Source organism: Petromyzon marinus, chromosome 36 (genome assembly GCF_048934315.1).
Source record: "Petromyzon marinus isolate PM22_M1 ecotype Great Lakes invasive population chromosome 36, UKy_Petmar_22M1.pri1.0, whole genome shotgun sequence".
Taxonomy (NCBI): domain Eukaryota; kingdom Metazoa; phylum Chordata; class Hyperoartia; order Petromyzontiformes; family Petromyzontidae; genus Petromyzon; species Petromyzon marinus.
In genome coordinates this window covers 9,557,046-9,617,993 of record NC_133702.1, presented here as the reverse complement: position 1 = coordinate 9,617,993, position 60,948 = coordinate 9,557,046, and the positions used below count along the sequence as shown (strand labels likewise).

Here is a 60,948-nt window from a genome sequence, read left to right as displayed (position 1 = left end):
TGATTCCACGTGTGATGCGAGTGATGATAGAGGAAGTGGTGAGTTAGGTCGGTGGTGGATGCGTTGGTGGGTGCGATGGTGGTCTTGGGGATGGTGCGTGGTGGGGATGGTCGGTGTGGTGGTGGAGGTTGTGGGGATGGTGGATCGTGGATGTGGTGGGTGTAGTGGTGTTGATGGTGGGGATGGTGGGTGGTGGATGTGGGGGTAGTTGTAGGGATGGCCGGTGTGGTGGGGGTGGCGGGGACGGTGGGTGTGGTGGTGGTGATGGCAGCGGGGATGGTCGGTGTGGTCGTGGGGGTGGTGGGTGGGGTTGGTGGGTGTGGTAGTGGTGGTGGGTGGGTGGACATGCTGGCGGGAGGCAGAGCCATCAATTCCGTCCCGTACGCACCGCCGCTGTGCAAGACAGAGAGACCCGCGCGGCGAAGTCAGTGATGCGTGAGCCACGTCACGGCCACACTCAGTCACCGCGCGTCGCGTAGCCTTCGCTGCACACGGGCGGCGCCTCGCCTCCACCAGCCGGGCCACCACCTCCGCCACGGGACGATGAGATCGCTGCCGGGCGCTGGGGCCATCGTGGCCAGCGACCCAGCGCGCCGGGAGGTCGCGCTGGGACGGACTCAGTGGCTGGCGGGGGCTCTGGCGCTGCGCTTTGGCTTGGACCGAGGCGTGGAGAACGAGGTGGCCGTGCTCTCCACGGGACTGGACCAGTACCTGCAGGAGACCTTCCACCACCTGGACTACCGCGGCCGGGGCACGGTGGAGGCGCAGGACTTCAGGGCACTATGCGAGCTGATCGGGGTCGGTGGGGCGCGCGGGATGAAGGGCGAGAAGCAGCAGCAACAGCAGCAGCAGAAGCAGCACGAGGTGCATGATGGAGATGCCGAGGGGAAGGAGCGGGGGGAGCAGGATGGAGATGCCAAGGAGAAGACGAAAGAGGAGGAGGAGGAGGCGCGAGGGGTCTTGGAGGAGCTGCCCGATGAAGTGTCCTTCGAGGAGTTCCACGCGCGCCTCTGCGGCTTCTTTAGCGAGAAGGGGGGCACGGTGCGGGATTGGGGGTGCTTCACTCTTGCGCCCGCAGGAGAGGAGCGCGTGCACGTGGAGGCGCGCGTAACCAGAACCGGGCCGCTGCGACGCAGGATGACCACCACCACCACCGCCGGCATCACCAGCAGCAGCACCCCCACCTTGAGCATAAGCACCAGCGGGAGTAGCAGCAGCAGCAGCAACAGGCGCATCAACGGTAGCAGCAGCAGCAGCAAGGTTGTGTCCTTCGACCTCGAAGGCAGCGAGAGACTCGCAAAAGCGCGCACGTTCCCTGCTCCGCAGCGCGCCGCGCGCTCCTCCTTCGCCCCCTCCTCGTCCTCCTCCTCCTCCGCGTTCTCCTCGCCGGCCCATTGCGACGGAGGCCGCTGCTGCGAGCTCGTGGTGTCGCTGGAGCAGTTGGAGGACGAGACGGAGGCGCTGCGCGACGAGAACGAGGCGCTCCGGGAGATCGCCGAGGGGATGCGCTGCGCCCTCCAGCGCTCGGACGCGCGCTGCCTGGCGCTGCACGTGGCGCTGGCGCGGAGCCACGGCGCGCACGACGGCTGCTTCCTAGCGCGGGGGCACCCCGAGGGCGAGACCCTGGGTGAGACTCCGACACCGAGAGGCGCGCCGTCCGCAGGGAGCATAACGAGCGCGGGGGCAGGGGGCACCTCCCCCACTCACTACTCCACTGATAATGTAGTCACTACGTCACTGATAGTGTAGTCACTACACCACTGATAATGTCGTCACTACACCACTGATAATGTAGTTACTACGTCACTGATAATGTCGTTACTGCAATGCTGATAATGTAGTCACTACACCACTGATAATGTAGTCACTACACCACTGATAATGTAGTCACTACGTCACTGATAGTGTAGTCACTACACCACTGATAATGTAGTTACTACACCACTGATAATGTAGTTACTACGTCACTGATAATGTCGTTACTGCAATGCTGATAATGTAGTCACTACACCACTGATAATGTAGTCACTACACCACTGATAATGTAGTCACTACGTCACTGATAGTGTAGTCACTACACCACTGATAATGTAGTTACTACACCACTGATAATGTAGTTACTACAACACTGATAATGTAGTCATTACACCACTGATAATGTAGTCACTACACCACTGATAATGTAGTCACTACGTCACTGATAGTGTAGTCACTACACCACTGATAATGTAGTTACTACACCACTGATAATGTAGTTACTACTCCACTGATAATGTAGTTACTACACCACTGATAATGTAGTCACTACACCACTGATAATGTAGTTACTACAACACTGATAATGTAGTCACTACGTCACTGATAGTGTAGTCACTACACCACTGATAATGTAGTTACTACACCACTGATAATGTAGTTACTACTCCACTGATAATGTAGTCACTACGCCACTGATAATGTAGTTACTACACCACTGCTAATGTAGTTACTACGCCACTGATAATGTAGTCACTACACCACTGATAATGTAGTTACTACACCACTGATAATGTAGTCACTACGCCACTGATAATGTAGTTACTACACCACGGCTAATGTAGTTACTACGCCACTGATAATGTAGTCACTACACCACTGATAATGTAGTTACTACGCCACTGATAATGTAGTTACTACGCTACTGATAATATAGTTACTACGTCACTGATAATGTAGTCACTACACCACTGATAATGTAGTTACTACTCCATTGATAATGTAGTTACTACACCACTGATAATATAGTTACTGCGTCACTGATAATGTAGTCACTACACCACTGATAATGTAGTTACTACACCACTGATAATGTAGTTACTACGTCACTGATAATGCAGTTACTACACCATTGATAATGTAGTTACTACACCACTGATAATGTAATCACTACGCCACTGATAATGTAGTCACTACACCACTGATAATGTAGTTACTACTCCATTGATAATGTAGTTACTACGTCACTGACAATGTAGTTACTACGCTACTGATAATGTAGTTACTACTCCACTGATAATGTAGTCACTACGCCACTGATAATGTAGTCACTACACCACTGATCATGTAGTCACTACGCCACTGATAATGTAGTTACTACACCACTGATAATGTAGTTACTACGCCACTGATAATGTAGTTACTACGCCACTGATAATGTAGTTACTACGCCACTGATAATGTAGTTACTACACCACTGATAATGTAGTTACTATGCCACTGATAATGTAGTCACTACACCACTGATAATGTAGTTACTACGCCAATGATAATATAGTTGCTACACCACTGATAATGTAGTCACTACGCCACTGATATCACTGATAATGTAGTTACGACGTCACTGATATCACTGATAATGTAGTTACTACGTCACTGATAATGAAGTTACTACGTCACTGATAATGTAGTTACTACACCACTGATAATGTAGTCACTACGCTACTGATAATGTAGTTACTACGCCACTGATAATGTAGTTACTACGTCACTGATAATGTGGTTACTACGTCACTGATAATATAGTTACTACACCACTGATAATGTAGTCGCTACTCTATTGATAATGTAGTCACTGATATCACTGATAATGTAGTTACTACGTCACTGATATCACTGATAATGTAGTTACTACGTCACTTATAGTTTAGTTACTACGTCACTGATAATGTCGTTTCTGCGTCACTAGTAATGTAGTTACTACGTCACTGTCTCTCTGTGGTCAGTCTTCTCCGTCATCATCATCGTCACCGTCATCATCGCCATTTCCATGGTCAGGGGTCGGCAACATCACGCTTTTAGAACCGCCTTTTGTGTTTATTTTGTTGTACATCCCCCGCACCCCCGATTAGCACGTTTGGCTACGTACGGTGCGAAGGAAGTTCTACGTACGTACATATAACCTGGGACTCCGGAACCGCGTGCGGCTCTTAAAGGAAAGCTTTGTGACGTCACTTATCAAGGCCCACCGTCTCGTATGCGCCACGTGCATTGCGGCTCTTGAAATATAGATTTCTTTTTTTATTTCACCGAATTCGATACACAAAAAAATAATCGCCCTTCTTGTTCTGTTGGCTGCCGATCGCTGGTCATGGTGGTTGTAACTGGTATTGGACACAATCGTCGCGGTCACTCTGATCGTTGTATAAGAAGTGCAGTGCCACCGTCATAACCTCGAGATCACTGCTCCGCCATCGGTATCGTCAACACTGCCGTTTGCGGGCATTCAAACCTCACTCGCGGTGCCGTTGATTCAATTCGGCGTGAGGCTGCCTGCGTTGTTTGGCGATCACAGCACTCGCACATTCACTTCAGTCTCTCGCTCGCCGGAGTCGTTTCCTTATCGCTCTGCTATCGCTACTACCATGGTCACTGTTTTTCGTGTTTTTCACTCGCGGACTCACTCTTGTCACTCGCTATCAGGCGGGTCATTCGCCACCCTATCAGCGGCCACATTGACGCACGCGCGGTATGCACATACAATCTATCGCATCGCCTATTATCGTCACTGCCATCGTCATCATCACCATCATCGTCGTCGTCGTTGTTGTGGTCCTCGTCACGCGGTCGTCATCACTGCCCATGGGCATCCTGGTCACCGACTTCACCGTCGAGCGTCAAGCAGAGTTGACGTGGTCACCACAATCGTCATCGTTATCATCATCGTCACTGCCACTGTTACCATCGTCAGCAGCGGCAGCAGCAGCGGTGTCACCATCGAAATCCTAAGAAGATAATTTAATCGTCGCTGTCGGAATATTCACAACGACATCACGAGCTCCATCATCATACTCGAGCGCACTCATTCAAGCCACGAATGGGCTCATCCAACTCACGACTCCTGCCCCCCCCCCTCCCCAACATCCCCAATCCCATCAACATCCACCACCGACCCTGTCGCGTGAGCTGTGTAAGTGGGGGTGGGTGGGTGGGGGCTGCACCACACAATGTTCAACAAACTCTTAACAAATGATGCGCGCTGAACGGAATGAATAATGAACGACGCGGTTTGTTATTGTCAATCGAGCATTCTGCTCGCGCTCCCACCCCAAATGTATTTTGAATACAGGCTGCAACGCTGTCCCATGCATTGTACTGGCGGTGTCCGGTTTACGACGGCACACATTTACGACGCTTATATAATTCCACCGTGGATAGATTTAAAGACGCAGAAGCTTGATTTACTACGTATCTTCCGACACGGCTTCGAACACATTTGAACAGAGTCAGCCAAGGTTTCCGATGAGACTTGGCGCAGAGCTTTGATTATTCTCAAGCGGTTTTTGTTTTGTTTTGCGTGTGGATGTTTTACCTCTTAAACCCCTGTTAAAAATATGGCTCATAAACGGAAGAAGTAAAAACGCTTCGGCAAGCGATAGGGTCCGATTCACGACGGGGTTTCCAGGAACGCATTGTGTCATAAAAGCGGGGGCCGCATGCGCTCGACTCAATATCGTAGCAGCATTATTTACTTGCCTATTAGAATTCGAAGAGGTGAGGCTGGCGGGGGGTGGGGTGGGCTGAGACTTCATTAGGACGTCCTCGGCCCTCCTTCATCAACCCCACCTCTACCCGGGCACTCCGAGGCTGGCCATGAATGAATGATTAATTAATTAATTAACTTGCACTTGTATTGCACTTGATCTATCACGCAACGAAACGGCTCAGAGCGCAGGGCCCCCCCCCCTGTTGGCAGCTGGCCCTGTGTGGCACAAAGTGACTCAGCACCCGCTTTAGCGATGGGCATTATGACTACCGGTGAATGATCCGCGTTCGTCGATAATCGTTCGCATTTTGTACACTTTGAACCTGAGATTGACGCGAAATCGGGAGGGCCCAGAGAACACACTCTCGCAGAGCACGGGGGGAACATTCAAACTCCACGCAGAAATGCGCCCCAGTCGTAAATCAGAGCGAGTGGACTCTTGCTTCGAGGCGCAAGCGTTGTCACTGCGCCACCCTTCGGGAGGAAACGGCCTTGCGACGTTAGGGGCGTACTCTTTGGTTCTTTCGGTAAAGCCACGCAGGTAGAACAAAAAAAAACAATAGATCACGACGTTGCGATCGCAACACAAGCAACCGTCATCAGGTGTGAAACAAACACGTCAGCAGGAGACCATCATCAGGCGTGAAGCAAACACGTCAGCAGGTCTCCTGCTGACGTGTTTGTTTCACACCTGATGATGGTCGCTTGTGTTGCGATCGGAACGTCGTGATTTATTCTTTTTTTCCTACTTCTACCTACGTGACTTTACCGAAAGAACCAAGGAGTATGGATTTCTTGCAGTCACGAAAGCTTCGAATCAATGTCAGGGGCAGTGCCATGAACGAACTGCTTAGCGCGCGCGACGAAACTGATGACTCTGGGGATTGTTTTCTGGAGGAAACCAACGCGTTTGAAGGGACGGCGCTCTACACTTTGCACAGATACCTTCAAGCAGTCGAAGCACTGCCGCCGCCTCTTGGCAAAATCCTTGACCAGGCGACGTTGACGATGAAGGTGCTGTTCGATGCCGCCGCCGTTGTTGTTATTGACGGGGATTCTTTCTCACGCATCTCTCCCTCCCGCTCCCGCGCGACTGTCAGCAGCCGGCAACGGGACGAGCGAGGAGGCTCCGATGGGCGCCACGGCGGGGTGGCCCGAGAGGAGAATGGTCCTGAGGGAGCTGGAGCTCTTGCGGGGCTCCAGGGACCGGCAGGTGGCCGAGGCAGCGAGATTCTGCCGGGCGCTGGAGTCGGAGCTGCGCGCCGCTCGCATTGCGATGAGCCACGTGCAGGAGAGGCACTGCGCTCAGCTGGCCAGGTCTGGGCTCTCGAAACCCACGGACTTCTCTGTCACACTCACTCACCTCTCTCTCTCAAACACACCAACAACAATCGCCGACATTCACCACGAAGTGACGGTGACGTCACCACGGTACCCGTGCCAGGCCAGGTGAACTTTGGGGACAAACCCACAACGCGTGCAACTGACCCTTTGCCAATCCACTGCTGGATGAGTGTCTCCCCACACCGTACGGGTCGTGGTGGTGGTTATTTGACCGCGTTGGTCGGTGTGTGCTTTGCCGAAGGTGACGGAGCGAAAAAACTTTTGGAGCACGGTACAGTACAACAACCGATTTTGCTGCACTGGATCAGAATCATAATGTGTATTTCGACTGCAGGAGGAATCCGATGAGCTGTGAAGCGCTTTTTCAAAGATGTCCAGTTGGGTCAGAAAGTTACAAGAACAATCAATATAAATAACGATATGTGTGCAAAATGTAGAAAATGCAAAGCACACCAGTCAACCACTTATCAGTGGCTATCTTATTACAGAGCAATTCAGACTTTATTGGTCCCTCCGTGCCCTTATACATCTCAAAGTGCATCCCATCACAAGCGAGAAACACAAACAAATAGACACATTTCTTTTGCCCGTATTTAAACGGGTGTATGCCGCATGGACCTGGAAACTCAATTTCCCTGTACAATATTACGGGTAAACCGTAGTATGGGTTGACAGATATGGGTAAAGGGAATCACGTAAAAAAATAACTATTTAAGGACAAATTACTTAAGTACATACTTTCCTGCCGATTTGTCAACGTTAAATGCAAGCCAGGGCCAGGCGGATAAACAACAACAAAAACAGTCCCAGACCACACCAACACAACACAGTCCCCCCATAAAACTGCACATTAAGATCAATTTAAGACATTAGAATGTGCGGCAATGCCCTCTGCTGACAACGTAACAACGTCCTATCACGCCTGCTGTGCACGGTGGTCGCCCACGCAATGCCTTCTTTTATTTGAAGTATTTTTTTCAAATTACGTTATTGGCCTTGGAGGTCGTAACCCTCAATTTGCGCAACTCTGTGTGGGTCTCTGCCACGTGAATATTGCTTCTGCTGCTGCTGAAAATGCACTTTACACTCGCATGGCCTGTACGTTGCCCTGAACACAGGGAGACACGTGCAAATGGCAGAGCCCTTTTGTCAATCCACTGCTGTACTGAACGAGGGCCTCCCACCCTGTCACGTGGGCCGTGCGGGATTATTGACCATACTTCACCACTCATGTCAGTGCAGGTTAGTGAAGGCAAAGAGCTAAAGATAGGAAAAGCCTCGCTGAGTCTCAAGACTCCTTTTTCAGGAGGATCTTGCATTGGGGATGTTGGGACAGTTCCATTCATGAGTGGCTTGGTGTGGCATGAAACGGGTGAAACTGGTAAGCACGATTGGCTGCGTACTGTGCGAAAGAAGTTCAACATAGATGGAGGGAACCAACACGTGTGAAGGGATGATGCTCGACCCTCCGGACAGATACATTTAATCCGTTGCTCTACTGTCATCACTTGCCCACCTTGATGGTGTTGGTGATTATGCTTTTGATGCTGCCAATGATGCAGTTGGCCCTGACCTGTTGTTTAAACACGTGACTCCCTCACACTAAAATCATATTTTGCCAGGTCAGTGAGTTGGGTGCGTGCGAGGATGATGGCTACGAGAATGCTTTTGACAATAAAATGTCCATGTGCATTTATATGGCACCCCCAGTGCCAACTGTACCTGTGTGTGGTACAAGGAGGCATCAAGTACTACGTGTAATTACAACTTATATGTATTATTTGGCAAATGTGAACAATGATTCTGGCACACAATGGCCTAATCCTGTGATGGCCTACTCGTTAACGTCCACTGCCAAGCAGAAAGCACGTACATAATATATGGCCAACACTCCCGCGGTAATAACCAGTGCGGCCTTATGGATCCCAAAACCACGAATCTCTAAAAACCAGCGACAGACGCTGGGCCACGTCACCGGCCCCACTGCCCTGGCATTTAAACCGCACGACGACCCCCGCCCCCCCCCCCAACGCTAAAATCGTCCGCAGGGTCCGCGAATTCCGCGGCGATGACGGTGACGTTCGCCGTTTGTCCGCCGGTGCGGATGCGCAGGCTGCAGCAGGAGGCGGCTGTGGCCCACGGCCGCTGGGCGCGCGAGCGGGCCGAGACGCTGCGGCGGGCCGAGGAGGCGCGCCGCCACTTACTAGCGGCGCTGGCGCTGCCCGGGGGCGAGCGGAGGGCACCCGTGGGCTCCGCGGGCTCCGCGGGCAGCAGCGAGTGGAGGAGCGGCGGCGGGCAGCGGCGACGGGAGGGGGTCCTCGGTGCCAGGTGCTCGGTCGCTCACGATACGCACGCAAAGGTCCCTCATATTGGTGCGCGCACTGCTAGGCCAAGTACTGTTAGCGAACACTCTATGCATATATATAACCAGGGAACGATCATTGTTGTGGTTCGACTTCCGTGGGAATTGCTATTTATTTACACCGGCAAACCCGAGTTTGAATCTGGGCCACTGCTAACACCAGTGATGAGTTATATCGGAACGAGTTCTAAACTATTGAAACTAAACTATAAACTATTTTTTAAATTTTACCAGGTAAAGCCCGCTGAGCTATATACAGCAGCTCATTTTCATAAGCGACCTGGCCACAAAGATAGCTCAACGAAGTTTTCTTATCGCGTTGACATTTATAGCAACCAGATACTCTAAACGCGTGTTTCTAAATGCGGAGGGTAAATCCGGAGGACCTGGAGAAAAATCCATGCTACCACGGTGAAAACATGAAAAGTCCAAATATACAGGCGTCAAGGGTCGGGACCGTATCCACGACCTCCTTCTGCATACCAGGCGAGGTAGTTAACATCTCGTCCACCACGGCACCCCCAGTTCACCAACCTACACTGACCAGCATGGTGAAGTATGGGGAAAACACTTGGTGGATCCAAGAGGAGGGCGATGAAGGCGATTGCCTCCCCCACCCCCCTCACCCTCGAGACCACGAAACCTGGTATTTGTTTGAATATTTACCAGAAAAAACATAGTTGGAATGGGTATGTTTTAATGTGATGTCTCCCCCCCCCCCCCACCATTTTGCAAGTTTCTCGATCCGTCCCTGGTCAAACAATCCCCATGACCAACACAGGGTGCCACGGTGACTAGAAGATGTTAACTACCTCGCCTCGTACGCAGGAGGTCCTGTGTTCGATCCCGAATCTGACGCCTGTATGTTTGAAGTTTCCATGTTCTCCCCGTGGTTTGCGTGGATTGTTCTCCGGGGGTTTTCCTCCGCAATTAGGAACGTGCGTTTCGAGTATTTGGCTGCTGTGCATTTCCACACGGTAAGCCAATTTGTTGAAGCTGTCATTTGTGGCCAGGTCACTTCTGAAAAAGAGCTACATAGCTCAGTGGGCCCTTACTTGGTAAAATAAAAATTGTAAAAAAAGAATTAGCTTGGTAAGGCCTTCACCCAAAGGGCTCTAAATTGGTGCTATTATTGTTATTAATGTTATTATTATACGCACGTACGTGTGATACATGGAACTCTCTAATCCCTCTTTGCTATTCACCCTCCTTGAGCCAGCGCTCGTTGTGGCACGCCGGCCACGCCGCGTAACGCCGCACGCGCGGCTGTAGTTGTTTAGACACCACGTGCCAATCATTTGCAAGGGCTCCACCTGCCCCGGCCAAACCCTTGGCACCCGTGGGGTGTTGCTTCTTAGAGACTCCCAGATGGGCGCACTCACGGGAACAATGGGGACATTAAAACGTGGGCAATGGTGGGCCAAGTGAAGGCCCTATATCCCATCTGGCCTCTTTTGCTTTTTATGCTTTCCGGTCTTAGACTCTTCATTCGCTTCATTCTCTCGCCCCCCCCCCCCCGCCGCCTCCACCTCCCCTACCAGAAGCTCACGTGTGTGTGCCGAGTTTCCCCTTCTGTCCATTGTTTGCCTTTTACGCCTGATTTGAAACGAGCACAGATGCTGGCCGTGAGGGCATGCATAGACGAATTGCTTCGCTGACTACAATCGACTCGTACGGTCTAGGCGCGTGCGAGATGCAATGGTTTACACTTTTTATTTTATTTCGGATGGTGACATTGGATAACGGATGATAAACGTTGCTTCTCTGTGATCATGTACCCGCAAAAATCCATCTACGAGTTGCCTCCCGCCCAAGGTTATGCCGAATCCCGCTTGGGTGCGATTACTGTCACTAGAGCGACGCAGGTGGGGGCCTTGCCTTGACCACGTTTAGAAGTGAACTGAATCACAGGACCGTTAGCCAGCCAAGTAGTGCCAAGCAAGAGCGAGAGAAAACGATGTGCTGCAGGGTTACATGAAAAAAATATAATTCGGATACTTTTTACAAATGTGTATCCCTTTATTTTTTGTTTGCTCTGCAGATGGAATAGTTGAGGGATTTTTCGATTTAAAGCTTTCGTGACTGCAGGGATCCATATCCTTGGTTCCTTCGGATTACCCAGGACAGCTTCCCTCCACAAGAGGAGTACAATCCTGGGAAAACCAGGACAGGTGGCAACCCTAGCTCGACCCCGTCGTGGTCATTGTTATTTATTTGACAACACAGCCCCGCCAGTTTGGCCTCTGAGGCCTCCGCTAAGAGGTGGGGGGGGGGGGGGGAGCGATAGTGTAGTGGTTAGCGCGCCACGCTACGAACCTGGCGACCCGGGTTCGAGTTCTGCTCAGAGGCCAACACCATTGACGATAATTTGAACCGGCCCTGGGCCTCCCCTAGATCGACTCAGCCTCAAATTAGTTACCTGGTGCGGTGTGTAAACATCGCCACTGGGGAAACAAAGGCGGCCGGGCCTGGTGTTGGCCACCCACCCCCTCGTGTGCCGTGCTGGCCTTCATAGGTGCTCGCTACCAGCACTTGCCCTAATAATCTTTGTCTGGCAGCCAGGGCAAGTGCAATGATCTTTTCAGAAGCAGCAGCAGCAGCTGTCCTCTGTGGCCTTACAGAGACAACACCATCGGACTCTGATGGGTCCTTTGCGCTCACAAAGAACACAATGAGGAGCCAGTGTTCTATTGTTTATTAATGACGGGTTCGTCACACTGGGGCATTGGTTCACGTGGTTGGTTGTGTCTGTACGGCTCTCCGATGTGTATTTGCCGAGTCGCGCCGCCTGCCGTTCGGCAACGACGTCCGACGTTTCGCGCCCCGATGTGCCGGAAGCGTCTTTGAGGCCCGCTCCGCGCAGTGGGCACGGCGCAGTTGCACAGCCTGCACGCCCAACAACTGCTTTACGCCGCTGGGTTGGGAACCCGACGGCTAAAACTCGAGGTTCAAGTCCAGTTTTTTTTGTTATTCGAACGGATTTTTTTACGCGTCCCAGGGCTGGAGTTTAGCCGGATCTAAGTTCGTAACTGATTCGTCGTGATGGAAATGCTTTCGACCATCAGGGAGTGGGCCGAGACCGTCGATTCACCCACGCTTGGAAGGCCACGTTAATAATCGCAGGTGCTTGTAACTCTGAACATAACCCAGGATATTCTTAGTTCTTTCGGTAAAGTCACGTTGAAGGGAAACAACAAAATAATAAAATATATCTAAACAATAAAAAATAAAAATATAACCCAGGATCTCAGCGCTAGCAACTGGCATTAAGTTCGCAAATTATTTGGTGATGTTGCTGCTGCGTTGGAGGTGGTGCATACTGCACAATTAACAAAAACACTCAACGCGTTCCTCAACAACACTTGTGGCCTTATAGGAAAAAAAAACATATTTCATCGTTGACGTTTCAGACAATTGACCTTCTTCATAGGACAATCTGCGAAAAACCTCTACATGCCACGAGGAAGGGCCATGCCCAAAAAGTTGTATACTGTATTATACATGTTCTTTATTTTAAGGCTACACACAGTGTTACTGCAGAACGGACGTGTTGAATGGTTTCTTTCATTGAGCCGGCAGCTATTTAAAAAAGCACCTCTCCAGTGTGCGACTGTGGTCATCCAGAAGAGGCCGTACAACGTATAACGACGCAACGCCCGATTCACAAATACGACACTTCTTTCGCACCATACGTAGCCGACCGTGCTAATCTCAGCGCTACACTCCCGCTGCTGCCTGACGCTATTGTCCGGCTTGACCTCCTGAATGTCGTCGCTTTGCATCTACATCATCAGCCATACGACAAGAAGAAGAAGAAGCAGCAGCAGCTCGCTTTCCATGCGACCCGTGGGCCACCCAGCACCACCCAAACCCCCCTCCCAGCTCCCTGGCCTGCCTGCCTGCCTTGCTAGCCTCCCTCCCCACCTCGAATTCCAAAACAATCCCTGCGCCGAGAGAGAGTGAGAGAGAGAGTCGAGAGCTCGCGCGCGTAAAGAGGCTGGGACAGCAGTGGCCTCACATTGAGCAGCAGCCGCAGCAGCCGCCGTGGCGGGTGCGGCGAAAGCCGGCGTCGCGCGAATGTCGTGGCCGTGTCGGTCGCGTGCGATCGCTATCGTCGTCTCCGTCGGCACAAAGGGGCTTTTGTCGCCAGGAGCCACGCGGGGGGAGGGGGGGGGGCGATGATGCGCCGGGGCTCTCAATGCAAAAGGGGGGAGAGTTACAACTCGCGCGGATTTAGGCGGGGTGGGTAACTTGAGCGCGACTTGTTTACCAAAATTGCCCATTGATGGACACGGCACAATGGGACCTCGTAAAACATTCAGGAGCCTCGAGCAGGGACAACATTATTGCAAGCGGCGGTCTTGAAAGAACTGAGCGTTGACGCACGTTCGCGCGTGTGTGTGATATTTTTTTTTTACAAGGGTTTGGACGGCCCTTTGTCAGTCCGCTGTCCGAATGAAGGCCTCCATCCTTACGTCACGGCCGCTTTGACCATGCTTCACCAATGCCGCCGATGTAAGTCTCGTGGCCGGTGCGAATGAACTCAGGCTGCCGGGTTCGGAGCGCAGTGCGCCTGCTCAGCTAGCCTACGGGGTCGTTGCTCGATCGACACTGCCGAGTACCTCATTGCAATGGCTGTAGGTGTATTATTGTCATCGTCGGTAGTGAGGAGCGGTGGTGCCGCCGTTACGAGCCCGGCGACCCGAGTTCGATTCCCGCTCATGGCCAACACCCAGTGACGATTATTTGAACCGGTCCTAGGTCGACTCAGCCTCAAATGAGTATACATCGCCACTGGAAAGACAAAGGCGGCCGGGTGTGGTGCTGGCCACCAACCCCCTCGTGTGCCGTTTTGGGCTTCCAAGATTAACAACCCCAAAAACGTATGTCCAGGCGTCTCAAAGACGAGGGTTTGCTTCGTCTCAAAATTATTCGGTGATTTACCCAGGACTTGTGCAGGTAGCTGTTGTTGTTGTTGTCGTCTCTTTCACGTGCCAAGTTTTTTTTTCTCTTTCCGGATGAAGAATGTATATTGTCACAACAGCTCCGAGATGGAAATGAAAATAGGCGCGGCGTTCAAAATAGTTGCGTGGCTTCTGACCATAAACGCGCATTACAACCGATCATTTGTAAGCACCGTCCCAGTAAACATGCCGACGTCGGCCCAACATCGGTCCCGACGTTTCCATGTTTACTTGGGGGATGTTGTTTTAGTTGTCGCGGTCGGAATTGTACACTGACGCGCGAACGATAGGGCCGTCTATTTTCACTCCCAGGATGTGCGACGCTTCCTCTTTCTGCCCCCTTAAAGCCACGGCGGACAGCGAGTGCGCAATCCCACACAATAGCGCGCTTGTTGCTGGCAGATTTGAAAGCTTTTTAGTGGGCGATACCAAGACGCATACGTGATGCAGGGCAGGGGGGGGGGGCGGTTTCAAAAGGAAAACACTCCCGTAACAAGTAGACCGTTCCATATCAGATCTCCGAATGTCTGCGCTACCAGTAGGACTGCGGGTGCCGTGGCCGTTCACTTCGTATCATTGAGTGGGGAGGAGGGGGGGGGGGGCAAAAGTCTTGACCTCCCGTACTAAGAATCGCCGTGGGCAGGGAAGAAGTAGGAGTCACCCTTACTTAATGTTAGACTCCAAAATGTACTTCAAGGTGGCGTCAGGAGACGGCAGTACTGTCAGCGGATTCACGAATCGATCTGTGCAGATTTTTTGAGTGATTCCTCCGGGTGATCCAGTTTCCCCCCACTTGTCAAACACTCTTCTTGTAGAACATTTTACGCGGTTCCCCCAAGCTCCCAAAAGCCTCCCTCCATGCCCCCACCCCCACCCACCCGACAGCCCCAAACAAATGAAGCCCTTCATCCTGAACAAATCTTGATGTTCAGTGAGATGTTTCTGGGTAAATAAAAGACTTAATTCTTATTAGTGCTGCTGCTGATTTCAAGAGCCACCCCTCCCCCCCATCCTGGCCATTTTATCGCCCCCAACTTTATGCGTTTGCAACGCTTCCTAAATCCCCACGTGGATTTATCGCTCCTACGCCACGAATATCCCCCCGTGGACGAGGAGTGGACGCGGTGGGTTCACTTAATCCCGACGACCTTTACGAGCATGAGGTTTTTTTTTCTTCCCTTCTCTCTCTCCCGTCTTCCATTCGAGCACGCGGCTTCACGTGTTGATACTAACCTTAATCACAGACTACAATACGATCGCTACTCACAATTACCATACAAAGCTGCGCGTTGTAGGGGAAGTCACGCGTGGGCAAAGTTGCCTTCTCGCGAGGACAAAGGCCGCGCGCAATTGCAAGGATCACGCTCCAGCCCTGTGAGTGGGCAATCACGTCGGGTACTCAGTGACTCAAGCTGCTCAGGGGCACTGGCGATATATTCGAGGAACACCGACGATTTGCCGATGGCAAAGAGGGGTGGGGTAGTGAAGCGTAGACACGGGCGGTGGTGGAGCACGTCTGGGATCCAGCACGGTGTAGGCGAGGGTTGGTGTATCGGGGTTTTTGTTGTTGTTGTCTTTACCAAACGTCGCGAGACTCCCTTCCTTTGGGCAGCGAGGTACGATATTGTGGCTTGACAGCAGAGCGTACACAGAAATATAGACGCGGTGTAACATAGACAAAAGAGGGTCCGAAACAGATACAAATACACAGAGGCAGAGAAACATAGACTCAGATAGCCAGACCGCCATAAACTAACAGACACAGACAGACAGAGACAGACACAGAAAGACCAGCACCGCCTTGCTCGTCACCTCTAGGGCAACGATAGTTTGTGTTTGTGCAAGGTTCCACGTGTGTGTGTGTGTGTGGTGCAGCCTTGGCCACGATAAAATGATACAGCTGTCTGTGGCTGCGCGCAAGTAGATCGGAGATCAATCCCGTTTCCGAGCGTCTGGCCAACTTCGTCGAGACACACTTCCCTGAGCCGACAATCGGCAGCGCTGCTTCGTGTCACCGCGCCTGGACGAGGTAACGGCTGTCAGACAGCGTGAGCTGCAGGGTGGGCAGACCCGCCGAGACAGGCATAGACAAGATCAAGAGTTGGAGGGGTGGGGTAGAGAGAGAGGGCAGAGAGAGCGGAGAGTCGGGCTGCTGCGTGGACGATGGGCGGTGATGCACACCGGGGTGATGGTTTTGTTCACTCTCCTGGTCTCCGTTGGAAAAATGAAAGCTCAGAGGTCAGAGCGCTGAGTTGGCATTGCCGAGAACCTGTTTTGAATCTGTGGTAGCCTCTTGCAATTAAACCGGGGGCTTAATCTGTCATGAGTCGATGGTCTCAAGTGTGGTCACCAATGACTGCACGTAAAATGTAAGATTGAATTTACAATATATACAAATTAAATTAAATTCCAGCTCTTGGAAGGAAAGTTAATGTGTGGTTTAATGCAATTAGACGAACATCTTTACCAAACTGGGTCGTGCACGTTTGGTGCAAAGGTGTGTGTAACACGCGGAGGGATATCTCTGCTGTCATAGAGCCATCATCTCAACTTGTCCTCGTCGACTTTCTGCTTTGCTCAAGCGTGGTGCGGTACGAGTCACAAGGCTCACAGCGGCGACACCAGCGGAGGGGACATCCAGCAGTGGATTGAAAAAAAAGCACTGCAAGCCACGACAAGTCACTTGTCCAGATGCCGTACACACTCTACGGAACGTCTGGCAAAACATTTTAAAACATCACCATGCTGCAGGGTGGACAAACATGATCTGGCACGTGTCGTGACGGGCTACTGCAAGATCCGACCGTGTCCGTTCAGTGGCTCGCTGAGCTACATTGGCATCCGGTTGCCGAACGAGTACATTGTAAGGTCGCGCTCATCACACACACACAAAAGTGCTTGCCGCAAACGAACCACAATACCTTGCTGATCTCGTCCAGGGGTATAAACCATCACGCGATCTCCGGTCATCGTCGCAGCAGCTTTTGGCTAATCGTGGAACAAAGAGGGTCAGCGCTTCTGCGGGCGTCTCGAACGCTCTTCCTCCCGATCTTAGAGGAAGCCACTGGAGCAATGCACTTTTAAATCTAGGTTGTAAACTCACTTCTCGATAGCTGCTTTTTTTATCGTGTTCAGTTTGTCGTCCATTCCCAGTACGGTTGGCGACATACGGAGCGAAAGAACTTCAACACACAGTCCATGCACACCAGCGGCCCCACGGCCCGCGCGCCGACGGACGACGTGCACGACACGACGCGCACGCTTGACCCCCCCCCCCCTCCTAAGACACGGACGGCTGGGTTTGCACCCTGCTCCTTGATCAGCGATGACGTGAGCCCCATCTCTCTCTCTCTCTCGTCTGGCCCCCAGTTCTCGGTGGGTGGCGCGCGCCTGGGGTAAATATTGACGGGTGTTGGGTAAACAAAGCCCTCGCCCCACCCCCCGAACACGGGGCCTGACCAGACACGCGGCAATTGTTGTTGTCTGGAGAACGTAATCGTCAATACGCGTCAAGGTGAATGGTCTGGAAGCCACGAGGCATCGTGGGGGACTCGCCTCTCCTCTTCCACCAGCAATACTTTTCAAGCAACGCCAGAATGCATAAACACCAGCTTGTAAATGTGCACGTGTACGCGTGTAGCCTCCCCCCCACCCACCACCACCACCACGTCCGTTTGCCAATCCACTGCTGGATGACGGCCGCCCCACGCCGTCGCGGCTCGTGCTGGGTAATCATACTTCACCACACTGGGCAGTGCGGGTTGATAAACCCCGTGCAGCATGGGCGTGGGTGCATAGAAGTATAGTACAACCGTGGATTTTTTTTGTCTACATCGCCATCTGCCGGCTACAGCGTAGCTCCCACAGCAGCCTGCGGCACGTGCTCAATGCGTGGTGGCCGCCAACCTTAAGGGGCCGTCCATAAATGACGTCACGCACCTGGGGGGGGGGGGGGAGGGTCAGACATTTGTGACGATGTGTGACGAGGGGGGGGGGGTTTGAGAAATATGACGTCACATCAAAATGCGCAACTTTAAATAAATATACAATTGTAACAACACTAATTGTTATAACAACACTCCTACAACATCAGAGTGCAGCGCCACATTAAATACGCACTACAATGACAATAGTTTAAAGCGATTTGAAGCATGTTTTATTTTCAAAATGGAAATATGGTTTTGGGGACGGGGGGGGGCAGAGCTTTGTGACGTCATATTTGAGGGGGGTCTGACTTTTTGTGACGCCGTGTGATGTCATTTATGGACGGCCTCTAACGCTATCCAGGCTCGAGGCTGCTTAGCTTAGCGTCCGAGATCTGAGGACGCCGGGCTCTTTCCGTATGAATTGGCCGTCTTTGGCCGCCGTACATTTTCACGTGGCAAGCCACTTCGTTGAGATATAATTTGTGGCCTTGTCGCTTCTGAAAAAGAGCTAAGTGGCTCGCGGGGCCTTACCTGGTGTCAAATAAAATAATGTAAATAGTTTAGTTTTTTAGAATGCTGCATGCTGTACTCTTTTACGTACACACGTGTTGGCGGGAGGACTCACCTGACACGGTTGAGACGTCCTGGAAACAGCGAGGGGAAACACAGTACAACGGGAATGGCCATGCCTCTCAACAACTTTCGGCGCGCCTATTGTTGCAGGACACAGCGATGGCTTTTTTTAATATATAAGGCGCCGTGAGGAGCGGTGGGACGGCGAGAGGGTCTTAAACGCCTCACCCCGTCTGTCTCTCTCTCTCTCTGTGTGCGACGACGCGAAGCCACGGGTGGGGGTGCTGCCAGAGAGATGGGAGGGGGCCACCGGGGGAGGTGGTGGCAACCGGTACCGGTGGGGGCCCCCACATCGGTCGCCATCAGTGTGGTTGGTGGTCGGTCAAATAATGCGGTGGCCATGGAAATATCTTCCTGCAGATGGGCGTGACTGCAATTGGGAAAGGACACACCTTGTCCTGGTATTTTTCTCTCTTCTAAGATCGTCCTCTTGTTTGTTGAGGTCAGTGCCGGATTATCGTAATAGCAAAAGCAGCTACATATGCAGCTACGGGCCCCGCACTTTCAAGGGCCCCGCGCTAAATGCTTTCAAGCTATCAATTCCGGTTGAGTGATTCTGCACTTGCTCTATTACCATAGTACTAAACCGCTTTTAACTTTTATGAACGGCTGGGTGTTTAACGTTAGCGATTTGTCGTATTATCTGGCTGTATAGCAAATTGAAAAATACAATTACTTTACTATGCAAGTTGAAAATTAGTTTTTTAATCCGGCACTGGTTGAGGTAGCTGCTGTCCTGGGGGCATTTTGCAAGCATTCTTAGGACATTACATGTTGAGTTTTGTTTTCAGTTGGATAGTAATGATAATGATGGTGATTATACACCAGCCAAGATAATTATTTACATGCCGTTTTCCACTCTTATGGTTCAGTGAGATAGTATTTTTTTTCATATAGATATGTCCCGTTTTTTTCGTGTGTGCCTTAAGAGGTGGCAACCCTATCTGGCAGCTACACCAGATTGTCGTGACACTGAAGGGCAATTGTAAGGTAAATATTTCCCAACGATGAACACTGGCAATGGTTTCGACTAGGGGCTGTAGCGATGAATCGATGTATCGATTAAGCTCGCGGCACCCGACATCATAAGTGTAATGAGTAAGGGCCCAAATTTGCTTTGCTTCGTTGTTGTATGCAGTAGGTTTATGTGCAATACGGTGCAACATGGGTTCGTGTAGCGTCTAACTAAATACAACGACATCTCAAGAAGATGTCATGTAACCCCTTAAAGAAAAGAAGTGCAGTCAACAAAACGTTCTATACAAACGGCCCTCTGGGAGTGCGTAACCTCAGCACTTCAATCAAAGTTTATTTGTCACATACACATTCATAATAAAGGTTTTTGGGTTAGATCGCGTTTATTTATAAATGTGTCGTAACCCTCCACCACCCGACACGGCCAATCAGCAAAAAAAAAAGTGTCACGTTGACAAAAGACAAATAATTCACTACTTCAGCCCATCGGTGTGTTGAAGAGTTAATCCATATTTACAGTTTGAGTACGACGTTTCGCTGGTAAATACATCCAGCATCATCAAGCAATTCGCCAGAATGCTTGATGAATAATATTGGTCGCGAAAGCCTACGTGTTAAACTGTCACATACACAGTTAAGCTCATGTTATAGCGGTTGCAGAAACATTGAGTTTTCAGCGCCACAACATTGCAATAGAATGTCTAACAAATAAACAACAGCGACAACAATTAGAAACACAAATAAAAAAAATCACGATCTATCCAACACACGGGAATCTCTGGACCGGACAGAATTGCGTTGTGAACGTTACACCCCTACCCAGTAAACATGGAACGTTGGAGAAACGTTGGGCCAATGTTGTTTCAACGGTTCCAACCACGAGCCAACGTTAGCCCAACGTTGTATGTTGACTGCGTGGTTGAATTTGATGGTGATGATGATGATGGCTTGTTAGGGACACCTATTGACTGATGCTTGAAGTACAATATAAAAAAAAATCTTCACAATCAAAATACGTTTGGTTTACGCGTATTGAAAACACGTTCGCCGGTCATTCTGATTTTACCTTGAGAACCAAAAGTAAAATAAGGATGAGCGCCTGCCAACATGGCCGCGGTGAGCGAGACGGTGCAGTGGCTGGGCCACCGACTACTGCATAGGCGGTTGCGACTGCACAAGCACCCAAGGAGCAGGGGTGAGGGAGAGGGAGGCATGCAGTGGACTACGGAGAGGAAGGGGAATTTGGAGAGGGGTCCTCATTTAATTCCTCGCACCGGGGCCCCATGCCAACCGGGCTACGGTACTGAGGACCATCAAAGAGATGCGTAATTAACCTTCAATGTCCATGTCCCATGGGGCGCGCCGCTGTGTATTACACACTCCAATGCACCCAATGTTATTGGTTGTCCTGGAAACTTCGTGCGATTCGAAGTCCGTGTGCCCGCTACCTATGCGCACTTCTCTGCTCAGTCGTGATTCTTCATTCCGTTGGACGCTTCGGAACTCGATTTTTTATGCTCATGTGAGGCGTGATATCGAGTACTTACTGGACTGCAATGCAATTGTTTATGGTTGTTATTTAGTTATTTTGCCTAGTAGAGCGTCACAGAGTCTCGCGACTTGTTTTCACGGGGGTCCTGCCAAGTTTTCGCAGTAAGAGGTGAATGATTGCTATGAATAATCCAAATTAGTTAAAACATATATATTTAGTTTTGTTGAATATACAAAATGTGAATCATGACGCCGGCACTCAATGGCCTACTCTTATGAATAATGATGTAAGGGGATATGTAACGTCCACTCTGTAGCAGATGGCACGTATCATCATTACGGTTATTACACACACTGCGGTATTAATCGGGGCGGCCGCTGGGTTCGAACCTCTGCAACAACAACGAGTAGCGAACGCGCCGCCGCTGGGCCGCGTCACCGCCCACATGATGACGATGACGACGATGATGACGATGAGTCCTGATTATTCTGCAGGCCCACGAGCGGGAGCAGCAGCGAGGTTGACGTGGACGGGAGGACGGACGATGATGTCACCTCGTCGGAGTGCTCGTTAAGTTGCCCGTCCTCAGTGGGAGGTAGGGGCACAAATCCGTCTCTCAGGGGCGGCACACGCAGGCCTGTAATGAAGACCCGGGTACAGGGGAAGCAGACATGGGTGACACAGAACTTAGCACGTCTTCAGCAGATATTAGGACTCGTAATTGAATTTTGAGGTGAGGCATACTTAATCACGATCGAGCAAAATGCATTTTTTTAAACCCTTCGCCTCGATGAAATAAGATACTCGCACAAAATCTCTCATAAGATACCCTTCACGACACAGATTAATTAAATTGTCACGGGTAAGCAGAAGCGTTTTAACTGCGCGCTAATTATTGCCGTTTCTGCTCACCGGTAAGTTTAAGAACAATTCTCACAGCCAGATATAGAAAAACTGAATCACGCGACATTGCCCTGGTAACTGTGTCACGCACCTTCAGATGAGACACCAGAAAGTCGAAACAATTAATGATACTATTTTTTTCTTTTTACCAGGCGAGGTATTTAACATCTCGCTGACCGCGGTGCCAAATCATGGCTGCAGAACTGTCCCCGTGTGTTTGTGTCTTTCTCTGTCTCTCTCGGCCTCACTCCACCTCACCGTGGACGCGGCAGTTGGAGAGGACAGGATGGCTCGCGCGGTGGAAGGGAGAGCCTCCTCCGACGAGGAGGAAGGGGACCCGGCCTCTGGTGCCCAGAGAAAACCCCTGTGCTGCTGCGGGAAGGGGTAGGTGCTATGGGTGAGGAGGGAAACCCGTGATAAAACGTGCAACGTCGGGCCAACGTTCGCATGCGGTTTCGAAGTTTTGGACCGTTGGCCCAACGTTGGCGCAACGTTCCATGTTGCTGGGTCGTGTGCACGTGTGCGTGAGGTGAGCTAATTTCAGGATTCCATTGCGTCTGCGTTAACATCATTTCTTTGCCATGATCATCATCATGCATAATTCACGAAGCTGTTTTCATCGAGTAACGTCCAAAAATGCATTTGCAGTTTGCATATGTTAGGTGAAACGCATAATAGCACTGACAGTTAAGAGTGTAAACAAAAAAAAATCCGCAAAATGCGTTTAACAGTTAAACCGTGCAATAAAAAAAGAATGAACAATCCGAAACTGTGTCGACTCTTACGAGCGTCTCGACCTCGCCGTGTGTGGCAGGTGCGACGGTGCGATGCCCCGGCGCACCGGAACGGAGGACGGCCCGGCAGCAGGGTCGGCACAGGGCTCGTCACGGTCCGAGCTCCGGGACAGATTGGAGAAGCTCCGCAATGATTTGGCAGAGAAAGAGAGCGAATTAAAGGTAACGTGGAGGCACGTGGAGGCAGCGTCTGTGCTGAACGTTTCGGCGAATATCTACGGGCCGCACACTCGCACACACCCACACCCATATTTTTTATGTCAGTCATTAATTGTGAAATGTGTGGTTCATTGGAACTTTTCGATCAGTGAGAGGTCGATCATTCTCCCCGGCCGACCTCCTCCCGCTCATCTCACTCTACTCTCCTCCACGCACCCCCCGCTCCAGCAGCCAACACCTTCTGTCGAAGAACTGTCAGCCTTAACTCAGTGAGAGGTTGCTCTTTCTCCTCTGCTGCTCCCATTGTCTGGAAATCCCTTCCCCCCCGGCCATCTGTGCTGTTGGCTCCCTGCACCCGTTAACGTCCAAGCACAATACTTTTCTCCATTTTTGCCTCTGCCCGTGACCGACTGCATCTGCCGACAAAAAATAAATGTCCGCTCGTTGCGTATAGTTCCAAGGTGGTTAAACATATACAGTGAGGGAAAAAGGTATTTAATCCCCTGCTGTTTTTGTACGTTTGCCCACTGACAAAGAAATGATCAGTCTATAATTTTAATGGTAGGTTTATTTGAACAGTGAGAGACAGAATAACAACAAAAAAATCCAGAAAAACGCATGTCAAAAATGTTATAAATTGATTTGCATTTTAATGAGGGAAATAAGTATTTGACCCCTCTGCAAAACATGACTTAGTACTTGGTGGCAAAACCCTTGTTGGCAATGACAGAGGTCAGACGTTTCTTGTAGTTGATCACCAGGTTTGCACACATCTCAGGAGGGATTTTGTCCCACTCCTCTTTGCAGATCTTCTCCAAGTCATTAAGGTTTCGAGGCTGACGTTTGATAACTCGAACTTTCAGCTCCCTCCACAGATTTTCTATGGGATTAAGGTCTGGAGACTGGCTAGGCCACTCCAGGACCTTAATGTGTTTCTTCTTGAGCCACTCCTTTGTTGCCTTGGCCGTGTATTTTGGGTCATTGTCATGCTGGAATACCCATCCACGACCCATTTCAATGCCCTGGCTGAGGGAAGGAGGTTCTCACCCAAGATTTGATGGTACATGGCCCCGTCCATCGTTCGTTTGATGCGGTGAAGTTGTCCTGTCTCCTTAGCAGAAAAACACCCCCAAAGCATAATGTTTCTACCTCCATGTTTGACGGTGGGGATGGTGTTCCTTGGGGTCATAGGCAGCATTCCTCCTCCTCCAAACACGGCGAGTTGAGTTGATTCCAAAGAGCTCCATTTGGTCTCATCTGACCACAACACTTTCACCCAGTTGTCCTCTGAATCATTCAGATGTTCATTGGCAAACTTGAGACGGGCATGTATATGTGCTTTCTTGAGCAGGGGGACCTTGCGGGCGCTGCAGGATTTCAGTCCTTCACGGCGTAGTGTGTTACCAATTGTTTTTTTGGTGACTATGGTCCCAACTGCCTTGGGATCATTGACAAGATCCTTCCGTGTAGTTCTAGGCTGATTCCTCACCGTTCTCGTGATCATTGCAACTCCACGAGGTGAGATCTTGCATGGAGCCCCAGGCCGAGGGAGATTGACATTTATTTTGTGTTTCTTCCATTTGCGAATAATCGCACCAACTGTTGTCACCTTCTCACCAAGCTACTTGGAAATGGTCTTGTAGCCCATTCCAGCCTTGTGTAGGTCTACAATCTTGTCCCTGACATCCTTGGAGAGCTCTTTGGTCTCGGCCATGGTGGAGAGTTTGGAATCTGATTGATTGATTGCTTCTGTGGACAGGTGTCTTTTATACAGGTAACAAGCTGAGATTAGGAGCACTCCCTTTAAGAGTGTGCTCCTAATCTCAGCTCGTTACCTGTATAAAAGACACCTGGGAGCCAGAAATCTTTCTGATTGAGAGGGGGTCAAATACTTACTTCCCTTATTAAAATGCAAATCAATTCATAACATTTTTGACATGCGTTTTTCTGGATTCTTTTGTTGTTATTCTGTCTCTCACTGTTCAAATAAACCTACCATTAAAATTATAGACTGATCATTTCTTCGTCAGTGGGAAAACGTACAAAATCATTAGGGGACCAAATACTTTTTCCCTCACTGTATGCTCTATATGTATCCAGCCTTATATTGTATTGAACGAATGCAAAAAGTGTGGGTGTGATTGTGTTTTGATTCTATGGGTCAAATGTTTGTTGACACAGTGACCCGTGTTCAACAAAAATGTTGGAGTCTGCGAATCAAATGCCAGCGTTTGCAGCTTAGTTTTTCCACACGCAGCGTGTAGCTCAACTTTACTGGCAAGAATGTGGCGAACGACTTAATGGGTCCAGCTCAAAACGAGCTTAAATAATAATGCAATGCTTAATACTTACTCTCCACGCAATTACCTTTGTAATAACGCAATTAACAATAGCCCATGCTTGCCCAGTAAACATGCAACGTTGGGCCAGCGTTTGGCATGCACTTGAAACCATTGGACCAAACGTTGGGCCAGCGTTACATATTTACTGGGGTATTGCTGAAGAAGGAAGGAGGGGGGGGGAGACTAGTTGATTGTACAACTTTAAAAACGATGGCAACGGCTTTGGAGTTGTGACACGATTGATGTGGGCCTCTGAGCATCCAGCAGGTGGCAATGCAGCCTCATAGCTCAGCGAATGGATGGGGGGGGGGCCTGAAAAAGACCCTCAGAGACGGACGCAGAGGCAATTGGAGACGTGAAGATAGAGAGAAGCCGGCGCGGAGAGAGAAAGACTGAGAGACTCGGCGCGAGAGACACGCGTGAAGAAAGACAGAGAGACACGGAAGCGGACACAGAAAGAGGGACACGGAAGGGAACAGGACAGACGTGGAGACATTGATGGAGACACGGTGGGCAGTCATAGAGAGAGGAACAGGCTCAGATGAATACGTGGTGGAAGGCATTGAGAGAGACGCACCCACACGCACACGGAGAGACGACGCGACAGACGTAGAGGGATACATAGACGGAGACGTACAAAATAATGCCATGGAAAGAGACAGATACCGAGAGAGACACACGGACGGAGCGATACAGGGGAAATTGACCTTGATATGCAGAGAGGCACAGAGATGTACACAGACAGAGCCAAAGAGAGAAAGGAACACGGAGCTTGATACGTCGACTGACACAGAGAAGGAAATAGAGACATGCATAGATGCTTTTTTAGTGCTGTGTCCAGAAACAGATGTTGCACCGCAGCCACCACAGATAAAGCCGTGTGAGTGAGCCAACGTGTTTCACGCACGCGGCGTAATGCGAGCAATTTGCTGCATCCCACTTATGCGTACAACTTGGTAAACGTGGGACGTTGGGCCAACGTCGAGCCAACGTTGATCCCACGGTTCCACTTGGGTGCCAATGGGCATGTGCAACAGCTGTGCGGCGCTTCATTAACGCCTAGACAACAAGAGACGTTACCTTTGCACGTGTACATGTTACAGCCCTTTTTTGGCAGTCCACGGCTGGATGAGGGCCCTCTCCAACAACACGCGGTGCCCATTTGACCATACTTCACCGCGCTGGTCAGTGCAGGATAGATGGTGTGCACAGATGGGATGTGCCAGGAAAGAGCAGTCCCAGTTTAACAGTGTATTTTGATGCACTGCCCTCTGCTGCCCGCAATGAATCCCCAAAGCTCCACGACAACCAGTTTGTGGTGCATGCTGATTGCCCATCCCAGCACTGTCAGTGCTCAGCCCCAGCTTAGCTTCCCAGGTCTGATAAGATCGGGCCAGATTTATTCCACGCGATTGGGCCATAGCCTCGGGCACCTTTACCTATCGATATGTTGCTATGCTTTGTAGAGTTTAGTGACAGACAAAGCGACGTTGTGGTTTAGTGTCCGGTATTTTATACTCGACTTGGCGTCTTGTTTGAACGGTTCGGGACAACTCCTCGGTGACGAGGTCGTTTCGATTTCCAGGCCGGTGTGTTTTTAAAGCGTCGATTTAAAGCGTCGATTTCCAGGCCGGTGTTTCGTTTCAATTTCCAGGCCGGTGTTTCGTTTTGATTTCCAGGCCGGTATTTTGTTTTGATTTCCAGGCCGGTGTTTCGTTTCAATTTCCAGGCTGGTGTTTCGTTTTGATTTCCAGGCCGGTATTTTGTTTTGATTTCCAGGCCGGTGTTTCGTTTCAATTTCCAGGCCGGTGTGTTTTTAAAGCGTCGATGCGGAAGATTTTTTTTTACGGCGTCACAATATTTAAACATCGTTATTTTTAGTTGTGCTGTCAGAAGCAGGATAGAACGCGTTGCATAATGCCAACGTTTCAATCACTTCTAAAACGTTTCATAATTATAAAAACATCAACGTACACTCTTGCCAATTCAAATTATCGAAGTTCCTGAATCTTAAGCCAACATTTTATGTAACTGTCGTCAGTAAGTGTTGATAATTGAACAAATTCAATTACTCCACTTTAATACCTTGTTAAGAAATATATATTTCTTCCCGCTTCTCATTTACTGCAGTCTCTAATGCATTACATGAAGCAAATGCAATATTTGTCTGCTCTTGAGTGAGATAAGTGTAATTTATTTTACTATCTTAAGTAATGTTTTCCAATTCTTTTTGTTTAGTACGCAAAAAAGCCACTGATTCTTGCAGCAGTTAAAGCAACTCGGAAACCCACCATGATATAAAGGTTTCTCTTTCGACAAGTCCCTTTATTTTCAACAGAATTTGCAACCGCGTGGATAGGGGCCGTCCATAAATGACGTCATGCACCTGGGGGGGGGGGGGGGGTCAGACATTTGTGACGATGTGTGACGAGGGGGGGCGGTTTGAGAAATGTGACATCGCATCAAAATGCGCAACTTTAAATAAACATAGACAGCACGTTCTACTTAATTAAATAGACTTTTTAATAAATGTTTTCTCCTACAACATCAGAGTGCAGCGCCACATTAAATACGCACTACAATGACAATAGTTTAAAGCGATTTGAAGCATGTTTTTATTTGGGTGGGGGGGGGGGGGGGGCAGAGCTTTGTGACGTCATATTTGAGGGGATGGGGTCTGATTTTTTGTGACGCCTTGTGATGAAGGGGGGGGGGGGAGTCAAAAATCGTCCAAAATCGCGTGACGTCATTTATGGACGGCCCCATATTGAATATATCGCGTGTGTCTGTGTTGTCGTACGTGCGACAATATATTGACCGGCTTAAACTAAACTTAAAAGTACGTTTTATTTTCGCAGGTAAGGCCCGCTGAGCTATGTAGCTCTTTTTCAGAAGCGGCGACCTCGCCACAAATGATCGCTCGACAAAGTGGCTCGTCACGTGGAAATGTAAAGCAGCCAAAAACTCTGAACGCGTGATGTTGATTCTCAACGTGGAGGGAAAAACACCAGAGGACTTGGAGAGAAATCCACACGACCACGGGGAGAACATGCAAATCCCAAATATGCAGGCGTCAGGGTCGGGATTGAACCCACTACTTCCTGTACACCAGGTGAAGTAGTTAACATATCGCCACCGTGGCAGAGGGCAACTTGCCTTCCCAGCTATTTGAGCAGTGGGGGGGGGCGAAGTGATTTCGTGTGCTCCCTCACTAATCTTCATAGCTCCCTCCCTTGGCTACTCGACTACTTTTCTTGCCATCTTCACATTTCTTCCCACATGCTTACAGTACGTGGCAATGTTTCGTAGTTGCAGACCTCTTTGCTAAAAAGAAGGAAAAAAACAATCTACAACATCTAATGATTAGTTTCATACAGCGTCGTCATTTATCTCACAAATCGCCGAGTAGGAAGCACAGACGAAGTTGGAAGGCTGCCAGGCAGTGAGCCGGCGCCAACAGCTGCTCTGCAGTTCTCTACATATGAAGATGTTTTCAGACAAATCGTGAGCGCTCGTTATACATGTCGGTGGAGACCAGAGCATCCACAGAACACCCCACGCACGCGAGGGGCCCACACCGAATCCCGCACAGAATGGACAGATGATATTAGTCTACACTTTGCTGTACAGCACCAAAGCAACGTCGAATGATCACGCACATATCGGCAGTTGCGGAACGTGCCTGCCAACCAAGGACATTCGCCGGGAGTTTGATACCGTTGACGTTCTATGCAAAACAATGGCTTATTATCAAGACTCATGAGAGAATTTCTTTAAATTGAGCGACGTGCAAAATCATTTCAACCCATCTGACAGCTTTAGGCCGAGCTAGGCTTGGAAACGCATCCTTAGTCAGAGGTGGCTATTTACATGTATGAAAACTATCACTGCATTATTATAACATTACTAACCATTAAGTACAATTATGGGTAACCCGTATCATCACGTAAGTATGTATACTTTCATATCAAAATATCTAACCCAATTTATTGTAATCGCACATAATGTATCGTAATTTTATGTCAACATATTTACCTCTAGGTATCACATCCTGTTCACTTGTGGGGGCATGTTGATGACACCATGCCCCCTATTTAAGGCTCGATAGTTTATATTTTCGCAAATTTTAGCGATCGCCTGACGATGGTGTTCGTTGTAACTGCCAGCAATATGTGTGGATCGCTCTACAGCAACACACTGATGCGCTGCCGAATCGGTATTTATTTGTATGTACGTTGAACTTCTTTCGCACCCTACGTAGCCGACCATGCTAATTGGCGGTGCGGTGGAAGAACAAGAAACTAAGCAAAAAAAAGCAGTTCTAAAGAAATGAGGTTTTCAATCTACATGACGTAAAAATGTTTAGCTCCAGTGGCTTCCTAACATCGGAAGGAAGAGCGTTCCAGACGGCCGTAGAAGCGCATCTGAAAGCGCGAAGGCTGTGTCGGGTGGAGGACAAATGTACGACACAACATTGGTATTTTACTCAAAAGGGCGATCTGGCCCAAAAAAAAAGATCCATTATGAATTGAACAACTGAATCATTTGGCGGGACCCCGGGGTCCCGCAAAAATCAGGTCAATAATTATTATTTCTCAGTCCGCCCACACGTGATCCCGAGAGCAACGCGCCGCCCGCCCAGACTCGCGCCAACGAGCGCCAGCAGCAGGCGGCGATCAACACGATGGGCGCCACCCCACCGGCCAAACGCGAGCCCTCGGGGGCGTCCGCCGTAGTCGCGCGCGGCGACAACGCCCTCCGGTCAGCCGTCGATCCTCAGCTTCTTTGCCAAGGCGAGCCCCGCCCCCAGGCAGTGAATTTAACGTGTTTATGTAATTTTTCAACTTTTTACGAAACTTCGTGCCCCGAGTAGCTCTCGACGAGGCCAATCGATTGACCACTAGTTTTGTCGTCGGTAAGGCAAGACTCGTGTCGCTACGCGGTTTTTCCCACCCCAGGGCAGTGATGGGACCCCGGGGTTCCACCAATTGCTTCAACTGTTAATCGCTTACATGAAATTTGTTTGTAGAATGGATGGGATGGATGCATGCATACACACTCATAGCGCTTTAACAAAAAAAATATATACCAGACTCAGTAACAAGGCAAAAATTTGTACATCCTTGATACACCAGTGGAGATTAAGCTCTAAGAAAAGCCGTCTCGGGTGTGGACCAATCAATTTCAAGGACAGTGCATATCATTATCAGAGTTGTCTCTTTTTGTTTGCATTTTGACTGCTTGTGTTGTGGTTATTGCAAACATGATCCCTTGTATAAAGGTGTCAGTTTTGGTGCCAGATAAAAGGGTAAAAACCTATTACTATCCTTTATACTGTTTAACACGTAGGCTTTCGCGACCAATATCATCCATAATACAGGTTTTTTGGGGGGTTAGACTGTGTAAATATATCCTATACACTGCGTCAAATAAATGTGTTTAGAATCCAGTGAATACATTTGACGTTGAAGAGTTATTTACGTAACAGATTTCGTCCGATTATATTTGGGAGTGCTGCCGTATAAAAAAAACGATGCATTATGCAGAGCGCATAACACCCGCTGGCACTGTTGAGAGGAACAATTCCATTAGTGAAGATGGTGACTCAACGTCTTAGAAAACAGAGGAATTGATTTGAATAAGTCGAGCTGCTCCTCCTCCTCCTCCGCGAGAAGCTGTGTGCGCACGGCGGTCGCCTCCACCAATCACTCACTCATTCTTCGTCTTCTTCTTCTTCGTCGTCTTCGTCTTCTGCTCTCGTATGGATATGAATGAAGTAGCAGGCTCTCTAGATCGATGTCTGCGTCGTAAATCCATCCACACACTGGCCTTTCCGCACACGGCGAGTGTGATTACCACCAAGGCCGTAGCCATGGAGTCAACATTGGGGGGGACCAAATCTTCCAGGGGGTCTGGGGGTCCCAACCCAGAAAAAAAATCTAAATTTGAAAACTAATTTCCTGCCATTTCCGGCCTAAAATAAAAGAAAATTCACTAACACATGGGATGGACTTTTTATGTATTTTTTTTACAATAATGTCTAATAGTGTATTGTATTTACATTGCTCTGTTTTTTTTTATTTTTTACCTTTTCTTGTTTCATTGTTTGTAATGGCAGAGATTAGGGATTAATAAAGTACAACCATAACCACAATCATATAAACAGAATCTATGCATTGTTATATGAAGACAATTCCAGATATTGTGGCCCAGGTTTAGCAAATTATTGTTTTTATTTACATAGCATAGCAATATATGGAGGGGGGAATTTTGAGCATATTTGAATATTTGGGGGGGATGTGTCCCCCCCAATATATATTATAATTACGGCCTTGATTACCACTCGCGCGGTGGACGGCGAGTTCGCGACGCGTTCCACGGTTTGTTGCAGTGCGCCGCTTCAGCCACCTGAGATCTGTGCTTTGTGTGTGTGTGTATGTTGGACTTCTTTCGCACCATACGTAGGGGAAGGAGACGTACACACAGACAGGGACACACGCAGACACGCACACCGACAGAGACATACACACAGACACAAACACACCGACAGAGACACACAGGCACGTGGTCACCGGCCCCTAATTTAACAACACACCGGTGATGAGTCATTGTGTCGTATGCATGTGTCTTGTGCAGCGGTCGGAAGCCTGTGGCTCGGGAGCCGCGCGCGGCTCTGTAATGACTGCTTCGCGATGCGATTCACATGCATTGAGGCTCTTGAATTCGAAAAAAATATCCCTTCTTGTTATTGTGGTTGCCGACCAGTGCCGGATGAAGCAAGTCGGTGCTACTCCGCGATGTCGAAACGCCAAACAGCATTAAAAAAAATCCTTCATCGAAAAATTTCAACTTTGAATAGTGCATCGTGTACAGCTCGTCTGCGATGAGTCGATTGCCGCATCGCCGACCATCAACAGACTAAAAATGACTGCATCACGGACATTATGCGAGAGCCGGGGTACGATGGTACCCCGGGGTACCGCCATAAGGTTCAAGTGCAGAATAACTTCTCCGGAATTGATAGCATGAAAGCATTTAGCGCGGGGCCATTGTGCGGGGCCCGTAGCAGATGTAGCTACTTTTGCTACTAGGATCATCCGGCACTGCTGCCGACCCCTGGGTCTTGTGACTGGGGCTGCCACCTCTGAGATCAATTCTTTTTACGCCACTGATAAAAAAAAAAAAATTCAGGACTTATAATGTCCCAGGAAGCCCTAGCGATTTCCCACAACGTCTTGATTTAACAAGAGGGCCATCCTGGGAAAGCTAGGACAGGTGGCAACCGCCCCCTGTCGACTGCGCTCGCGTTCTCCCCTCCGCCCCTCTCAGGATCTGGCGAGCGATCGCGACGGAACGAGCGTGGCCGAGGAGTCTCCCGCGTGGCACGGGGACGAGAGCCGCGTGGTGGCGGCAGCGGCGGCGGCGGCGGCGGCGTCACCGGCGGCCTCGTCCCGCGAGAGCGCGGAGAGGCTGCTGGCCGAGCTGCAGCTGGTGGAGGCGGAGAGGGTGCGGCTCTCGCTGGTGGAGGAGACGCTCGTCGACGTCGTGACGCTGCTGCGCCAGCTGCGATCTCGGGTGAGGCAGGGGTTGGGGGAGGGGGAAGGGGGCGACCGCACGGCTGGTGCTTCTCTTTTTTATGTTTTTTTTTTGCGAACGGGCGGGCGGGGGGGGGGGTCGGTACGTGGCCGTTATTGCGACTTTAGTCACGAAGACCGATCGCCGCTGGGCCCTCGACGCGACCTCAAAACGAGAACGTCGCTAGGGAGAGGGAAGGGCGATCCACCGTCGACTCCGCTGTTGTCGAGGACAAATATCCATTTGTCGCACCCAACGTGCTTTATTTTGTCGCTTTGCTTAAATCTGTAGGCAGGCTTTGTTAACATATCCCGAAAGGTTTGCAGCTATAGCGTGCAATTATGTTGCCTACGGGTGACTTCGACAAATTTCGAAGCGAGGGTTCACCATAAAAACTTCTGGGGTAATGATGGCTTTTGCACGGCCCGATAGGTTACAACAAAATGCTGTTGCTGCTGCTACTGCGGTTGATGTGAGAGCTACACGCTCCTGCAAAGCAAAACATGCAAACGCCTAACTTGTCCAGAGGAAGATGACTATTTTGGTTGGAAATAATTTGCTTCGCTTCTTTTGCCGTGCACAGAATATTTCAAACCGAGTGCTCGGGCGGACCCTGCTGGATTGTCTGGACTCCTGCAAAGACTCGCAGCAAGGTGGGGTGACCTCTGACCCCATGACCTATCCACCTTATACTCACCTTAACTCTTGCCTTTGTTGTTGTAGTTATCCTGTAACTTTCTGCTGCTCAGCAAAGTCCTTCCACACTTTCCCTCCTTTCATTCACTGACTTGCGTTGAACGCGACTTGCGTTCAATTCCTGGCCACGGCTAACATCAGTGGCGAGTGGCACGTGAACCGATCCTGCCCCCCCCCCCCCCAACTTTATCAACCCGTACTGCCCAGCGTGGTGAAGTATGGTCAAACCGTCCCCCTAAACATACGTGGTGTGAGGAGGACTTCATCCACCAGTACATTGGCAAGGAGCTGTATTATTAACGACTCAACAAGTTGCGCGTATATGTGGGCAGGTGCCTTTGCCCCCTGCTCACTCCGATGTTCTTCATGAATTAAGCTCTCAGATGATTGCCCTGTTTTACCAGGGCACACTTGGACCTGGCTCTGCTATAAAAGTCTGAAGTTTTGACTTTTGGTTAAGCAGCCCAAAAAACACGTCGACAGCTGCACGGTGAAAGAAAGACGAACAAAAGTCGCTCTCGGCAAAAACGCCGAGCCTATTTTGAAGGCTCACGACAGCCCGCGCGTCTACCTGGCATTATATATTACGCGGCGAAGGGTTATTAACGAGTCTTAAATTTCTTTGAAAACGGAGAACTCCGCAAAGCGAGGCTGTGTAAACTTTCGCAGCTCAGCTGTCAAATTTGTTTTCTTTCTCAGCGCTCATCATCGTTGCGTATGGCGAGCGAGCGCTCGCTCGCTCCGTGGATGAGTCGTTTTGGTGCCGCGAGGGAGAGCAGAGCAACGCAGGCTTCTCATCAACGTTGCCCATCTCTCGGCCGCAACAGAATGCTGTCTTGAGCAAAAGTGAATGTATTCACAGGGTGTTTACCACTTCCTGAAGAAATAAAGCCGAATGCGGTGGGGAAGTACGTTTGGTGGAAAAGTCAGCCCATGAAAATATTTGACGGACAATTTGCTAAGTCAACGCTAACTACTTTATAGGGATCTGGCCATCTCACCAGAAATGTAACGTACAATCAGTTTGAATAAGAAAATTGATGCATAGCCCTTTCTTACGCGTTTTATTTTTATACTACGTGTTTGGTATGATGGTCCGACGTTTTGCTCAAAACGCTTCTTCGGGAACAGATTTCTGAGTTCAATTGATTACACGCGACAACGTGATATGCTGGGAGCGTCTTCTGGAACTGAAATGAAGCTGTCAGCACGCGAGGCGATGTGCCGGACATCGTGTCCAACAACACGCATGGCACGGCAACTTGAACCTACACCGTGGCGTTTACATGAATTACCCCCGCAGCCTCTCAAAGATGACTTCTATGAGTCGGTCGTGTTGATGCGTTGATGTACATTTTAAAGGAGGAGTGCCACTGCAGGTGGACAATTAGTTTCCCCATTGCAAACGTGAAAACAAGCTCAGAAACCTTCTGCGTTACGGAGCATTCCATTTTGCTCCTGGGTCTAGTCACTGTTCCACAGGATCTAGCTGATCTGTCATGACAAAAAAAGAAATACATCACCCCACTTTCATTTGATCTCTCTGCAAAACGGTGACATCAATATCAGTTCATCGTCCTATGGTCAGCATTTGTTTAAGCAAACAAACACTGGATGGGTTTCGACCATCTGAGACTCAACACCTGAGTCGGTCTCGTTAAACAATGACAATGCCACTGCTGGTTTTCCAGATAGTATAGGTGAGTACACTACCTGTAACCAATGGGGCCCTATCCAAGTAAAAATAATTCTTAGGACCACCGCTCTGGAGATGGAACAATGACTTGGCTTGTGTGCAGGAGCTAGACCATGAGATATAGAAATGGAGGAGGCCTTCATCCAGCAGTGTGTAGATCATGGCTGATCACGACGATGATGATTCCCTTGAATTACGTATCCAATTTACGTGGTTGTTTTTTTTTTCTTTCCCAGGTCCCAATCAGGCACTGGAGATTCTGAACCGGTTCGGGCTCGAGCTGCAGTCACGTGACCTGCTCACGGGCATGCCGATCGACGTCCACTGCCAGCCCTCGTCCGCAGCCATCGCTAGATCGTGCTGAGACTGGTGGTGTCACTTGCGGGTGTGCAGGCTTTGCAACTGCACCCGGCTCCGCTGGCCGGAGGGGTCAAATCCACCAAGGCTACGAAGAAGGGTGGGACAAATTGGATGACAGGGCAGGGCCCCCATTTTCATTTCTCACACCGCAGGGCCCATGCCAACCATTGCTGCGCCGCTGGCTGAGACTCGTACCTATCAAGGTGGCAAGGACCCTTTGTCACCACTGAGGGAGAGAGGCCGGTTCGTTTCCTGAAGCGTGCGTCGTCAGAGGCATGCGGAGTGGCTCAGAGGTGAGAGCGATGAGTCAGCTCCACCCGTGTCATGGGTTCAAAGCCAGGTGCCTGTGAATAAACCGGGTTCTTAAGTGTAGTGAGTTGATGGGCTCAGCCCGGCCACCAATAATTGCACTTTTTATTTACATTAATATTGGTTCTGTACATAATTTGGCGAGATTCTAGTCCTGCAATAAAAAAGATGGTCGAACTGTCATATCACAAGCATTACTGTCAAGGGCAGAGCAGGTGGGAAAGTTCTGCTCCCTTCAGTGCTGGCCAGAGGCCACTTAATAGGATCTCAGAGGCAGCTCTGTGATATCCGCTTCCGTGGGCCATTCTCCAACGGGAAGGGCTGAGTTGCTCTGCTAACAATCTGAACAAATGCTCCGTGGATTAGGGGTAACTTTAGGGCACCTCAAAGGTGGCTCTGTGATATCCGATCACGGCGACCGTCGCACTGCTCTTGCCAGAGATCCGATAACATCAGCAATGGGGCAAAACAACTATTGCAACAACGGCAACAAAATTCACCCCGCAAAAAAAAAAAAAACCCGCACGCGCCTTCACGGAAACGACGCGCCCAACTCCGGCACCGCTCCGCCCCGAATCCTCCCCACAGGCGGCCGCGATGCCCCCGCATGAATAAAACATCGCGTCTGCATTTCAATTTCACCGAGTGCCTAATTTGCCCCGTGGCAGTAGTTGCCGGCGGCGGCGCCGTGATCAATAATTGATAGGAACTCTTTGTCCTTGCAGCTGCAGGCGCAGCCACTGGCGCTGCCACTGCCACCCCGCTCCGCGGCAAACGTGCACCACGTTAATAATAATTCACGTGCGGAAGCTCTTTGGGGGCTTGTGGAAGAATCCCGCGTCCCGCAGTCGGTATTTTGTAGTTTTTTTTCGTGTTCGCGCCGTGTGGCTCTCCGTTGTGAGTTTTCGGGTCGCGCCGTGCGTTTGTTGTTTGGCAACGCAACGGACGTCACAGAGCAACGACTTCTGGAGATGTCTTCAAGTGCCTTAGGTGCCGCTACTTTTCGGGCCGCTCTACCGCCGGGACTAATGCTCATCGTACGCCAGTCAGACCGATACTTAAACATTCTCGAGAGTTGTAGCCGAATTAAGTGGACAACCGAATTGAATGCGTTCTCTGTTGTTGTCATTAGAGACCAGGCAAAGATCATCGATTGTATTTAGAATTATATTGTGACGTACAGTATGCAATTATTTATTATATAGTATTAACTATACAAGGGTTCGTTTGAGGGTTTGTTCGTTGGTTCAAGGGTCGGCCAGAGATACGTTCAGTGAGCGTGAGAGACAGATCGAAGGTCAGCCACAGTCTTTGTTGGTGGGTTCATGGGTCAGACCGAAGGTACGTAGGTTCAAGGTTAAGCTTGAGGGCCAGTTTCAGGGTAACTTTGAGAACCCGATTTAATCACAGGTAGGTGCCTAGAATCGTATGCAGGATCACTGCGGTTCCAGCTCACAACTCTCACCTCTCGGCCATCCGGTCACATCTAAAGTTATACGTTTTTAAACGTGTGACCGGGTCGGTGTGGCTCACTGCTTGAAGATATTCGCCAGATTTTATCGAGGTCAATTGGTCAATTAAGCATTTTATTTAAACCGGCAGAGAGAGAGTCCATTGGAGTGCAACGTGGGCGAATGTTCCCTTTGGGCTCCGCTGGAAGTCTTGAGATGCGCTCAAGTAGTTTCACTGTTTGGGATCGTCCCACGGGATTGTTAAAATGTTACAATGGAGTTACAGATGCACTGCCCAAGGCATCGCCCGACCGAGAAGGAGAACCTGTATATATGTTGAACTTCTTTAACACCGTACGTAGCCAATCGTGCTAATCGGAGGTGCGGGGGAAGGACAATAAACTAAACACAAACAGTAGTTCTAAAGAAATAATCCTGACCTGAACCACATAGAGATGATGGTGACTTCTCGTGATTCTGATTGAAAGGCTGAACACATCACGGGATTAGCCCGAGTGAGTGAATGAGTGGCTTGGAAACGCCCTGATGTACGGCACCATTAAATCATACATCTTCTGAAAAAATAAAATCTAAACATATACCAGTGTTAACATGTAAACACGAAGATCGCCATCAGTCATTGCCTATCCACTGCTGAATCAAAGTAGCTCAATGTCGTCATCCCTGTGATGCCGACATCCGTTTCACTCCTGCAGCAGCTTCAGATCACTCATCACTCCATCTCCATGTCGGTGGTCCTCTTGGGTGCGTCTTCTTATACCTTGGCCGCAATTCCGTCTCCAGTCTCATCCATTGTCTCGTCCAAGCCTACCTACTTTCCTCCACAGTCAATAATGAATAATACGATGTCTCGAATTGCCATTTGCTCCTCGACGCATCAGCGTTCCGTCTCATCTCTCGGCGAAATTCCACGCGGTCACCTCACCGTGCTGTATCTCTCTGCGCACTCTTCAGCCCTTGCTCCAGTTTTCTTTGCCATCGTCCGTTTTTTTTTCTTCTTCTGGAAACCGCGTGTCATATCTGGCATAGTGCACTGATTGCAAACTATAGTCGTCGGACATGATGGCACGCTACTTTTCATTACTGTGATTAAACACAGCAAACGTGCACATTTGATGGGTTTAAGCTTTTTTTAAAATAATAATAATGCACGAACGTTCCAAAAATGACTACACCCCCCACCCACCATCGCATTCAATGTAGCTGTCTGCTTAATTGGCTAAATTCCAGCTAAAAAAACAACTATACAGGATGTATATATATAGATCGGTTTGAATGCCATGTGTTGCAGATTTCTCTGGAGCTGAACGTGTTGGAACAGGTGGCTAAAACAAGTAACTCGAAGGGATCGCAAAAGCATTTCTATTATATCTGCTCGTGCGGGCCATTCTTTAATAATACGAGTTAAAAGCATCTATATATTTATAAGGCACACGTTTTCACGAGAAGGAAGGTACATTTCCAGTCGCGACTCATCGAGGCTGCACAGAGATCGGCTCTCACAGGGTTCCTTATGGGCCCGACATGAACACGGCACTGGATCTGAGCCTGCTGCTGTCGCTGCTGCTGTTGCAGAGGGGATGCGATGGAGCAGCCAGGGAGAAACGGCGCTTCTGCCAGGAGAGTCTTTGAGTCGTGGGACAGCGAGCGAGCTGAGGGCCAACATCTGTATTGAGGAGGACTGCCAGATAATGTGGACGGTCATGGATTAGAATCCGAATATTTATTTGTACTGGAGAAATCCGATGTCCAGTAGGGCAGGTAAGAACGTTCCAACACCGAACAACACAAACGTATGATAGGAGTGTAAAGTACAAGTAAGGTAAACAAATCACCCAAACACAAACAAATACAACGAAACCATCCCCATCCTACCAGACAAAGCCCATGCAGGTCTTCACTTATTTTTGAAAAGCGGCCTGGCCACAATTGATAGCCCAACAAAGTGGCTTTCCATTTGGACGTTTAAAGCGGTGCAATAATTTAAATAGTCTAAACGCACGTTTCTAAATATGGAGCGAAAACCGGAGGACCCGGTCGGAAACCCAAAAAATAACCAGAAGGGTAATTTTTGTCTAATTCGTAAAAAGAAAACCTAAATATTTCACTGTGTGGTGAATACGAGACGGCCCTTAATAAATAACGAGTCACGAAGCAGTCGTTAAAGAGCCGCATGCGGCTCCGGAACCGCAGGTTGCCCATCCCCTGGATTAGTGTTTTACTTAGTGATTAGTGTTTCACTAAGTGATTAGTGTTTTACTAAGTGATTAGTGTTTTACTAAGCGATTGGTGTTTTACTAAGCGATTGGTGTTTTACTAAGTGATTAGTGTTTTACTAAGCGATTGGTGTTTTACCAAGTGATTGGTGTTTCACTAAGCGATTGGTGTTTCACTAAGCGATTGGTGTTTCACTAAGCGATTAGTGTTTCGCGAAGGCAAACACGAAGTGAAACACCGCCCTGGTGAGTGTTCTGATCCTACATTCCGTCTCGTGACATGGCATTGGACAGCACAATTGGAATACAAATTGTGGGAATAAGACAAAAGTGTTAAAAAACAAAAACACATGGGCAGAGAGATGAAGCCGCAGAGATGGTTTCGATGCTGGTGGACGCGGATTGGGGTGAGCGTGGCTATCAGTCGACGATGGGTTGCCCCGCATGCCGTCAGCGTGTACCGACGCAATCAGCACTCACTCCACAGCTCTCCCGGCACTTGCTGCTCTGCATATTGCCCGTGGTTACTGCTTCACGCACGAGGCACGACAACAGCGGAAACAACTACGAAAACACACTTGACAGCAAGCTGTCACGTGCCACGAATTGGCGGTCACATCAGCCCGAGTGATTGTGTCCGGCTAGGTGCACGGTGAGGCCACGTGAAGTGTCGAAGGTTCGCTGAAGTTCCGGATGATCCTAGCAGCAAAAGTAGCTACATATGCAGCTACGGGCCCCGCACTTTCAAGGGCCCAGCGCTAAATGCTTTCAAGCTATCAATTCCGGTTCAGTGATTCTGCACTTGCTCTATTACTATAGTACTACACTGCCTTCAACTTTTATGAACGACTGGGTGTTTAAGGTTAGCGGTTTATCGTATTATCTGGCTGTATAGCAAATGAAAAAATACAATTACTTTACTCTGCAAGTAAAAAAATTGTGTTTAAATATTTACGTGTTTTTTTTTTTATTTAGGGCCTCTTTATAACATATGCTACAGGCCCCGCACGAGTTTAGTCCGGCACTGCCACCGTGGCGATTTGCTGCGGTTTTTTGCGGCCCTTCGCTGCCGCTCGCCACTGCGAGCGTCGCTCCTCCGCCCCCTCGACTAACGGGAGAAGCGAGCGACTGCCTTAAACCCTCACTAGCCCCTTCATGGGCAAGTCCGTTCAGCTCCACATAAAGTTTTCCCGTCTCTCTCGAGAGTCCGTGCCCTACCTACCCGTTTAGACCGCACTGTTGGGCCAGCATGAAAAATGTCTTAATTTATGAATGTGGAGTAAAGAGGCAGATATCAGTGACGCCATATTTGTGGAAGAAATATGAATGTCATTGTTTTATTGTAACGGTCGTTGTTTTACCTTGCATATGCTATCGTTGAGCTATTTGTGTAATACCATGTAATGACGATTGCTAATGTTTATCTCTTGCAAGAATCCTATTCTGTGAAATATATTGCTTTCATTTGAGTAATTAATATACATACATACACAGGTATGACACACACACACACACAAAGGACCACACGGAGATGTATATAACAGAGATACACATTTAAATATACACTGAATGTGCATAGGTAACACAAGCACAAAGACAAAGATCCCACGTGTAGCCTTAACAGACCGCTGGGGCAAGTGCTGTCAGAGAGAACCTATGAAGGCACACATGGCACATGTGGTGGTGGCATGGTCAGCAACACGTCCCACTGCTGATCTTGACCAATCGCCCCAAGGTGTTAGAGGCCCGGCACCGGTTCAGCTGTCACTCACCGCAGGCGTCCGTCGTGGCGGTCGGGAATCGAACCCAGGTGGCCAGTGCGTTTAATGCTACAAAGACAAAGATCCCCCGTATAGCCTTAACACTCTTGGGAAAAGTGCTGTTAGTGAGTAGCACCTACATGAATGCCGGAACGGTACACGAGCGGGTGGTTGGCACAGCACCGCGCCTTTGTCTCCCCAGTGGCGATGTTTAGGCACAGCAGCAGGTACACATTTAAGGCTGAGTTGACCTAGGGGAGGCCTGGGACCGATTCAGATAATTGTCACTGGTGTTGACCGTGAGCGAGAATCGAACTCGGGTCGCCGAGTTCTTAGTGCAGCGCGCTAACCACGATGCTACCACTCTCCACTCACCACGAGCACACACGCAGGCACGCACAGATGCATACACAATCATGTATACAGACACACACACACGAAGGTGGCAATGTTATCTGCATTGCCCCATTATTCTTTATATTTATGCGTATAAAATGTGTACATCAGTAGCAGCACATGCAAATTACGAAATACAATATTATTTTAACATTTTTTCATTCCAAAAAAAGCCTCGCTGACTCTTTCCCCCCTCCCTGTGAAGAATCTGTTTGAAATATTGGGGCCATTTCCTTGAAAAAAAATATATATCTTTATTAAGCAAGTCAATTAACGGCATTCAAAACTAAGACCAGGATATTAATTCAAGTTATTTTCCACTGACGATTCAGGAAAAGGTCAAGAACCACGCGAACAGCGGTCTGGGTTAATCCCTCGGTGGGCTTTGTCTGGTAGGATGCGGGGGATGGTTTAATGTTGTATTTGTTTGTGTTTGGGTGATCTGTTGACCTTTCTTGTATTTTGCACTCCTATCGTGTTGTTGTTGTTGTACTGTTTGTTGTTGTAGCCTTCTTACCCCGTGCCCCGACTGGACATCTGTGATAAAGAGCTTTACAGATAATCGGATTTTTCCTCCAGTATGAATGAATACGAATCTGGTTCGCATGGGTGTAGGCGGGGCCTATCGATGGAGTGGGCGTGGCTGTGTAAAAGTGGGCGGGGCATGACGGAGGGACGGAGGGGCAGAGGAGCAACGCTCACAACAACGAGCGGAGTGCCGGGCGAATAAAGCACAGCAAGTTGGCATAATAGGGGGCCACAGGTGGTGCATCGGCCAGTCATCTCAGTCAACCCATGGCAACCTGCTGGGTCTGTCCCGTGACCACTTGCCAGCGGTCGTTCGACACTTCACGTGGCCTGAGCGTGCACATGGCCTGGCACAAGCGCCGTGGGGACGTCACCACCACTTATTGGCGAATGGCGGTTGTTGTTGTTGGGGCCGACGGAGGGGAGGGATCCGCCAGCTAGCCATGGGTCTCACCCACCCCCTCCCGATTTAGCGTTGAGCCCTCCTGAAATGTGGTAGCTTTCAGGCTAACGGAATCCGCTATCAGTGCACGAACATCCATCACGGGTCACGCATGGCTTAAGCGGCAGCTTGGTCTACGTGGGAGCGAGTAACCCCCCCCACTCACAGGGCCAGCAGTTCCCCTTTCTGAGTGCCCAATCAAGAGCCATTTGTGGGCGCACTCTGCTCAAAAAATAAATGCCACTCGTTTGCAGAAATTTGTGCCGGACATTTATTTTTTCATGCGTTAGTCATCGAGCCGAGTGAGCGAGCGAGCACGCGCGCGTCTCGTTTTAGTCGATTTCCATTTCTCGTTTTGTTCCCATCGCTGCAAGGTCTGCGCGCGAGATTTCGCGAGTAAAACTCAAGGGGATTCCGGAAAGAGGTAGGTCGGTTGTGCGGTGTGTGTAAGAAATGACAGAGACCCGCGGTTCCTCTGCACATCACTGCTGTGTGTACACGTACAGCCCTCGTGGCAATCCACTGCTGGATGGCGGCCTGCCCACGCTGTGCGGGTTGTGTGGGTTATTTGTCCCTCCTGTCACCACGCTGGTCATTGCGGGTTGGTGAGTACGACTAGCATCTCGGCGCGGGAGCCTAGAATTTCAGTACAATTATTGATTTTGCTGCACTGTCCTCTGTTGCACACACAGAGTCGAGACTCCGTCCTGTGGCAGCCCGTTTGTGCATGGTGGTCGCCCATCCCAGCACTATCCATGTTCAATCCCGCTTAGCTTCCGAGATATGACGAGATCAGGCGTAGTAACAGGGTGAGTTATCTTGTCTCCGCAGGCTATTTAATATAGATATTCAACAGCATCATCAGTCTTCCGTCTATCCACTGCTGGACAAAGTCCTCCCCATGCTGCGATGCCACAATCCATCTCACTGCTGCGCTCCAAGTGATTATCACCGCTCCATCTCCATGGTAGTCATCCTCGTGTGTGGGGTCCTCGCCTCCAGCTGCCATTCCATCATCAGTCTTCTCCAACGGCCATCGTCCCAATTCTAACCATGACACGTCCTGCCCAAGCCCACTTGCTTTTCTCGACAACACAGCTGGTGTCTGTATTCATGCGTGTGCTTTCCCATTCCATGGAGATCCTCTTTCTCTCGGTGTAATTCAATGCTTCGTTCATCTCACCACCGCTTTACCGTGCACTTGGTCGGCGTTTTGTTGCACGTTGCTTGCCACAAATGAACCACAATATCGCGGCTGATCTCGTCAGGGAGCATACATCATCACGCGAACTCCACGCATCCTCGCAGCAGCAGCTTTTGACTGGCCATCGAACAAAAACGGTCGCTGCATCGCGCGCTTTCAGATGCGCTTCTGCGGCCGTCTGGAACGCTCTCCTTTCCGATATAAGGAAGCCATTGTATTTTCGCACTTTTACATCATCTCGATTGAAAACAAATGTATTTAGAACTGCCTTTCATGAGAATAGGCGTTCCCCTTTTTTCTGGCAACAAAACAGGTGTTAAGATATATATTCTTGGTTATTTCGGTAAAGTCACGTAGACACCACCACAAGTATATGTGGTTAATGCAGACATGATTCCTTTAAAAAATGTTTCAGTTTGGTGTTTTACCATTTTAACACCTGTTTTGTTGCCAGAAAAAAGGGGAAAACCTATTCTCATGTTTTGATACTGGCAAAGGAGGTCCCCTGAAACTGCCTTTCGTGTTCAGTTCGTTGTCTCTTCCCCGCAACTCGCATTAGCGCGGTTGGCTACGTACGGTGCGAAAATAAGTTCAACACACATGCTCACATTTATTGTCAGTGTGCGCGTTTTCCCGATCCGTGTCGTAGCGGATAACCAACCTTCGTCACTTCTCTTCCCTTCCCAAACACTCTCTTATATAACCTCGTTCAATTCAAGAGACGCGTTGTTAACTCGTAACGATTACAACTCAGAGAGTGACGTTTGATGCTGGCCGCTTGATGCTTTGGGCCTTTGGACCCGTGCTCAGGAACTGTGTAATAATCCGGGAGGTGATTTAGATCTGTGGCGGTTGTGAGCGTTGGTGGATCTCACAAATTTCGCAAAACTCCCTTCCCATTGGCGTCAAGGTACCATAACCCTTGCTCTGCCAAGAGACGGTGGCACATTAAAGTGTGAACTCATCTCATCTCTCCTTCCTGTACGGGATAGAGTGCTTCCCCCTCACGCGCTTGGGTTTTCATCCGGGTGCTCCAGTTTCCTCCCACAAGTAGAAACACTCATTAATTAGCTAAAAAAACCATCTTAATATGTGGAGAACGGCAGAGAAAGGGAAATCGTTGGTAGCGTCGGCTCACCGCACGGCTGACGCCTTCCAGCTCGCCCGCGGTTCATCAGCGACCGCGAGGGATGCGCTCGGCACGGACGGCGACGCGACACCATCACACCGGACGCTCTTTGAGCATACCCTTCGGTTCTTTCGGTAAAGTCACGTAGGTATACAAATGAAATAGAACAAATCACGATGTTTCGAACGCAGCACAAGCGTCCGTCATCAGGTGGGAAAGCGTGGTCTGCTGCCGAGGCACTCTTTGAGCAGTTAAACGCGAATGTCGCCGTGGGGGGGGGGGGGGGGCTTCTTTTCTTCGCGCTCCCCACAGCCAGGGACGATGCCGGCGCTGGCGCTGTGGTGCGCGTTCGCTCTGCTTCACGGCGCGGCCGCCTGCCCCGCCGGCTGCATATGCTACAGAGACTCGACGGTCGACTGCTCCAAAAAGGGGCTGACGGAGTTCCCCACGGACGTGCCCAGCAACACCAAGAGGCTGCTGCTCCAGGTGCCGAGCGCCGGGTCGGTGTAGGGGCACCACCAGTGGGTAGTGAAGTCACCCGCAGGTCCTGGATCTCCAGGGGATCGTGCTACGTTTGAGGCAGACATCCATCCTGGGGAAATCTGTGAGTCTTCCCAGGACATTGTACGGTACCGCTGCTAGGTGGAGACTTCCCCAAGCCATCCTCATCATCGCCGTCATCGTCGTCGATCATTGTCTTGCCACTGATGGATGAAGAGCGTTGCCGACCTTCGTGGTTCTGCAAGGCCGCACAATTAATCTCACGTCTTTGCATGGAGTGATCTCTCTGCTCCATCTCTGTTGTAGTCATCCTATTGGGTGCGTCCTCTCCTTAAGCTGCCATTCCATTGCCTGTCTTGTCCATCGGCTGTCACCAATTCTAGATATTATATCTCTTGCTAGCCGGAGCAAACTGAAAATCTAAATTTTCAGCGGGGGTTCATCTGAATAAATTGACAAACAAAATTTAAAGCGTTTTTTTTTCGTGCAGTGATTCATGACCGGATTGAAAACATCGAGTTACTACTGCCCTAGAGAACCTGGTGGCTGAAACTTGAATTCGAACCCAGATCTAAGCGGTGCTGGCTCAGTGCTTTGATCCACGTGTCCACCCTGGCTTAATGTCTCTTAAACGCACTGAACATAATGGGCGCGATTGGTGAACAATGCAATCGGCACATTGTATTCCTCTTATCTACGAGATCGAATTAAACGTGTGTGATAGGATGAAGCTGCGGCACAATTATTGTTTACTTGTGTGGAAATGGGATCAATTTATTTGTAGTAACATTTTTTGGGTTAGATCGCGTAAATATAAATGTGTCGTTAACCCGCCGCCGTCGCCGCCGCCGCCGTCGTCGTCGTCACGATCGTCACCACCACCACCATCATCATCGCCACCGGCATCTCATTTTTATAACCATCTCAGTCTGATGCGAGCAACGATCTCCGTGGACGGCGTCAAAAGTCGTTCGAGCGACGCGAACTCCGACTTGAAGCGGCGCCGATCGCGCAGAGCGAGAGTCGCGCGGCGGCAACGACGGCGGCGGGTGGCGCCTCCACGGTCTTGGCGTCAATGGATAAGCAGGGAGATTTAAAATAAATAAAAAAATAATCGGCCTTGAAACTTGATAAGGTCGGGCATGCTACTGGGCCACCGCGTGACACGCGATTCGCAAACTGCGCTTTTGACAGCTGTGAATCCGCGAGCGTAATATTCGTCCTCGCTTTTTGCGCGATTTGTATTGCGCTGTTGCTTCATTCGAGTTCACGTAACATTTGAGTTTTAAGTACGATTATTTGATTGATCTCTCCGTGTAACTTCCTCTAATTTCCCACCATTGGCGATCCACCAGTTGGGGCTGCACAGCCTCGACAAAGGGCTGCACGGGTCATCTGGGTCTTTCTTCTCAGCTGAATTCAAATATCTGCGTCTACGCGAGAGGCCCTTTGTCAATCCACTGCTGGATGGGGGTCTCCTCCACGCCGTGCGGGTCATGAGGGTTATTCGACCACACCTCACCATGTTCGTCAGCGCGGGTTGGTGACGGCAGGCAGCATATTGACGGGAGCACAGAAGCACAGTACAACTATGGTTTTTTTTTACCGCACTGCCCTCTGCTGTAGCCCTGCAGCCCTGTGAAAACGTGTTTGTGTGCGAGGGTCGTCCTTCGAAGTGATAGCCAGGCTCAACGTCTGCTTATCTCCCAAGCTCGGATGAGCTTGGGCGCATTCCAGGTGATTTTGTTTACGGCAATTTATTAAAACCCACTGCTCCCTCTAATGTGCCGTGTCCTCAATGACGGCGGCGATCGTAGCCTTTCATTGAGATTTGTCCATGTTTTGGCCCACGACGGGTCCTGTAGATCTGTAGATAGAAAATTAACTCACAGATGTGGAAGCATGGAAGTAGAGCACGACAAATGGACGTGGCCGCACCGCACACGCGTCGCGTAGAATACTCCGCTGACGTGGAGCGTTACAACCGTCTCGGATGCGAGCGGTGACGCGGCCGGGTGGTAGCGCATTCGCCACTCATAGCTAGCGGAGGTTCACGGTCCGAGTCCAGCGGCCGCCCTGATCATCACTGCGGTGTGTATTCAGCGCAGTCAAATGCCCCGCCGCCGTCTACTTCGCGGTGGGCGTCAAAGATCTCCCGCGAGGGCATTCGCAAGAGTGGTGGCGCCGACTGCGTGCCACCCGGCGTGACCGTTAAAATTTGGCAAGTAATAAAAGGAAATTATCCCGCGGCAAATTGCTCGGTGGGGATTATACACGGCCGACATCCCCCCCCCCCTCCTCCTCCTCCCCCATACTGCGAACACAAAGCAGGACCTTCCTGAGAAGAAAGAAAATATATCATGAGATTATGTGAGGCTTTCTTGGGCAAACAAGCGTAATCATATTATTAATAATAAGGTTCACCCCCATCTCTGCTACCCCGACCCCACACCCCCCCGCCACCCCCCCCCCCCCATCTCAAATCCCCACCCACCCCTGCCGTCGTGCGCAGGGGAACCAGCTGCAGACGGTGCCTCCGGGCGCGCTCGACCACCTCCATCGGCTGATGAAGCTCACGCTCGAGGACAACCCCTGGCACTGCGACTGTTCCATCCGCTACCTCGTGCTGTGGCTGCACGACGCGGCCCAGCTGGAGCGCGTCAACGCGACGTGCGGCAAGCCCAAGTTCCTCATGGTGCGATCGGCGTCGAGGTTAAGTCGGACAAGAGTCCCGTTGTCCGGGATTTACAGCGTTCAAATTTCAGCCGGACCGGGAGTTAAGATCAAGAACAAAAACTAAGTTATGATGAAAAAATTAATAATTGCAAATTGGGTTAGATCGCGTAAAAAAAAGTGCCATCAAAACATGCCAAAAACAACTATTGGTTGCGGAAGCTTACATGTTACAAGGCTAAGATGGATGCGGCATGTCAACATAATTCGTGTTATATCTACGATACCCTTTTTCCAGTATCAAAATGATGAACAAAAATAAGAACAGGCTGGTGTTTTATTGCTTTTTGACATTCTCTGGTCTAACACTGTTGAGAAGAGGCCACAAAGAAGGCTGTCTCTGGTGCAGGCCAACCAGTTTAAAAGGCAATGCATATGTTATCAGGGCGTTTGTTTCCATGTTTTGCCACAAGTATCTGTGGTTAATGCAGTGCACGATGCCTTGTAATTGGTATCTGTTCGGTGTTTGAACATCTTACCACCTCCTGTTTTTTGTCAGAAAGCGTAAAGCCCATTCTTATTTTTCTCTCATAATATTGACATTGGCAAAAGGGTCCCATAGGTATGCCACGGATTATGTTGACGTTGCCACATCCACCTTAGCCTATTGACGCGAAAGCTTTCACCACCAATGTTGTTTTTGGCATGTTTTGTTGGCACGTTTATTGACGCGATCTAACCCAAAATAAAATTATCATGAGCATCTTAGCCATGTTGTGGTTTCGTGATACTGATTTTTTTTTACCTCAAATGTAATGCAAATGCGGGGTGCAATCATAGAGGAATTTCAGGGAGAGGAACGTTGTCTTCTCGTGGTAGTGCCTTATGCCGACAATCTCTATACCCTACAACGGCACTGCGTTTCCAACGGTATAAAGCTGTCTATACATTTTTGTTAGAGACCCTTGAAATGTCGACAGCTCCCAACCTGTAAGCCCCAAAAGCCCTGGCGCTAAGCCAGCTCTGGGCATCAATGACCACCTGGCGTGGGCACTCGGGCCACAGTGGTCCCATGCCCTGCCCACCTACCCCATCCTCCCTTGCCCACCAGGTATCGTAGCCATTGAGTGTGCAGGCGGTGCAACTGCAACAAGACTAGGCGCCGGGCTATCAAGGTGTGGGAATTTTTTTTAACAATGGTCTGAAGATGATGGCGATGATGGAGCTACGAATAGTACATGATGATGATGCTATTGGTGGTGGTGACACAAGTGGTGGTGGTGATGACGACGATGATAATGCTTCTCCTAACTACCGCGCCCCTGGTGTGCGCAGCGCACACTGATCAGCACCCTGAGCGGTCTGGAGCTGGGCACGGAGTGCGCGAGGCCACATTCGATCTCGTGCTGGGAGGTGGCGCAGCGCGACATCGGCCTGCACATCATCTACGCGACGCTGCTGCTGCCGCTTGGCTACTGCTACCTGTGGTATCGCGGCGGCGGCGAAGACGGGGCCCGCGCCAGGGCGGCCAGCAGGCTCCGCCGCTCGCAGAGGGCGTCGCGGCTCGCCGCCATCGCCGCCGAAGATATATACGAGGACATCGACGGGAGAATCATGGCCACGGGGGCTCTCTAAGTTACCGGGCGGCGAGGTGGCGTGGGCTTGAGGGGGGAGTGGGAGGGGAGGGCGTGCTTTGGGGTGGATTGAGAAATCCACGCAGATGTCTCGCCTACACGCGCGTACGCGCACGTGGCCACCGTGTCTTTGAGTGATATATGCTGGTAAGACCGCCTCAGATGTACTTAACTCAGCTCAAAAGATATCTTCAATTAAAGACATCTCACTATCTCGAGGTAATTTGCTTGTCAGTTTCGATGTGGTATCTTTGTTTACCAAAGTTCCTGTGCCTGACACCATTGCAATCATTGAAGATTTGGTCCAACAAGGACTGAATGCTGATGTACCGGCCCTGGTTAGACACTGCCTCACCAACACTTACTTCACCTGGAATTGAACATTCTACAAATAAGTTGAAGGTACCCCAATGGGTTCTCCCTTATCTCCAGTTGTAGCCAATGGTTTCATGGAGAAATTTGAGACAGATGCCATCCAGGCATCCACCCTAAAGTCTTCATTTTGGAAGACATATGTAGATGACACGTTCGTTATCTATTCACATGGCCTACCAGCTCTGGACCAATTCTTCAACCACATCAATTCCATACACCCAGCCATCAAATTCACCATGGAGGTGGAAAATGATGGCAAGTTACCATTCTTGGATGTTTTAATCGAAAAGAGACCAGATGGCTCAATGGGACACTGTCTACAGGAAAGTCACCCATACAGATGCCGACCTAAAACCTGACTCACACCACCATCCATCCCAGAAGAATTCCCTCATCAAAACTCTACATGATCATTATTTAAACGCTATGGGCACACACGAAATTTATTTTGCTAAGACTAGGGTACTCTGCAAGCCCACTGGCTATCAGCAAAGATTCGTTCATGAAGCCATCCAGATATATAAACACAGACACAACTTCAACCGAGAAGATGGGTACAAACTGAGCAATCATTGGAAGGATGTTATTAACCAGTTTAGGTCATAACTGGCTGTGATGTTCCCTCCCTACCTACCTATGTTAGCAGTTATTTTCGACTCTCTGAGTTACATTCACTAACACAGCCACCGTTAGCTGTGTTATTAAATGGTGGACTGCCATCCTTGTCCACCTCAATGTGACGATGCTCTTGCGGAGCTCTCTCCGAGCTTACATTTACAAGCAAATTTCTTACATTGACACGCTAATCTCTCACAATATAATGGCCACTCCCACAGCTTCGTTTGTCCTAATTTAGCCGATCTTACATTTGTAGTGGAGTAGGAAGGTGTGCCGGAGAAACTGCGCAATTGTATTGATCACACAGACAGTGTGGGGTTTATCTGGGGTCAGCCTGAGGAGACGGCGGAAACAGTGGGGTCGTGTTAGGACAGCCAGGTGAAGAGGCTGGGGTGATGAGGTAACGGTCGGGCCAATTAAGCCAGAAGGGCTGTGATTGGTTGGTGCTGTTACTGGGGCCGAGGAGGCGTCGAGGTGTCTGGAAAAAGGCAGGTGGTTGAAGACGCGAGGCGTGCGGAGGCACGCGGACCAATTAATTAGCGATAATTAGAATGGGGATAAATTGGGGGGAGACAGAGAGAGAGGGGGAGATTGGAGTTGGGAGCTGTGCGGTGAAGACGTGGAGTTCGGAAACAGAGTTAAGAAGAGAGTTGGAGCATGGTGATAGCGAAGCCGAAGCAAGACAAAGCAGTTAGCAGTGGAGTGAGCATAGTGATAGCGAAGCTGAAGCAAGACGAAGCAGTTAGCAGTGGAGTGAGCATAGTGATAGCGAAGCTGAAGCAAGATGAAGCAGTTAGCAGTGGAGTGAGCATAGTGATAGCGAAGCTGAGCAAGACGGAGCAGTTAGCAGTGGAGTGAGCATAGCGATAGCGAAGCTGAAGAAGACGGAGCAGTTAGCAGTGGAGTGAGCGTAGTGATAGAGGAGCTGGAGACGAGGTGTGCGGAGACAGAGAAGTGAGATTGGGTTTCGCTGTGTGCGACGACGCTGTATAGCGGAGGAGCTGAGGAGGACAGCCAGCAGTGAAGAGAGCGTAGGGATAGAAGAGTTGAAGACGTGTGTGTGTGTGCGGAGCAAAGCCACGTGATACTGGGAACCAAGGTGGTGAGCGAGATGGGCGAAGCACGGCGAGCTAGCCGTGGTGTCCAGGATATGGTGGAGTGTGGAGAACGTGTCAACGATGAAAATAAAGAAGTGGTTGAAGAAAGGCAAAAGTTGTTCGTGTAAAGTTCAACCACTACACATTTACATGCAAAGTTAATCTCTAGCCCCTCCCACTGACCCTTGGGCAACACCCATCCCAAACCTTTAAAACTCCTTACCTTAGCAGCGCTCCCACCATATATTCTCAGCAGCTCTCCCGCGATATTTCTCACCTGATGACGATTGCTTGTGTTGCGATTGAAACGTCGTGATAGTGTTATTATTTTTATTTTCATAATTTCTACGTGGCTTTACCGAAAGATCCAAAAATATGTGTGATATATCTCTGAAGTGGGAGGGGGGGGGGGTTGCAGATTGGGGTTTCACAGGCTGATGTTAGACCGCGTGTAGTGCTTTTTCGCGACCGATGTTGTGATTGGAATTATTTTGGGCGCATCGCGCAGGCGACGTTGCACCCAGCAAAGCAAACGACCAGCGACGTTTGCTGCTGCTGAAGCCGTAACAAATTGGCACGTCTGTCCACATGACGTCTTACTTATTGGCTGTGTCGGGTGGCGGAGGGTGTGCGACACTCATTTTACTTACGCTGTGTTCCAAAAAAAAACCAATTACGAATCGGATGTTGTACCGCTTCCGTAGGTTTTTGCGGGTGTGCTGGTTAGATCCCCGGCGTGTCCTCGCGTTGTTCTGTGCTGTTGCTCAGCATGACGTCCGACGCTTCACTCCACCTTCTGGAAGTCCCTTCATGTCAAGCAACACGCGGTTAAATCCAACAACCGATTCACAGAGAGCTACACAAATATATATCATATATACACACACACACGGGTAACACAGTACGAGCTGCGTGTGCGTGTATGAGATATAGCGGCGGTAGTGTAGTGGTTTTTGGCACACTACGCTACGAACCCGGCGACCCGAGTTCGATTCACACTCACAGCCAACGTCAGTGACGCATATCTGAAGCGATTATGGGCTTCCCGCTCGGTCGAACCAGCCTTAAATGAGTATACGTTACGGTGTGTCAACATCAGCACTGGGGAAACAAAGGCGGCCGGGCGTGGTTCCTGCCCATCCACCGTCTCGTGCGCTGTGCTGGCCTTAGTAAGTGCTCGCTAACAGCACTTGCCCCAACAGCCAGTTCAAGGCTATACTGGCAATCTTTGTCTTTGATATAGGAGCGGGTTGAGAATTCACAAACCAATGACTCACACGCACGCCTTGCACACAGACCTGGGGTCAATTATTATTGCAAACACAGCGGCATTGTTAGGTGAAATTGCAATTACACCGTGGTTGCAATTCATTATGAATGACACAATTACAATTGTAAGTGACCCCCAGGTCTACTTACACAGACACACATGGGTAGAAATAGCACCGTGTGTGTGTGAGAGGGTGGATTGAGAAACTACAGAGATTCTACTGCAATCCAATCTGTGAATGAGACAAACCCATCATTACAGATATGTAGTGCAAGTAGGAAAAACTCAAACAGTAGGATAATTTGCTAAACAACCTTGCAATGGCAAGAGGACCACGATGCAGTTCTTCAGGAACTGCTGATGGTTTTTGCTTAATGCGTGTTTTTTTGTGCACGTGTTTGCATATTCATTGAACGTTAAGATTTTACTGCATAGGATTTATATTGCGGTTGGGATGTTACGTTTCTCTACGATGTGTTTTCAGCCTGTCTGTGATTATTTGACGTTTTCGCTCCAATTGCCGGCAGATTCTTCAGGAACTGAAACAATGCATCCTAAAATCAATCAGTTCCCGACGAAGCTGCCGGCACTTGGAGCAAAGCGTCGGACATCACTAATAAGAGGTGGTCGCACAATGTGAGAGCTACACAAACCAACGTCTCTCTCACATACACTCGAGTACAAAAAGTACCAGTTGTGTGTGTGTGTGTACGGGACATCTGGCCAGATTGTGCTCTTTAGCCGTGTGCAGCAATGTTCATGTGTGCAGGGGGGGCTTCCCTTTTTTAGGGGTCCCCAAGACAAAATATTCTGTTTGTCTATTTGTCTATGTGCCTCTCTGTATCACTCTCCGTGTCTCTGTGTCTACCATTCTCCATATCTCACTGCATGTTATTATCTATATCTGTCTGTGTCTATAGATTTGTGACTATATCTATGAGTGTGTCAATAAATAACTGTCTCTCTCTCTCTCCGTGTCAGTCTGCGTGTCTGTTTATCTCTGCGTCAATCCGTTTCCTCGTCTCTCCGTGTCAATCTGCGTTCCTGTTTATCTCTGCTGTCTGCCACTCTCCCAAGTCTCTTCTGCATTGTCGCATCTGCGCCTGTTCTGAGGACAGTGTTCAACGAGTCGCGAAAATCACGGCATACAGTTTCTGACGGGTCACGCAATATTTCAGTTCAGCCCCGCTCAGGGTCCGGCTGGCGTATGCGATGACCCGCTCCATCCAGTCCTGCACCTGGGACAACACAGCGCCCAGCCCACGGCTGCAGGCGTCGGTGTCCAAAATAAAATCCGTGGAAAAGTCAGGGAAAGCCAGGTTGGGGGTATGGGTGAGGTGGTCCTTGAGGGTGGTGAAGGCCGTCTGGCAGGCCTCCGTCCAATGACAGGGGTTCTTAGGGGAAGTGAGTTGGGTGAGGGGGCATGCAATCTCGCTGAATCCCTACACAAAATCGACGATAGAAAGTGGCTACCCCCCAAAATTACCTGATCTCCATCAGGTTCCTCGGCCGTGGCCATTCCACTACGGCGCGTACCTTTTCTGGGTCGGTGCGCACCCCTGCCTCGCTGACGCGGTGTCTGAGCTACCCAACCTCGCGCTTCGCAATATGACACTTACGCGGCTTGAGCTTGAGGTGGGCTGCTCGCAGACGTTGGAACACCTCCCGTAACCTGGACCAGTGCTCAGATAGGGACCTACTGAACACTATCACGTCATCCAGGTAAATTAGGCACCATTCCCATTGCAGGCCCTGCATCACCAACTCCATCAACCACTGAAACATCGCAGGCACGTTAGTGAGTCCGAACGGAAGCACTCGGAACTCGAACAGTCCCATCAGGGTAATAAATGCAGTCTTTGACCGATCCTCCTTTGCCATCTCCACCTGCCAGTACCCAGACACTAGATCGAGGGTGGAAAAATACCACGCCCCCGCGAGGCTGTCAAAGGTGTCATCAATGCGGGGAATAGGAAAGGCGTCGGCGAGGGTAACCGCGTTTAGCTTTTAATAATGCAAAATCGGGTCGACCCATCCTTCTTCGTTACCAGCACAACCGGGGCAGACCAGAGGCTCGCTGAGGGCTGGATTATGTTATCGCGGAGCATATACGCGACCGCCTCTTTAACCTGGGCCCGTTCGGGTGCTCCCACTCGGTATGCGGGGAGTTGAATGGGTCGGGCGGCACCTGTGTCAATTTGGTGCTTAACGAGGTCTGTCCGGCCCACATCCGAATCGTGCTCACTAAACACGTCAGCGTACTCTTGCAGTAACCCTCGCAGCTGATCAGCCTCCCCCTTGGGCAAATCTGCCCAGGGTACCTGTAGTGTGTCAAGCAGGGGAACGGCCTCTGCTCTGGCAGTTGGACCGACTCGCCAGGCCAGGTCCTGGTTGTCCTTGGGGCGGCAGGGGTTCTCAGCCCAGAGGGCAAACACTAGAGCTGTTAGAGTGGCGTGCATGCAGGGGGTGTACTGTGGCTAACGTGGTGCGCCATCGCAGCATTGCTGGGGTGCTTTGGGGGTTAAATACCCGGGGGGGTTAAATACCCGAATAAACAGTCGGCCCCCGTCCGCGTTTACTAGCGTGGCCGACCCCACAACCCCGTACCGTGCCGCCAACTCCAGGTGAGGCGTCAACATTACCTCACACGATGGTCGGTGAGAGGGGTTAGGGGAGGGGCCTCACTACCAACAGCATCTCCGCGAGGGGGCCGATGGTGATGGCCGACGCCAGGATAGTGGCCACAGGCTCGAAGCGGGGGCAACCCGGCTCCTGTCCCAAGAACGGAATCCGCTCTCTGCTGCCCTTCACGATGGCGCATCGCTGGCGGGGCTGTATGTTGAGCTCCAACTTTTCCAGGAGGTCAGTACCTGCAATACATTCGTGGCATGTCACGCTCGACACATAGAACTCCTGGGAACACACCTGGTGTCTGAGACGAACCTCAAGGGTGACCGTCCCCAGCAGTCCCATCCCAACTCTGCTTGCAGTGTGCAGCGCGTCATCCGGGGCATGTAGGTAGCTCCCGTAAACCCTGACCATGCTGAAGTGTGTTGTGCTCACAAGTGAGGCTACCGCCCCCGTGTCGAGCAGAATCCAGGTACGCTGCCCCTTCACCTGCCCTTCCACCAGTGACGTGGCCCCCGTGATTCCTGCCATCAGCTCAAGCAGCCAGTCGCCCGAAAGTCGCCGCGTTCTTGGGTGTTGTTGCCGGCATCTGCATGGGCGTCACTAGCTCGCCATTATCATTACAGCTTATTTGTGTTGGGACCACGTCGATCGCACCGCTCGGTGATCCCTTCTCTCGGGAGGCCTTGGTGTTTAACCCTGGCAATTGTCAAGCGCGGGCGATCTGGGGACAGTCTCTCACGAGATGCCACCATTGGTCGCATACATAGCACGCACGGGGAATGGCGGTGGCTCCATAAGAGGCCTCTTCTCACTCCACCTTCCCCTCCCAGTGCGCATTTGTTCGAGCTCTGCCTCTAGTTCAGACACTCGCCCGGTTATCCCCCCCTACCTTGGCCTGGACTGTCTCCACTATAGACTGCAGTTTGTTCATATTTCGGGTCACCTCCTCGCTTACTTTGGGTCAGCCGGCCTGCTATATCTCCCATGCCGGTCTGTATCCCTGCTACCCATCCCGGGGTGGTCTCACGGGGTCCTGGAGGCTCCCTCGCCCCCCCCCTCTCACCGTCCTGGCGAGCTCCTCCTCCTCCTCTGGAAGAAGGCTCGCGATGGCGCGCTCCCGTCCCAGCCCTCGGAACTGCGCGTGCTCATTAGCGAGTCTCTCGCATGCACGTGCGCGCTCAACAAGGGCGTCAAATGGGAGGCGCGCGCAGCTCACAGCCGGCTGTCACCATGAGGTGCCAGTCGGATACTCCCGATTTTTATCGGCGGCGAGGTCATCAGTGATCTCGGCAGCGTACCCCAGGCGCGCACTCTGCGTTAGCGAGCGCACGCTGAAGCAGGAGGAATATTACTTTAATCCTAAGCTGTGCGTCTATCATCCACTTACATTGGTATCTTACACCTATTATCTGTACTGTATATGTACTTTATATGTACTGTACTCGTCACCATTGTACAACTACTTTACGTATTCTATTCTTAATAGCATTGCAAGTAGTCATACTCGGGGTGCATGGGCATGGTTATAGAATAAACAGTATTAGGGTTAGAGAATTACCAGTATTAACTACAGTACGTCATCCTTTAGAGTGTACAGTGCTAAACCCCATCCTATTGAATATATCACAAACTACCAAGTCAAAGCCAAGCTTAAAGACTGGAACATTTCGATAACTATCAAAAACAACATTTCGGTCTTTTACCTGTAAAATGCAAAAGCACGTGGGTCACACGCAGCAATCCTTAACCGGGTCCCCATTAACCACGTGACTGGTATACAGGTCAGGTCACTCAATAACCCTGCCAGCCACCTACAGGCAAGACTTCCACTACGCTCGACTCTGGGTGTGTAGCACTCCTAGTGGCTGCAGGTATGATCTTGAGTTTTGATGATAGTGTGCTGATCTTTAAAGGTGCATTGGAAATTTTTGACACTCCTGCTGATAATTCTGCTGTTATGGAGTGACTCATGCTGCCAGCTATGGCTGCAAAGTTTTGGTCGTACATGTTATGTACATCGTTTATTGTTAAATTTGAATCACAGTTCCTATGATCACTGTTGCATTGTTTTTATAGCTTTATTTGGGTGATTTTGAAAACGTATGGTTAAGCCATGTTTGTTTGTTGAAGTACAGAGTTAGCCTCTCAACTTTAGCAATCTTTGCAATTACGTAATCAACCAGGTAAGGTGCTGACTGTTGTGTTAGCCGACTCTCTGTGTTGGATTGAATTGTATTTCTAAGTTCACTAGGTTTGTTTTCTACCTGATGACGATTGCTTGTATTGCAATCGAAACGTCGTATTATATTATTTATTTTATTTTCTTTCTACGTGACTTTACCGAAAGAACCAAAGAGTAATTCCTGCAGTCACGAAGCTTCAAATAAAGGTTGATAATGTAGTTACTATATTCTTAGCTCTTTCGGTAAAGTCACGTTGAAGGGAAACAATAAAATAATAAAATATATAAAACAATAAAAAATAAAAATTCTCACGACGTTTCGACCATAACACAAACGGTCGTCATCAGGTGTGTCGATTTGCATAAATTTATGTATTTTTAAACGGTGTATTTATTTATTTATTTCAAAAAAACGTCAGCGCCACGCGCAGCGATTTGGCAGTTTGTTTAGAAGGACTAGTCCAATTAAGACCTGAAATGGTTTATCAAATCTTTCCAATGATTGCTAAGCCAGAATCCATCTTCTCGGTTGAAATTGTCTCTGTGCTTGTATATGTGGATAGCCTCATGAACGAATCTCTCATGGTAGCCAGATGGCTTACAAAGAACCTCTGTCTTGGAAAAGTCAATGTCACGTGAGCCTACTGAATTTTTTTTATTTTTTTAAAATTGATTGTTCACGCTTACAGTGGCTTTCAGACAGCATACATTAAATTTTCGTCTCCCCCCTCCTCTTTTCAGAACATAGATGGACTAGTCCTTCTAAACAAACTGCCAAATCGCTGCGCGTGGCGCTGACGTTTTTTTAAAAATAAATAAATACACCGTTTAGAAATAAATACATTTATGCAAACCGACACACCTGATGACGACCGTTTCTGTTATGGTCGAAACGTCGTGAGAATTTTATTTTTTTAATAGTTTTATATATATTTTATTATTTTATCGTTTCCCTTCAACGTGACTTTACCGAAAGAGCTAAGAATATGAATTACTGCAGTCACGAAAGCTTTAAATCAAAATGTAGTTACTACACTACTGATAATGTAGTTACTACACCACTGATAATGAAGTTACTACACTACTGATAATGTAGTTACTACGTCACTGATACTGGTAGAAACCTCCTGGTTACACCAGCCCACAGAGGATTATTGTGTCCGTCCATCCGTCGTGCATCCAAAAATGGGAGGGGTGGGGCTGGGTGGAGAGGGGAGGGTGGGGAGGAGAGGGTGGGGCTGGGTGGGGAGGGGAGAGTGGGGAGGGGCTGGGTGGGGAGGGAGGGGCTGGGTGGGGAGGGTGGGGAGGGGCTGGGTGGGGAGGGTGGGGAGGGGTTGGGTGCGGAGGGTGGGGCTGGGTGGGGGTTGGGAGGGGTGGGGCTGGGTGGAGAGGGGAGGGGCTGGTCACCCCGTGGTGCCCTTATAAAACTCAACGTTTAACCTACTCACGCCGGCTTGTGCCCGCCCTCACAGTCGGGCATATTTGCGGAATACACCACACCGCCGTTGACCCTGGCTATTGACCGAGCAACCCAACGCTCCTACCAGCTCCCTCCGCAGGAATGTGTTGTAGTTACTACACTACTGATAATGTAGTCACTACACCACTGATAATGTAGTTACTACACTACATTATAATGTAGTTACTACACTACTGATAATGTAGTTACTACACTACATTATACGTAGTTTTACCAAGTTTCCCTGCTATCTTTGCCTTTGGGACAGCAGGGACACCAAGGCGCACTACCATAGGTGGGGCTGGCCACAGCAGACCGAATTCTCTGTGGGGAGGAACCACGTCAAGTGGGAGCCACTGGTGGACCCCCGGAAGGTGCTGATGCCACCACTGCACATCAAATTGGGCCTTATGAAACAATTTGTCAGAGCTGTAGATAAGGAGTCGGCAGCCTTCAAGTACCTTCAAGACTTATTCCCTAAGCTGTCTGAGGCAAAGGTCAAAGCCGATATCTTCATCGGACCAAAGATAAAGAAGATCTTGGAGTGCAATGAATTCCCCAAGAAGCTCACTAGTAAGGAGAAAGCGGCTTGGAACAGCTTTGTCGCAGTGGTTCGTGGCTTCCTGGGCAATCACAAGGTCGAAAACTATGTGGAGCTGGTTGAGTCTCTGGTGAAGTACTACGGCACAATGGGCTGTAGGATGTCCCTAAAAGTCCATATCCTTGATGCTCATCTTGATAAATTCAAGGAAAACATGGGGGTGTACTCGGAGGAGTAAGGCGAGTGCTTCCACCAGGATATACTGGACTTTGAACACTGCTACCAAGGACAGTATAACGAGAACATTACGGGAGACTACATTTGGGGGCTGATTCGTGAAAGTGATTTACAGTATAATCATAAATATCGAAAAACTACTCACTTCTAAATCTTTTGTAGTAATTTTTGTATTACTTTAGTATAATGTTGCTTTTTTACTTTACGTGAACAAAAAGACACAAATTCGCCCATTTTCTCATCGAAAAAGGTAAATTTCAAAATATCACTATCATGGTCACAACAGCAAAGTTTGTGGGGAATAATAGACATTGTACATACTTTTTAGGCATAAGCAATAAGTAAATAACACTTACTACCCAGCAACAAAATTGTGTTACATAGTGTAATGTAGTCACTACGCCACTGCACAGCACGTCTGCGTCGGTGGGCTCATTATCTTGCGCGTTCAGTATTCCGGATTTCTTTCGCGGAACACGTGCCTGCAGATTGTAAGCTGCTGCATACGGAGGTGGCCCGGTGGCTCAGGGGT

General features: G+C 49.7%; 2 protein-coding genes across 4 annotated transcripts; both read left to right on the top strand.

Annotated features, from left to right (window-relative positions):
* The first annotated feature begins 418 nt into the window (after positions 1 to 418).
* LOC116949314 (EF-hand and coiled-coil domain-containing protein 1) lies at positions 419 to 41,192 on the top strand. 2 transcript variants are annotated; one of them, XM_032966465.2, is made up of 9 exons: positions 419 to 1,627; positions 6,625 to 6,838; positions 8,978 to 9,193; positions 21,712 to 21,812; positions 22,393 to 22,504; positions 22,935 to 23,076; positions 32,745 to 32,990; positions 33,574 to 33,643; positions 35,619 to 41,192. In XM_032966465.2, the coding sequence occupies exons 1-9, from the start codon at positions 544 to 546 to the stop codon at positions 35,744 to 35,746; spliced, it is 2,313 nt and encodes a 770-aa protein (XP_032822356.1). In that variant the 5' UTR covers positions 419 to 543; the 3' UTR covers positions 35,747 to 41,192. The 2 variants fall into 2 exon arrangements, with proteins under 2 accessions (XP_032822356.1, XP_032822355.1); XM_032966464.2 differs by having other exon boundaries at positions 6,622 to 6,838.
* Positions 41,193 to 43,135: 1,943 nt separating this feature from the next.
* GP9 (glycoprotein IX platelet) lies at positions 43,136 to 50,229 on the top strand. Of its 2 annotated transcripts, XM_032966468.2 has the most exons (5): positions 43,148 to 43,289; positions 43,558 to 43,674; positions 45,511 to 45,684; positions 48,212 to 48,394; positions 49,708 to 50,229. In XM_032966468.2, exons 3-5 carry the CDS (start codon positions 45,520 to 45,522, stop codon positions 50,005 to 50,007), a joined length of 648 nt encoding a protein of 215 aa, XP_032822359.1. In that variant the 5' UTR covers positions 43,148 to 43,289; positions 43,558 to 43,674; positions 45,511 to 45,519; the 3' UTR covers positions 50,008 to 50,229. The 2 variants fall into 2 exon arrangements, with proteins under 2 accessions (XP_032822357.1, XP_032822359.1); XM_032966466.2 differs by lacking the exon at positions 43,558 to 43,674 and having other exon boundaries at positions 43,136 to 43,289.
* The last annotated feature ends 10,719 nt before the right edge of the window (positions 50,230 to 60,948 follow it).

Coding starts and splice junctions, on each gene's coding strand:
- LOC116949314 (XM_032966464.2), top strand. CDS start 544: ATGAGATCGCTGCCGGGCGCTGGGGCCATCGTGGCCAGCGACCCAGCG. Junction 1,628..6,621: donor CCCCGAGGGCGAGACCCTGG/GTGAGACTCCGA, acceptor CGCGACTGTCAG/CAGCCGGCAACGGGACGAGC. Junction 23,077..32,744: donor AGAAAGAGAGCGAATTAAAG/GTAACGTGGAGG, acceptor CGCCCCTCTCAG/GATCTGGCGAGCGATCGCGA.
- GP9 (XM_032966466.2), top strand. CDS start 45,520: ATGCCGGCGCTGGCGCTGTGGTGCGCGTTCGCTCTGCTTCACGGCGCG. Junction 45,685..48,211: donor CCAAGAGGCTGCTGCTCCAG/GTGCCGAGCGCC, acceptor CGTCGTGCGCAG/GGGAACCAGCTGCAGACGGT. Junction 48,395..49,707: donor GCAAGCCCAAGTTCCTCATG/GTGCGATCGGCG, acceptor TGGTGTGCGCAG/CGCACACTGATCAGCACCCT.